Here is a 72,089-nt window from a genome sequence, read left to right as displayed (position 1 = left end):
GAGGATAGAAAACTTAGGCGGGAATATTGGGGAAAATTATCGTTTTGCCCTCGGGGACGTTTTCGGTACCCCGAGCCTCGGGATTGATTTAATTGGATAAGATTAGACTAAGTTGATGGAAAGCAGTAGAACAAAAATATAAACCGAACCATTCAGCTGTTCTCTTCCTTCTCTCTTCTCTTTCAAGGAAACACAGAAAACTCAAGGAAAACCAGCTGGGAATTTAGTAATTTGGGCTAGAAACCTGTAGGTTGAATCTAGTGCTCAGCTAAGGGAACTCAACCAAGATTAAGGTAAGGGCTGGATCATACCTCTGAGCATTTGAATTTTGAGTTTTGGCTGGGTATTAAGGGTGTTTATGGTTTTGATGTTTAAATGTTGAATTAAGTTGAGAAGCTTGGATTTTAGCTCAGGAGTTGGCCAAGGAAGTGGTTCAGCAAAAGAGGTAAGCTTCAACTCATAATTTAGAGGTTTAAATTTGAGTTTTGCATGACTTGTTTTGGTGTTTTGAGTTGCTGGGTTTCAGAGAATCAAAATGGAGTATTGGTAGGTTTTTAGGCTGAATTTCTGTTGGAATATGTTGTTAGAGTCATGATAAAAGTTTTGTGATTAATGGGTTTTGAGTTAGGGTGCTTTGGAATGGTTTTGGATGGGGTTAGGATGCTAGAAATGGTGGATTTTTTGGGCACAAAGGGGAGGGTCGCGACTCTTTTCTAGAGCGCTACGGCCCTACGAAGCAAGGGAGCCAAGGAGGCTCGGCCAGGGGAGAGCGCCACGGCGCCCTTGGGCAGGGCCGCGACGCGTGTCTGCTTTCTAAGGGCCTTGGGCTCTGTTTTAGGGATGGGATGCGACTAGGGTTCAAGGGATGAAGCCCTTAGGTACATTCTTGAACATTTGGGGATTTTAGGCGCGGGAGTCTAGCCTAGGGTGCTCGGGATCGATTTCACCACCGTGCTTGGTGGAATTCGATGTCCCAGAAGCTAGTATTATACCCGAAAACCTTTACTTGAATATTAATGGAATCCAATACCTTGGTTGTGACTAGGTGCTAAAGCTAGGGCTCAGAAACGGATCGTGCTCGGGGAGCGTCACTCGTAATCAGTGAACGTAAAAACTAAAGGTAAGAAAACTGCACCCGGTTGTGTACTTGTAGTAGGGCTAAGGGTTCCCTAATATGTATGCTTGAAAGGATGGTATTATGCCATTTAGACATTGAACCAATGGCCTAAGAGTGCCAAGGGGTACACTAGCGCACAGGGCGCGACTTGGCCACTGGTAGCCGAGGACAGCTTATTATGCATTGAGCTCGGTTTAAGCGGGCCGGAGTCAGTGGGGTAAACAGGGGGTGCGACCTAAGTTGTCGGCCCTGACTATTATGTGACCTAATTGTTAATTGTGATTAGTTGCATCATTGGTTATGTATATGTGCCGAGTAGTTAATGTGGAGTATTAAGTGTTTGTTCATGCTTAAAGAGTTGATTATCTATTATTGTTGGTTGTGTTGCATATCATGTTTTTCTTGCTAGGCCTTGGCTCACGGGTGCTACGTGGTGCAGGTAAAGGCAAGGGCAAGCTTGATCAGCCTTGACTTGGAGAGCTCTGCAAGCTGAATGTACATGACCGGCTGCTCAGCCACCACGGTTGAGGTTTAGGAAGGGACGTGAGAACCAGAAATGTCTATTTTGCCTTAGTATGGCTGATATTGCTTGTATTTTGGAGATTCTATAAACCAACTTTTAAACTCTGTATTTTTTTTGGGATCCCATGTATAAAACTGTTTAGTTATATAAAGTGTAATTTTTTAGACCAAAACCTTTTTAACCCTAGCTCATACATGTTTAGTGACACATTTTTAAATTAATGACTTGATTAGCAAGTCCTGCACCTTTATAAGTACACAGTGTAGCGGTCTTGGCTATCCAGGGCGTTACAGATCCCGTTGTGACTTTCCCACTGACTTGCCTCCTAGGATCGTCTCGTGCTGAGTAACCCATGCATAACTAAATAATAATGAAGTACCACACACATACAACATATATGCCAAATATACCCAAAACGGGCCAAATTATGAAAATTGGCCAATTAAACAGAAATGGGCCCACATGCATATTTAATACACCTAAACATGCATATTAAATCATATTATAATATGATTCACATATTCACATAATGATACACATAAATATCACATAATTCCAAAATTTGCCATCCTGGCCCCCTAATCAAGGCCCTAAGCCTTATTAGGAAAAATTGGGTTGTTACAATCCGTATCCCGAGTTGTTCAGGTAAAATATTGAGGATAAAATTTATGTAAGGAGAGGATAGTTGTAACGTCCCAAATTCCCTAATATGGCATAGTGCCTTGATTAGGGGGCTATGATGGCAATAATTGGTTTATTGTATTATTATGTGATAATATGCATGATTATGTGAGTTGTATTATTATAGGTTTGTATTTGCATGCATGTGAGCTCGTTTCTTATTAGAAGGGAATTTTCATAATTTTGGCCTACTGAGGGCATATTTGTATATTTGTGTGTATATGGATTAAGACCACATTATTATGTGGATATATTTGGATTATTCGGCACGAGACGATCCTAGCGAGCAAAGTAGTGGTTTGGTCATAACGGGGTCAAATACCGGGCTCAGGGCGAGCCTGGGGTGAATTTGGTACATTATCGAGATCGGATAATGGGAAAATTATTTGGTAATTATTTGAGGATATTAGAAATAACGGGAATTGTGAGACATTAATTATGATTAACAGGGTAAATGGCTAATGACAAAATTGCCCTCGAAGGGCTTTGGAGAGATTGATTTGGCCTAGGGGCATTTACGTCATTTGTGCGTAATCAGAGGCTTAAGCCATAGGTTTCTTCAGCTGAGGGAAAGCTTAAAATAGAGTAATAAAATACATAATAACTTTCCTGTCTCTCTCTATACGTTTCTCTCTCTCTCACTCTAGCTCTTGAAGGTTTGATTGAAAAAGCTTGGGTTTTCGAAGGTTTTGAGGTAGGATCTTGATAGGGTAAAGCTAGGAAGCCATTTTAGTTATCAAGGTAAGGATTTTAACCATGATCTCCCTAAGTTTCTGATGTTTTATGCTAGTGTTCTTGGTGTTCTTGGTGTTCTTGAGTTTCAAAAACTCAAGTATTGATTTTGTATATTAATGGTGTTTTGATTGTGTTTGAACTTGGGTTTTGATGAGGTTGGTGTATTGATGAAGTTTTAGGGTTAAATTATAAGTTTGGGTGGTATTTAGATGAGGTTTTGGTGATTGGAACTCAGGGGAAAACGCATAGGAAGAACCAGAAGGTTTTGGGCTGTAGAGTTGGCACATCAACGCCACTTTTGGGGGCCCTAGTGCTAGGCAAGGGATGACAAAAGGGTGCTCTCTTACTTGGGGTAGCGCCCCAGCGCTACCCATGGTGCCCTATCGCTATACCTGTTTCAGCATAGCCCATTTTTAGGGCTTGGGAGGACTTTGGGAGCTCGGGGGATAGTTCCACCAACCTGTTGGGTGGATTGGAAGTCTCGAGAGCATGGTAGTGGTCCTAGAGTTTGTTTTTAAGGATTGAATCTTATGAGATCATTGTTTATGGTTGGGACTAGGTTATCGCTAGGGCTCGAGACAGGATCGTGCTCAAAGGTTGTTTATATATATAACTTGTGCTCGGGCCAAAGGTAAGAAAACTGCACCCATTACGTGATGTATATGATTAAGGCTTGGCCCGAACGTTGAATATAGTTTTGATTAGGCGTTGGCCCCCGTAAATGCGCATGATTATGATTATGCATGTGATGAATGATTAAACATGTTGAGTGCTTTGTATATGGATGTTTGTTATGCGATGAATGCATGTTAGCATTATATAATTGATAAAGGCTTGACTTATGAGTCAAGGACGGTAATAGCACTGAGTGCTGGTCAAAAGGCATTGAATTATTAGTCAAGGACGGCAATAGCACTGAGCGCTGGTTGAAAGGCATTGACTTATGAGTCAAGGGTAGTAATAGCGCGCTGAGCGCTGGTCGATATGATTAGACCTAATCATGAGCGCATTATAAGTTTGTCCGACCCAATGGTCATAGAAAAACCAAAGCGCTAGGTACGCTGGGCCATCACCAAGGCTGGTTATACAGAGGATAGGGCAATGGGCCCCGGGGTGACTTATTAGTCCCAGATCCTAGGGCGTTGAGCCCTATTGTAACTTATTAGTCATGTACTTGGGCAATGGGCTTCGATATGAATCGGTTAATAATTTATTTAGGGCATTTGGTCCCATATGACATTGTAGTCATTTATATGAATTATATGCATGCATGAGTAGGGTTATTACTGTTGGGCATGTTTATTATGATTTGGAAATGTGTTAATCACTGCTTATGAGCATGTTTAAGTTTTCTTGTTGGGCCTAGGTTCACAGGTGCTATGTGGTGCAGGAAAGGGGAAATGAAAGTTGGACCAGCCATAAGTTGGAGAACTTAGGTGGCAACGTGTACATATGCGGCTGTTTGACCACCACAGCCAAGGTTTCTCGGAGGAACTAGGATTAAACCCTATTTTTTCCACTTAGGTTAGTAGATTGTAACTTTTGAATTGTAATGACCATTTTGGAACTATAAACAACTTTGTAAACATTTACTATGGGATCCCTTTAATGAAATACCCATTCATTTTGACCGAAATTTTTAACCCTGCACCATTCATCTCATTTAGGTGCATGTTTATGGCCTAATGACTCGCTTGGCGAGTTAAGCACTATTTAAAATACATAGTGTAACGATCTTGGATAACCAGGGTGTTACACTGGTGGGGGGGGGGGGGGGGTGGGAAGGGGAAAGGGAAGCCACCTTGCCATGTTGGGTTCTAATAAACCTTGCATACCTTGCCACTCTCTTAACCTTGTAGCATAATTAGAGCATAGCATACCAAATGATCTTGGTGAAGCACCATGACTAATTTGATTTCTTTCTCTACAAATTACCTCTATAAGGGTGGATGCTTGGAGGAAGAAATTGTCAAAAGATAAGCCACGTGGTCTACTGTTAGGGTCTTTGAAGAAAGCAAACAAATCATTCCACATACCAAAGTTGGTCAATTTTTCCCTTAACCCATTCAAGTTAATAAACCATAATCTAGCAGTATAGTGGCATTTCCAAAACAAATGCAGTGAGGATTCCTCATGCATGCCATAGAAAGTACAGGTTGTATCTTCCATCTCCAAAACCATACTTATTCTGGCTTTTGTTGGTAGTGAATTTGCAAGAACTTGCCACTGCATCATCTTGATTCTAGCATAGATTTTACTTTTTTACAAAAGTTTCCAGACCCACTTTTGTTCCTCCTGTGATAGAGGCATTGAAAGAGCTGACCGAATTGAGTAAATCCCTGATGAGTCAGGGTGCCACATCCAACTGTCTTTCTTGCCTTCAACTAGCAGTGTTATGTTAATAATTCTTGATAAGTGTCGTATTTATCTATTTTTAAATCATTATTCTTCTATGATTATGCACTTGAGTTTTTATTTATATATGTTTAATTAGTTTATTTTGTGTTTTTAGGACTATCAAGACATTTCGATGAAAAAGAATGAATTTGAGATGTTTTACAAGCAATGGTTAAGCTTGGAATTATAAGTCTGAAACTTCACACTTGATTTTGATAATTTTCCAATACTCTTTTGGAAATCTACCTAAAAATACATGTTTTAGATCTTTTTCTTAGCTTTCCCTGATTTGCCTCTGGTATAAGTGATTGATAAAATATATTTTTAAATTTGATACAACATTCGACACCCATCAATTCTCTACACATATGAGGGTTGAAACTACTGTTGCAATTTTGGAATATCCCAATTTTTGTTGTCAATGAAATGGCTCACCCAACTCACCCCCTAAGTAGCGTCCAACAATGACCTTTGTCTATGGGGCTTAGTGGGGACCCAGGTTGTAACATCTCAAATTTGTTAATAAGGCTTAGTACCTTGATTGCCTTAACCATCTAGAGACCTTAGGAAGCCTAGAAACAGGAAAAACAAACACCTCGACTCTCCCATTTCTCTCTCTCTCCCTCTTTTTTTTTTGGTTTAAAGTTAACTTTGGCTTGGGAAAAGCCCTAGGATTCTTGAGTTTAGAAGGCAGCTTGGTGAGATTGAAGTTTTCTTTTGGTGAGTCTAGAAGCTGTTAAACTCAGAGGATCAGTTGGGGATTTAAATTTGGCAGAGGTAAGTTAAATTCTTGAAGGTTTTTTTAATTTTGTTTGAGTTTATGGAGAGAGTCTGAATTTCTGACTTTTGAGGTTTTGTGGGGTTTTGGAGCATTTTAATGTTGTTTTCAAGGTAAGGAGGGGCTGTATTACTGATCTGTGACTAGGCGTAGGCTTGTTAATGGTTAAAATTGTGTTTGGAGAGGATTTGGCTTAAGGGAAAACTCAGGAAAAACCCAAAGTTTTTTGGTTCGCGAGGTCGGCCCGCGGCGCTATTCTTGGAGCGCCGCAGCCCGCATGAACCCAAGGGCTAGGGTTGTTCTCTGAATCGCCTTAACGTCGCAGTGCGTGTCCAAGGTAACAAAGGGGAACACTCTCTGACTTGTAAAGGGCCACGACATTTTTGAGGGGCATCGCAACTGAAATGGAGGATTTTGGCAAAATGGGGTTTTTAAGCTCAGGAACTCAAACCTAAAGGCTTGGGAATGATTCTACTACCTGATTTAGTAGTATTCAAAATCTCGGAGGCTAGGAATTAACCCTGAAGCTTTTAAATAGCCTAGTACTTGATGGTTGTCTATTATTTTGGTTGTGAGTAGGTTATACCGTTAGGGCTCGGAAGTAAGGATCGCGCTCGGGATCTCCATGTGCTATCTTTTCAAGACTCGAGGTAAGAAAATTGCACCCTAGTTGTAATCGGGGCTCGGCCCTTGTTAATGAATATGACTATGATTGTACTTGTGATTATCTGGTTAGGCGTGCTTGTATATGCTGCATCTGATTGTGCGTTATGCAATCTATATGTTTGATTATATCTAATCTGAAAATTTGGCTTAAGGGCGCCGGGGACGACAATAAGCGTGCGGAACGCAGGCCATTTGGCTAGGGAAACCTGGGAGGGAAATATGCACTTGGCTAGCCTGAACGCCACCTAAATAATCTGAAGTATGATCCACACTTGTTTATCTCATTGATAGTTAAATTGGATTTTGAGATTGTTTGAGCAGGATTATTGCTGCTAAGCTTGTTGTTTATATTTTGTTGCGTAATGAATCTGTTGATTTAAGTTTTCTTGCTGAGCCTTGGCTCATGGGTGCTATGTGGTGCAGGTAAAGGAAAGGGGAAGCTGGACTAGCCATGAGTTGGAGAGCTTTAGGGGCGGCGTGTACATTTGCAGCTACTCGACCGCCATGGACGAGGATTCAACAGGGACTAGAGCCAAACCTTAATTTTTCCGCTTAGGTCGACTTATGTTGTAATTACTTTTGGAGTTGTAAATTCCTTGTAAACGTTTATTTTGGGATCCCATGTACAGACTTTAACTTTCAAATGAAAATAACTATTCCTATGATCAAAATTTTAAAACCCTAATCCGTCAATTACCCTTAGATACATGTTTATATCCAAATGACTTGATTAGAAAGTCCAACACTATTTAAAATACACAGTGTAATGGTCTTGGCTATCCAGGGCGTTACAAAATTCCATCTCCAATTCTTCTGCACAACCTTTTTTCAAGCTGGCCATCTGCTTTAATAATCAGTTTCCAAACCAAGGAGTATGAAAACTTTGCATTATAGTTGAGAATGGAGTCTTGTTTTAAATACTTAGCTCACACAAGATCATGCCACAACTCTTTCTTGTCAATTAATAATTCCCAAACTCTTTTTGCCATGAAAACATCATTGATGGTTTTGGTGGATCTGAAACCAAGCCCTCTTGACAGCTTAGGCTTACATAATCGCTCCCACAAGCTAGTATGGATTGTTCTTTTTTGCTCTCTGTCTCCCCACTAGAAATATCTAAGGGTCTGGTCTATCTTATCCATGGTCACTTTAGAATTGTGACCTGATGCCGCCACATAAGAAACCAACGATGTTCCCACCACTTGGACCAAAGTTGTTCTTCCTGCTTTTGAGAGAATTTTGGCCTTCCAGCCTTGTATTCTAGTCTTGACTCTATTTAGAATGAAAGCCAAGTCTTGTATTTTTATTTTGATCTCAGAAAGAGAAGCCCCAGATGGATAGTCTCCTTTCTCACCCTTGGCATCTGCAATAGATTAGAAAGCTCCATTCTTCTAGAGTGGGGGGCCCTTCTTGAGAAGAAAACAGATGACTTTGGTTTACTAACCTTTTGCCTTGACCATTGGCAAAATTTATCCAAGAAATCAATAAGTGCTCTTGTTTCATTGGTAGTCGCCTTCCCCGCTAGTATAATGTCCTCAGCAAAATATAAGTGGTTAATGTTTGGAGCATGTCGCGCCACCCTTAAACCTTTGATTTTCTTCTGTTCTTCTGCTCTAATGATCAGTCGGGATAGCAAGTCTATGGCGATGATGAATAATGCTGGTGATAAGGAGTCTCCCTATCTCAGGCCTCGAGTTAGGAGAATAGAATCAAACACACTATCATTAAGGAGCAAAGAATGTCATGTGGAAACCCCCAACAACGCAGTACAACTTCCAAATACTTCCAATCCAATTTATCGTATGCTTTTTTCATATCCAACTTAACCAGAAAGTGACCATCTTTGGTTTTCTTGGTTTACATAGACTGGAGAATTTCCTGCACAACCATTGAATTGCCCTGAATGACCTTTCCTTTAATAAATGCATATTGCATTGGTGTTATCATGTCTGCCAGTATGGGTCTTAGTCTATTTTCCAGAAGTTTGGAGATAATATTATAGATCACATTACAAAGTGCAGTTGGATGAAAATCATTGACTGTGCTCGGGTGGTCCTCTTCAGACGAAGCACTATGTTTGCTTTGTTCATACTCTTAGGAAGCTCAGTATGAATCAAGAAATGTTTTACCATCCCCATCATGTCATGCCCTATAGTTTCCCAACGGTGCCTGAAGAACGAACCTGGCATACCATTGGGGCCTGGGGACTTGTCAGGGTCTATTGCATGGAGAGCTTCCAAAATTTTATGTTCACTGGGTAACTCCACTAGAATTGCATTGAATTCCTTAGATATCCGACTCGGAACCAAGTCTTCCATGTTCGATGGTAATTGAGTGTTGGGAATTGTGCCCTTAAAGCAATTGTAGTTGACAATGGTTTTAATGAAATAAATGAATAAATTGAATTATTGTATATATGTAGCTTATGTACTATATTATTGTAAATAATATGAAGTAAATATAAGAAAATTCTCAAGTTCATCTATGTGGTCTCAATCTCATATTGGTATGAAAGGATCGAGATTGAGATAACGACCTTAAATAGTTCGCAATAAATAAAGTTATGAAATCTTTAGATTAATTACTGCTAATACGATCCACTAGTATTATGAATACATGTGACCTAGATCCGGGTTACTAGTGTAGGACACTTTAGTGGAGGTACTTTGCATACTAAGAGTATGTAGAACCGGACCAGATGTGATTTAATAATACTTGTTTGAATATGATTTCGTAGTATTATAAAACACATCAATGGATGATCATATACAAACTGATCTCAATTATAAAGTTATTATGAACTCCTATGTATGTCATTTGATCCTTTAATTCATCCATTACAGTTTGTCAGAATGATCAGGCTAAGAACTATTGTTTTGGGGACTCAATGATGTATATGGCTGGTGACATAGCTTAACAGATATGGAATTTATACCTTCTTATAGATTGAATGATGGTTCCCTATTGGGTTGGCTTTTGGAACTGAAAAGGATATTGACGTCAAATTCATAATGAGATTATGAATTAACCTTCACTAGTAAAGTCAATGGCACAATAGGAATCAAGATATAATTAAAAGAGTAAAACAGTAATTTTATTCCCATTTAATTATCAATCATCAATAGATGATTAATTTGTATGTAATGATTATATCAATGGACACTTTATGGTTACAATAAAGTATATAGTAAATATATGTCTTTAATTCTCAAGAGTGCAGTCTCATATTTATAGTGGAGTAAGCATGAGATTAATAAATATGATTATTGAATCAAAGAGTTTTAGTTAATAATCTTTTATTTATTGGAGCTTGGAATTATTGGTCCATAGGTCTCTGGGCGACTCTATTAACACTATTCAAGGTAAGGTTGATACAATGGTCAAACTTTGAATGAGATATTTGAGAGAATATTTATTCTTCAGGATAAATATGCAATTATGTGATAATTGAAGTTGCACAATTTATTATTGCATTAGTGCAATTTTTGAAATTGTGTAAAAATAAAATAAAAATTGATTTTAATCAATTATTTTATTTAAGTGTGAAAGGATAAATATGGATAGTCAAAATTGGTTTTGATTATTATATTTATTTAATTAATAATAAGATGATAATGGAAATTCAAATTTTGAAATTTAAGTTGTTATATTTTCCTAAAAAAGATGATAACTTATTTGAATTTCTAATTATGGGTGTACATTTACTGATGGTGATCATTTATTGACTTTTTATTTTATTTAATTAATTAATAAAACATTTTGAAAATAATTTTAAAATAGAATGTAAGACTTTGTCTTTCATCATTTTGTTTTATTATTATGTCTATATTCTATATGGTAGAAAATAGGTAAATGACTTTTTGAACAAAAAAAACTAATCATCTTTTCACACAAAAAGAAAAACATTTATCTCTAGCCTATAATCAAAAGTATCATGTGTTGAGAATACTTTTGGTTTACAAATATTGATTATTGTTCTCTATGCGCCCACCTTAGAAAACGTCTTAGAAGATCTAGGTATGAGTACTATAGCAAGAATAAGAAGATCGAAATATATACAATCAAATTTAAAGATTCTTGATAGACTATTACTTTTACGGGAAATTTGATTAATCATACTTACATTAGCTTAATAATTAAAATTTGAACCAAAGTTAACCACCATATGATATCAATGCTCATCTTTCATTTAATACCAAAAATACCCCTCTCATAACACCTTTCCTCTCTATTCTCCCTCTTCCTCTCTACCTCTCTTCACCATACCTCTCTTCACCATACATTCTCTCTCACTCTCTCTTCACCATACGTTTTACACACAAGATTTTTATACTAAAATCTTGCAAGAAAGATACACATTCGGACATTGTGGATTGTTTGAGGAGAAACACCAAGCTTTGTGTTATTTTTACTCATAGTGAAGATATTAAATGGGTAAGTGATTTTCTTTGATTCTTGTTGTTGTTGGTTGCTTTTATGATTCATAATGCTGTTTATATGTTGGATCTATAGTTTGTTTGTATTTTTTGCTGTTTTTTTGGGTGAAAATCGTGTTATGTGAAAATCTGCGTTTTCTTGGGTTCCCTGAGTTTTTTTCTAAATGCCCGATAGTGTCTGATAGAGACCCGATACAGGCACGATAGTTGTTGAGTTTCAAGGTTAGGGATGAAGGTCCGATGGCAACCCGATGGTTGCCCGATAGTTTGGTTACCCGATGGTTATAAGGGTACGATGGCTACCCGATGGTTGCCCCGATTATTATTTTAAATCTACACATCCTTTTAAGTACGATAATGGATCGATAGTAGTCCGATATATGCCCGATAGTTATTATTAAGTTACTACTGACCTAATAGTACGATGGTACTCGATGTTACCCGATACTTGCCCGATATTAGTGTTTTAAGTGATCAAAAAACATAAATAAAACTTTGCCCGATACCGCCCGATATGGCCCGATACTGGTACGATTCCCAAACATTTGAACTAAATTTTGACATTTTGTTGCCATTTACTGATTTTTTTTCTTTGTACATGATAGGGTCAACTTTGTTCGCGTACTTAATGTATAATGGTGTTTGGGAGCGTGAAGGTAGAGATTGGGTTTTTAATGGAGCCAAAAATTTAACGTTCGAGTTGGAGAAGGACATAACTTACTCACAACTTGTTGAACTTCTGTACTCAGAGCTGGAGGTTGACAAAGTGCAGTATGACCTGAAATTAGAAGTGAATTATAAGTACATGAAAGGGTTAATGTATCGGCCTGAACTTATAAGGAATGACAAGGGTGTAAGCTTATATTTGTCAATGCTTTTGAAGAAGCCAGATGAATTTGTTCCCCTTTTTGTGACTTTGGTGGAGAAGAATATCATTGTTGATCGTAATCCTCCACCAAGTACTGTTAAGGATACTCGTAGTGAGGTTGGGACTTATGTTCCAGAAACAAATCCGGAGGTGCTGGTAGCCACTGCTATACCTGAATCAAACCCTTTCATACCAACAGTTGACCATGTAGCACAGATGCCATTTCATGATGATTTTCCTGATTGTCCTGACCCTGAAAAATGATTTTGAGGGCAATGACGACCAAGAAACAGAGGTCCGTTCTCAAGCTTTGAGCCTGAGTCCACTGTCGTACCAAATACCGAGGCAAACAACATGTAGAAGTAGACCCCGTAGAGAAGATCGCCAAACACCTGGTACTAGTAGTAGTCGTCCAGACGGAACAAATGATGCTAGAGAATTTAGTGATCCACTCTCTTCTTCGACATATTATAGTAAATTCAAAGCTCAGATGTTTACAAGAGAAGACATTGAGGATAATAGTCACTATATATCTATGGGTGGCACATCGGGCGGGGAGATTCATTTAGGAAAGTTTTTCAGAGACAAGGAACATTTAAAAAAGGTTGCTGGCTTGTTTGCAATGAAGAAGGGATTCGACTTTATAGTTAAGAAGTCTGGTACTGATGTTTGGTATATTACATGCAAGGATCCTGATTGTGGGTGGAGGTTAAGAGGGAAGAAGAAGCAACTTTCTAACATGTTCGAGGTGACAGCATTTGAAAATGTACACACATGTTCCCTCGATGTTCGAAAAAAAGATAACCGTCATGCATCACCTTTGGTAGTTGCCGAACTGATCAAGGATAAATTCTCAGTTAACGGTTCAGATTATTTAGCCTCCAAAATAAGAGAAGATATGAAGAATTCTTTCGGGATCAAAATGAGTTATGAGAAGGCTTGGAGATGCAGAGAGAAAGCACTCCACATAGTTAGGGGTACGCCTGAAGCTTCATATTCGAAGTTACCTGGGTACTTGCACATGCTGCGGTTGAACAATCCCGATTCCATTACTGATTTCAAGGTAGACGAGGGTCGCTTCAAGTATTGCTTTTTTTCTCTGGGTGCTTGTAGGCGGGGATTCAAGTTTTGTCGACCTGTTATATGTATTGATGGGTCCTTCTTGAAAACTAGGTATGGTGGCCAAATGTTGTGTGCCGTGGCATTGGATTCAGACAGCCACATATTTCCGATTGCTTTCGCAATGGTTGACAGTGAGAACCACGACTCTTGGACCTATTTCATGAGGAAGTTGAAACAAGCGATTGGTGATGTTGAGAACTTAGCATTCGTATCGGATAGGCATCAAAGCATTGTTCATGCTTTGGAACTTGTCTTCCCTGATGCACCCCATGGCGCATGCTACCACCACATTATTATGAACGTGGCTAGCAAGTTCAAGACTGATTGCTTCACGGATCATATTTACAGTTGTGCATACTCGTATAAGAAGACAGATTTTGAAAGAGAATTTGAAAAGATAAAAGCAATGGATGTTCGAGTTGCACTATATCTTGAGGGCATTGGATTTGAAAGATGGGTTCGTGCGTACTTTCCAGGGGACCGTTACAATGTAATGACAAGTAATTGGGCTGAAAGTTTCAACAGCAAAACTAAGGACGCAAGAGCCTTCCCGATCACTACTTTTGTTGAATTCATCAGGTTTACTATTCAAACATGGTTTGCTACTCGAAAGGAAAACGCTGAAAAGTGTAGCACGACTCTATCACCAGTTATGGAGGGGGACTTGTCATGTCAATTTGAGAAATCTCGGTTCTTAAGCGTTGACAGAGCTGGACCTTATACATTTAATGTCCACCCCGGAGGAACAGTTCAGAGCGGTGGTATAGTTGATTTGGAGGCACGACAATGCAGTTGCGGCCTATTCCAAATCATGAAGATTCCTTGTCCACATGCATGTGCTGCTGCTCAAGAACGAAATATTAGCATGTACGCATTGTGCTCTCAATATTACACAAGAGAGAGTTGGAAGAGCACATATGAGGGGACAATTATGCCAGTTGGTGATGAGGATGATTGGGAATTGCCTGAAGACATTAAGAACATCCAAGTTGGAGTACCGATTGAGAAGAAACCTGTAGGCCGACCGAAGAAGCAAAAGGTCGGACGAATTAGGAAAAATCGATATCCTTCTAATGGAGACAAGGTTGTGATACAACGATGTTGTAGCAAGTGTGGTGGTAAAGGGCACAACAAAGCGTCTTGCAAGTACCGAGGTTAACTTGTTTTGTTTGTATTCTAGTTGACCTATTATGTTTTATTTCTGCTTGAACTAGTAATATTTGTTATGTGCTGGATTTTGCAGGTTTTTTTCTGTTTTTTTCTCCATTATGAAACTCTTAAATATGTAATAATCCAGTGTTGGTTCGATAGTGCACGATGCCGGTACGACAATGCACGATATTGTTTGTTGTAGGATTATTTAAATGTATCTTACAATATGGTACGACGTTGCTCGATGTAGTACGATAGTTAATGTACGACATTAGGGTACGATAATGTACGATATTGGTCCGATAATGGTACGATGGTATGGTTTCAGGACTGTTCATGAAATTTGTGAGGCAAGTGAGGGTACGATAGAGTACGATAGTGATCGATGATAGTACGATGCAAAGATTAAGCACATTAAAATGTAGTAATTACAAAAAGAGCAATCAAAAAAATTATACAATTCAAAAAAATTAAGACCGTTCAACATAAGTTTTGGTAGAATAAGTCTACACACCACCTTTGCCTAAAAAGTTTCATATTATTGTCAGTTACATTATCAAATGGTAGTTGTAGAAGCTTATGTTCAATATGCTCAATTACGTAACATCCGCAATCGCCACTGCATTAGAAAATAAACAATAATTTAATAAAGTTTTGTAATTAAGAAATAATAATTAATATGTGATATTTAATAAAGTTCACCTGGATTTTGTTTGCGGTACGAATTCACGTGGAATGAGTTTCCAATCGAAGGGTCTGACCTGACTCTCTGATGCTGTCAACTGAGGCGCGAGTATAACGTCATGGTTCTCAAATAAACCGGACTGTCGCAAGACCGACGGGAAAATGGTACACCAGTCAACCATCAAGCTGATCAAATCGTTTTCGGAAATTGATCCAATACTGGAGTCAAAGATGTTGAGCATCCACCCATTCAGGTCTGCCTCTACAGCTACCCAATGCATTTGGTCTTTCAAGAATAGGGCAAAATAAATGAACTCCTTGTTCTGCCAACTCGGTAAGAACTGGACTGCATCACCCCTAACCAGGTCCAATATACTGTCATCCCAACTAAATCTAGAGTAGTCAGAACCTGGAAAAGCGTCCCACCGACCCTTCAATGATTCGGGAAAAATTGTAGGCATAACAACACATTTCTGAGGGTACACGTTAGGATAAAATTCTAGACGCCTCCTCATGAGATGGAATGCTGCATCTAAATGCTACATTAAAGGAAAATTAAGTCAGTAACCACAATATCGTACCAAAATAAACAAACAAAAAACTATCAGACATGAATATAGTAACTATCGTACCCCAATCGTACCATTATCGTACCCCAATCGTACATGAATATAGTAACAATAAAACCTTCTATCGTACCAATATCGTGTTAATGTCGTACCATCATCGTACCTTTATGGCAAAAACTAGTATTATACACCATCGTACCCACTAGCGTCCCACTGTCGTACCATCATCGTACATTATCGTACTACCATCGTACCTAAATTGTCCCACTACAAATTCTAAAATTATGATGGTAATAGTAACTACTTAACAAATTATATCGTACCACTATCGTGCTAATGTCGTACCACCATCGTACCATTGACATATAAACAGTTTATAATTTGACACTTATAATTATCGTACTACATTCGTACCATATCGTACCCATATCGTACCACTATATATAGAAACATTTAAATAAATTTTCAACATTATTTAATTATGAAGTTATAGAAAACTTACAGAGTCAGAAAGCCATGTCCTCGGAGTATGCAGTTTCAGGAACCAAGCAGCATCGTGTGTCCCTGAGAAGCATTCCCTCGGATATTTATTCCCAATGGTGCCAAGCAACCACTTGTGAAAGGTCATAAGTAATTTACCATCAACAACCCTCAATGGATCCACATTCACTGCTGTCTTCGATTTCTTATTCCTTTTCCTCATTGCAGTGTACTCATCGAACCACCTAGGCCTCTTTCTTTCTCTCCTCTTCTCCGGTGCTGGTGGAGCTATGTTTAAGAATTGTACTTCAGAATCTTCAGTATCTCCGATTACAGTAATTTGCATATCCTCTGGTGTGCGAAAAATGTGATCATCTACATCATCAGGTCTGTAATCGTTAGGGAGAATGTCTTCATCTACAGGAGACTGAGGGCCTTCTTCAGTGGACTGAGGGTGTGGATCTGGAACTGGCCTACTAAGATCTTCCATCATTGTCATAAGCTTCTGCAATTGACCCAAGATCTCGGACTGACCTTTAATAAGGGCACTTTGTTGCCCTTCAACCTTTTCCAACCTGGCCAAAATCATAGAGTAGCCTGGTTGCTCAGCTTGGGAGGAGGTGCTGGCATGAGGTGTTGATGAGGGAACCTCAGGTGCCTCAGGTTGAGCTGGTGGAACCTCCTTAAAAATATTTGCTGCTTCTGCTTGCTCAGCTAACTTTTCAGCAAGCTTTTCAGCCTGGCTCTGTAAGGCTTCCTGTGTAGGCTGTCCATCGGGACCCACCTCTAGTTCCTCTAACCCCATGTCCACATACAATGGGGCTTCATTGTCTGTAAGGGTCCTCACATACTGTTCTTCAGCAGGTCGGGCACACAGGTAGGGGTATACTGTCAACTGCCACAAAAAACAATGCATATTTAGATTGGAAAGTAAAACAATATAAAAAATAAGTAATTGTCATCTCTGAAAAATGGTAAACTATCGTACCCCAATTGTACCCATATCGTACCCATATCATGCAATTATCGTACCCATATCGTACCCATAACATAACAATATCGTACCCGTAAGTGAGAATTGCTTGCTAACTATCGTACCATCATCGTACAACATCGTACCAATATCGTACCACTACTACTACATTAACAAAGAATACATATCGTACCCCCATCGGACCATCATCGTACCAAATCGTACCACTTAGTCAGTTTTCAAACAGTTGACAAAAAACCACAAAATAACCCCATAATCGTACTCAAATCGTACTCTATCGTATTCCTATCGTGCAGTACCCATAAAATTGCATATCTAGAAAAAAAATATAGAACATTCAAAAGTAAAGTAAAAGCTCACCTTTTTGGCAAACAACTTAATAAGTTGCTCTTTGTGTATCTCTACTTTCTCCTTGCTCTGCCAGTTGATCATTCTTGGTATGCCTTGGCCCAATCTCACAGCATGATCCTGACCCAACTCAATGATGGACTCAAAAGCCCAATACTGCAATGCTGCAGCATACCCATAAATAGAGTACTTGGCCTCCTTTTGAGTCTTTCCTTTCTCAATCTTCTTCTGTAAATGCTTCTTCATTTCAACAAAGTCTTTTTGACAAGTTTGTAACAACTTCTGGTATGATATCTTCCCCCACGGGTACTGGAAAAAGAAGTCAACGTCGTCTACCATCTTCAGCATGTCAGTCCAAACCATCAACTTCTCCTCACGACCTTTCAAAACACCCTCAACTAATAAGCACAAACCCATCTTGTACACATCATCAACTATTTGACAACTCTCAAAAGTTCTGCGCAGTTGCCCTATGCTCACTTGGGAATGACCATTGAAGTACTCAAGAATTAACCGATCCGAAGTGGTCTTCGCTTTAATCTCAGCTTCAGACGGTCCGGCCTCAAAATTTAAACCAGTAACTAAAGCGAACTCCAATTGGCTAAATCTACATCTTTTTTTCCCAATATAAAACTGGACTTCGTCAGTCTTCTCCCCTCTGAATTTGTGCAACAACAATTGATAGACTAAGGCACCAGAAAAATTTAATGGTTCCGCCATGAAGAACTGTTTGAAAGGGGATTCCTTCACCCTATCCAATAAACCACACTGTATAAATTTTGCTTTAATCTTTGGAAAGTACCAACTGCCGCGCCAAGTGATACGTCCCGTAAAATGTTCCTCTACTGGAACTATCAGTTGTGGAGGTCTTAAGTTCTGCATAAAACAAATAAATACCCAAATAAATAGAATAACAAAAAAAAACATCAAATTTTATATTCTGCAATATACTATCGAGCAACTATCGGAATCTATCGCACCATATCGGACACCAATGGAAAACTGGAACTATAACATTATCGTGCACAATCGTACCTCACATCGTACACCATCGTATTATAACATACACAACAATTTGTTCCCACTATCGGGCACACATCGTACCCAACATCGTACCCTATCGTACCTCCATCTTCAACCTCAAGTTATCAGAAAACACAACCTATCGTACCACCATCGAACCACTATCGTACCCCTATCGTACACTCATCTTCAACCTGAAGTTATGAGAAACACAAATACTATCGTACCCATATCGACCCACTATCGTACCTTATCGTACCTCTAAAAAAACCCAGAAATTTTTTTCAAAATTTTACGGTTTATCAGATGTCACACAGTCAGACTTAACACAGTCAAATTCAACAATACATACTATAACATTTTTTAATGGAGAAGAGATTAAAAAAAACACATACCCTAGACATTTTTGCGCAATGGGGTGTCGGTTTTTCTTCTCCGGTGAGGGGTTGGAGCTTGGTTTTTCTTCGTCTCCGGTGGGGGTTGGGGCTTGGTTTTTCTTCGTCTCCAGTGGGGGTTGGGGCTTGGTTTTTCTACGTCTCCGGTGGGGGTTTTTCCGACCGTCGGGTGAGGGAGAGAGCAGCGTCGGGTGATGGTGGGTGAGGGAGAGAGAAGCGTCGGGTGTGAGTACTTATGTTGCTCGATGGTTTTGTGGGAGTGAAGAGTTGGGATTTGGGAGGGAACGGGAAATGGGCAGGGGAAAAGCCGAAAGGTACGGTTTTTATTAAGTTTTTTTATCACTATCGTGTACCATCGGGTAAAATCGTGTACCATCGTACTATTGGGCAAGCATCGGGCACTTATCGGGTACCATCGTGTACAATCGTACTAATAGGTCTGCATTAACTTAATAACAACTATCGGGCATGCATCGGACTCGTATCGATCCATTATCGTACTTAAAGGGTTTGTAGAATGAAATAAATATCGGGCAACCATCGGGTAGCCATCGAACCTTAATGACCATCGGGTAACCAAAACATATCGGGCAAGCATCGGGTGGCCATCGGACCTCATCACTAACCTTGAAACCCAACAACTATCGTCCCTGCATCGGGCCTATATCGGACACTATCGGGCATTTAGAAAAAAATTCAAGGAACCCAAAAAAACGCAGATTTTCACAGACCACGATTTTCACCCAAAAAACAGCAAAAAATACCAACAAACTACAGATCCAACATCTAAACAGCAATCTAAATCATAAAAACAACCAACAACAACAAGAATCAAAGAAAATTACTTACCCATGTGTATCTTTTTTGCAAGATTTTAGAGAGGAAAGGTATGGGATTTTGTTATGAGAGGGGTATTTTTGGTATTAAATGAAAGATAAGCATTTGTATCATAGGGTGGTTAACTTTGATTCAAATTTTAATTATTAAGCTAATGTAAGCATGATTTATCAAATTTCCCTACTTTTACATATACATATTATATTAATTAACATATTGAATATTAATGGAGACTCATCTAAGGAGAGTCATATAAAGTTGTTTATAAGAACTTTTTTTATATAATACTGCACTAGTAACTGTTCCTAACATTGAGTTGACGGAGCAATGAACATCTCTCTAAATTTTGCCACAAAACATCAGCCAATACTATTTCTTGAAGATAACCACTCGCCTTGTGCATCCTTAATGTAGTGAATAAAGTTGCACCGTCTTCGAATAATTCTGGAAGAATAGAAGAATTTAGTACTCTTATCCCCATCTTTTAGCAATTCTTGATTTTTGTCTCCAGTGAATTTCCTCATGCCTCAAGCACTCATTTAGACATGCCCTTGCCTCGTGTTCCTCTGAAGGATCTGCATTAATGGCCTTCTCTGCCTTTTTCATCTGCACTTAGCTTCTAAAATATGATTGGTTACCTTTCTGAACTGTTCTTTGTTCCACTTTTGGAGCTCTATACTCGTCTGTCTAATTTTCAGTTCTACATTTTGCATTGGGTTGGGATGCTCAATCGATTCCCAAGCTCTACGAACCACCCAAACACTTTATTGATCCATGTACCACATATTCTCATATCTGCATAGTCTTACAAATCAAGAAGAATTAGGTTATGATTTGAGGAAGAGGTGGGAATATTTGTTGCGAGTGCTTTATGGAAATTTATTCTCCAATCTGTTGAAGCTAGACAGCGATCGAGTCTTGCTCGTTTCAGGGCACTCAAGCCCCTACTATCACTACATTTCTTCCTCCATGTGTACGGGGTGCCCGATTCCCCAAGGTCCACTAGACCTGAGGTAGCGACCATTCTACGGAGATCGAAGGTGTAGTAAGAGGTGTTGTTTGGTATTGAGTAGTTCATACATTCGATGTCCTATAGAGTGCCGTTTAAGTCTCCTATAATTGCCACAGGCCGGTTGGAATGAAGCACTTTATCCCTAATCAACTTCTAGAACGCTGCCCTCTCAGCCATAGACGGAGGGCCATAAATTGCATATAAGTTCCAATGGAGATAAGCTAGATCAGATTTAACAACTCTCGCAATACAATTCTTGCTTAACATAATGACTTCAAAAGACACTCCTTTATTCCAGCAAACACCAAATCCACTTGATAAACCTATTTGAGGTACATATACATAATCAAATAGATTAATCTTCTTAAGGGTAGACACAAACCTTTCTTCCTTGACTCTTGTTTTCGAGAGAATAATCAAGTCAGGTGAGAGTGATTTGTAAAGTTACGCTAGCTCCTGAACTGTCGGTCCGCGGTAGAGACCTCAGCAGTTCCACGCTATGATCCTCATGAGCATTGTGGAGACTTTTTTGGGCCAGTCTCCAAAGCCCCAAACCGAAAAACCTACTCATTCTGAGTTGGTAGAGTAATTGTAGTTGATACCATATTTCTTCCTTAATCCATTGGCTGCGTCATGTTAGAAGTTGATTCATCTTCCTCATTCGACTCTGTTCTCCTTAATTTAGCCACAAAATGCTAAAATTCATTTTCCTTCATAGAGTCGACAGTATCTAACGTAATCTCCAAAGGTTGAGTCCCTATGTCCCTCCGTATTTTACGTGGTCTCCCTCTTAACTTACTACAAGATGAATGCCCCTTGGTGAAGCCTTTTTCTGATGACCCAATTTTGAAGGCGTATATAATTGCCTTCTCTTCCTATCTCTAGTTGGGTCGACACTTTTTCGTGTTCTCCCCTTGGAGACCAATCATGAACTTACTAGGAAGCTCTTGAGGCAAATGAGGGGTAGAGGAATCCTGGTTCAGCTCTTCCACCCAATCCTTTGATTTAGAGAGCACCGATTCATCAGTTTCTAACTCAGGCCTTGGAAGTGGGCTCAGCTGGACATAGGAAGGTTGAATTGGTAAAGGTCCACAAGGGATAATAGGGCCCGCCAACTTCCTTTTTCTGTTGGGCTCCTACGAATGGTCCACCAATTCCTCAAAAACAAGAGGTGGTTTAAATTAGGATGGGGTGATAGTTTCTTTACCCATGTAAAGACTAAAGGCTTGAGCCCAACACTCTCTACTACGCAAGAGATGGTTACACCATCGAGCCCAAAATATTGGTACAGATTTAGGGCCACTCCTTCCTGCTGCTTTGAGTTACTTGTATCATCTTTCAAATTTGAATTGCTTGGGTCATGTCCTTTCCGTATAAATGTAGAACCCTGCATGGTACTATGTAATAGACCTATTTCCGGATGCATAATCTTATCAGGTGCTTACTAAATTGGGCAACCTGAAGTGTATCTTTTCCGATTCCTTTTTCTTGAGCCACAGAGTTAGATATTTTCGTGTTGCCCCCTGGTCGATTGTGTAACGACCCAAAAATACTAATAGGGTTTAGTGCCTTGATTAACGTACCAAGAATGTATAATTGGATTTATGTGTGTGTTTAATTGGTTAAAAGTATGACTATGTGACATGTATGATTAATATAATTATGTGAATATATTATATGCATGTTTATGAGTATTAGATATGCATGTGGATCTTTTATTGTTTATAAGGGCATATTTGTAATTTTGGCCCGTTAAGGGCATAAATGTGATTATATGTGATAAATGGCTGAGACCACATTATTATGTGGATATATTGGTAGTATATGGCTCGAGGCGATCCTAGTGAGCGGATTAGCAGAATAATCACAACAGAGTTTAATACCCGGCTCGGGGTGAGCTTGGGAGTATTTTTGGGAAGTTTAATGTATACTTGGGATTTATGGAGTAACGAGTAGGTATTTGGTAATTAGTTGGGCATGAAGGGATTAATTGGGAACTTATAGGACGACTTGAGGAATTAGCAGGAATCGGGAAATAACTATTTTACCCCTAGGGGAAATTGGGGGGTTGGGGAAAGCTTAAGGACAATTTGGCCTTTTAGAGCCAAGGATAAACTCAGTGGAAATCTTAGACAGAACCAGAATACTCTCAAACATTTCCTCAGCTCTCACTCTCTCTCTCTCTCTCATCATATACGGTTTCTCTATCCCTCTCTAGAACCTAAGGGATTTTGAAGGTTTGAAGGAGAAAACTCAAGGGATTGGAACTTGGGCAATCTGAAGAGTTAAAGCTAGGCTTAGCTAAAGAAGAACTCTGGGGATCAAGATATAATTGAGGTAAGAATTCTATTTTTTCTGCTAGAATTTAGGTTTAATAGGTTGAATTCTGTTGTGTTGTTGTTAGAATATAGAGTTTGCATGAGTTTTGGTTTCCAAGTTGGTTTTAGGTGTTTGATGGTGTAAGAGAAATTGTTATAGGTTAGATATGTTGGTTGGGACATAAGGATAAGTTTTCTGGGTTCAATTCTGAGTTTGGCTAAAGTTTGGGGTTGAGTTTTAAGGTTTAGACTTGAGGAAAAATGCTGGAAAAAGTGGAATTTCTAGGTTTGGGGCCTCGGGCCGCGACCCGCGTGCTTAAGGAGGCTGAGAGCCTCTGTCTCACCAGGCACGCCATGACCCGGAGGGGAACAGGTCGCGGCCCGTGCCCTCCATCAGGGAGGGTTGGGTCTCTGTCTAAGGGGCGGGCCACGGCCCTTAAGGGCAAGTCGCAACCCTAAATAGAAAATAAAGGGCAGCCAAGGTTTTAAGCTTGGGGAGGCTCGAGGATTCAAACCTAGCGCTTGAGACAAATTTTACTACCCGGTTTAGCAGAATTCGAAGTTCGGGAGGCTGGTATTTGTTTTCAAAACATTTAATTGGATTAAAATTTGAAAAGTTATCCATCATTGCTTGTGACTAGGATTACCGCTAAGGCTTAGGACTGAGGGTCGTGCTCGGAGCTGTTCTTTATCCATCGCTCGGGATTCGAGGTAAGAAAGATGCACCATGTGGTTGTCGTTGGGATTGAGATTCCCTGTAATTTAATAAATGCATTTTGTTGGTTGTATATCTGTTATGTGGAATGTGGAAGTACGGCCTAAGGGTGCCGGAGCTGATGATAGGCATATTAGACGCAGCTCGGCCAAAGTGAGTCGGGGTCAACTAAATAATCAGAGGACTTGGCCTAAGTGAGTTGGGGTCAGATAAATAATCAGAGGACTCAGCCTAAGTGAGTCGAGGTCAGCCAAATAAATAGAGGGCTCGGCCTAAGGGTGCCTACACCTGAACATTTGTATTATTAATTGAGATGTATGCTTGAGAATACATGTTTATCATTGTTTAGCTTAATGCTTGTACTCTGTTGAATGATTGAATTAATTGGATTAAAGTTGATTGAATGTTACTGCTGCTATATGTGCTTGCTGTTTATGGTTTTCTTGCTAGGCCTTGGCTTACGGGTGTTGCGTGGTGTTATATTATTTTATAATATAATGTAATATTATATTATATTATAATATAATGTTTTAGATTAAATAAATGTGACAAAGAGTGTCACATATTGTAACATATAATAGAGAGTTACAATATTTAGATATATGAGATATATCCAAATAATGTAACATATTTGGTGTTACAAATTTGTAATTTCCAAATATTACCCTTTATTGTGTAAATTTGTTATTACACAATATTGAGATGAATTTCATAAAACCATATGTTATATGCCTGTTAGAGATATGATTTTAACCCCAATAATGTGTTTTGGGAGTTACAAAATCATTTGGGAGGGTTTGGAACCGTTTGGAAAAACAGCACATTTTTTAGTGCTGAAAATGGTTGGTGGCCGTGGCCACTGAATGTTGGTGGCCGCGGCCACTAATGTCTCTGGTCGCGGCCACAGGCCAAAAATTGACCATTTTTTCAGTTTTTTCAATCTTTGTTGAACGGCTCAAATAACTCCCAAACCTCATTTTTAATTCCATATTAATCCAACTAAACATTGGTAACATCCATGGGGGTTGGTGGAATTTGAAATTCAAAGGGTGTCTCTAAACTCTATAAATAGGAGCCTATAGCTCACTTGTAAGACATAACATTTCTATCCATTAGAGCACTTGGCTAGAAACACATTGAGGCTTGATAATTCGATAAAGCTTTTCAAATATATGAGAGAGATCCCTTAGTGCTTGAGTTAGGGGGAAATAAGCTTTTGGAGAAAGGTTTTAAACCTTGTTCAAGTTGGTGATCTCCAACCCTCTTCACTTAGGTTGTGTAAGTGAGAGTTTTCTTGTATTTCTGTTCTCCATTCTATTGTATTGTTTTCTTCTTATTCTCTTGTTCTTTTTACTTGTATTTCTTGTTCAAGAGTTGTAATCTTTTCTTTTCCTTTGTTTCAAACACTTTACTTTATTTGTAATATTTTGCTTAGAGTTGTATTTTACTATTCTCTTCTTCTTCATCATCTTCTTCATTTTCTTTGTTTATTTGTAATTTTCAGTTATAGAGTTGTAACTCCTTTTAATCAATCATTATTATTTGTAATATATTGCATAGAGTTGTAATTTCTTACTATTTCCATTGAGGCAAATTTATATTTTCAAAACATTCAAAAGCTTATCCTTTTTTGTTTCAATGGAAAGGGAGACCATCAAGATCATGAACCAAGACCTAGTGAGGTTGGATAGGTTTGATGGATCCAATTTTACTAGGTGGCAAGACAAGATGAGGTTTATTTTAACCACTCTCAAAATCGCCTACATCCTTGAGTCATCCTTGACACCTCTAGCCGAGCCATCCACCAAAGACACTCCCGAGGAGGTGGAGAAAAGTAAGAAGAGGGAGGAGGACAATCTCCTTTGTAGGGGTCATATCCTCAACGCCCTATCTGATAGGCTCTATGACCTCTACACCGAGACCAAATCGGCCAAGGAGATAGATGCACTTGAGAAAAAGCTTAAGGCGGAAGAGGAAGGTACCAAAAAGTTTTTGATATCTCAATACTTCGATTTCAATTTTTTTGGTGATAAACCTATTCTTCCTCAAATTCATGAATTGCAAATAATTGTTAACAAATTGAAAGTGTTAAAGATTGAGCTTCCCGAGGCCTTTCAAGTTGGTGCTATAGTGGCTAAATTACCACCAACTTGGAAGAGCTATAAGAAAAGAATCCTTCATAAAAATGAGGATTATTCTTTGGAGGAAATCCAAAAACATATTCGAATCGAAGAGGAATCGATATGTAGAGATAAACTTGTGGAGGGGTCTAATGGAGAGAATTCCAAAGCAAATGTGGTGTCACAAACAAAACATCCCAAAAACAAAGGGAAAAAGGGTAATGAGAAACCTTTGGGTCCAAAAACCAACCTGTTGACTGTGAATTTAGCCAACGACGTGAGAACGTCAACTACGACAACCTTCAAGAGAATTATAAACGACAACAGACAGTTTTTTATGAACGAAAGTAAATAACACGAGGTTTTTATAGTGGTTCAGCCCCGATGATCGGTAATAGCCTAATCCACTTAGAGATTTTATTACTGTATTCACACTCAAGATCAGATGAACCGTGTCAACTGAGTTTCTTCAGTGTGAGATATTCCAGAATACAAAAATGGGTTTTTCTCAAGAACAACACACTTTCTCTCTCTAGAATACAGATTCACTCTTGATTTTGCCAAAAGTCCTTTTACGATCCTCCCAAGTCCCTATTTATAGACCTTGAGTCTCAACTGATATCCCCTTTTTCTCGGGATACTCTATTATTTACCTAATATTTATATTACAAAATAAACATTCAAAATATAACTGATCCCTAATTTCGAGTGAGGATTGAGTGATTCTCGGATGCTTGGACCAATTCTCACTGAAGTAGTTTCGGGCAGTTTGACGTAGCTTCTCATGCATGTTGACTATTCTTCAAGCTTTACGTAGGTCAAAGGTGGCATGTGCATGGCTCTCCTTGGACCAAAGGTCAGCTACATTCGAGGTATACTCCTCCATTGTGTCCGATCGGACACAATGGCTGTCTTCTTTGGCTTAAGGTGGTTCAAACCACCTTATTTGACTCCTTCAATCAAGGTCCAATAGGACCTTGCACTTTGCTCCTCGGACCAAGATGGTCCGAGCCATCTTCTTCCTAGCATATCCTCGGACCAACATGGTCCAAGCACTCCTGCAGGCGTCTTGTGCGATCGGGGGAGGTCTTGTGCGATCGGGCACAATGCCCCTCTACTTGGACCTAAATGGTCCAAGCTTCCTTCGTTTAACCAAGGTCCGATCGAACCTTGGTCCTCTCTCTTCGGACCTAGGTGGTCTGAGCCACCACCTCTCCTTGGATCAAAATGGTCCAAGGTACCCACAAGTACCACGTCCGATCGGGCACACATCCTTCTCCTCAGGCCAACAAGGTTCGAGCCTCTTCGTTCAACCAAATGCTCGATCGGGCATTAGACTTTTCTCCTCGGACCAAGATGGTCCGAGCCACCATCCACTCCTCCTTGGACCAGAATGGTCCAAGGTACCTCCTATGAGTATGCTCGATCGGTCATAGTCATCCCTTTGGACCAAAATGGTCCAAAGTACCCCACACGCATCATGTCCGATCGGACACCACCATTTCTTCTCACTTCATTCAAGCCCAAGTTCACTTCTTCTACATCATACCCGATCGGCCATTATGTGGCTTTCCCCTTGAGTAAAACTTGAGCCTTGGTCATTCTTTTTGAACTCATTCGAGCCAAGCTTAACAAGAGGTCCCCTAAGCTTAGGTTCGATCGGACCTACTGCTTTTATATCTTGAACTAAAATTCGTACCTCCCCTTCACTTTCTTGGACTTGGCACCAATCGAAATCTAAGGATATTTAAACTGAGGTCCGAGCCAAGCAACCCCCAGTCCAAATACTTTCTTCGATCGGGCGTATTGTATTGACTATCTGTCCAATTCCTTAAGTGACATATTGGGCCATTATTAAGCCAGATCACCTCACTGAGTCATGCCACATGTCAATTTCACTGCCACGTCATTCTTTTCAAATTTTTGGGATAACACAACCCAAACAAGTTTAAGGGCGAGAAAGGCTCTTGCTTTGTGTGTGGGAAAAATGGTTACTATGCTAGAGAGTGTAGACATAGAAAAGACCAACAAGGACCTAAGGTGAACGCAACTCAAGAGGAAAACATAGTTGCTACCCTTAATGAGGTGAATGCGATCCAAGGCAAGGTGAAAGGGTGGTGGTATGATACATGTGTCACCGTCCATGTCACCTATGATAAATCATTGTTCAAGACCTTTGAAGAGTCAAAGGGCAACCATGAGAAACAAATGAGCAATGAGGGCAAATCCAAGGTACTTGGCAAAGGTACTATTGAAGTCTACTTCACCTCCGGCAAGAAAGTTTCATTAGTGAATGTACTTTATGTTCCCGAAATGAGTAGAAATTTGGTAAGTGGTGATTTGCTTGACAAGCCCGGCATTAAAGCTGTTTTTGAGTCCGATAAACTTATACTTACCAAATCAAATGTATTCTTGGGAAAATGGTACTCTTGTGAGGGAATGGTTAAATTGCGCACCAATGATGTAACTTTCAATGTTATCAATAAAAATGCTAATTCCACCTATATTGTTAAGTATGATTCTTTATTTTTGTGGCATCTTAGACTATCGCATATAGGTTTTTCAACCATGAAAAGAGTAGTAAAAAGTGGTATGATTGCATGCAACATTAAAAATTATGGTAAATGTGAAACATGTGTTAAGGCGAAAATGATTAAGAAACTATTTCCTAGTGTTGAAAGATCATCTAATTTACTAGATTTAATCCATAGTGATCTTTGTGAATTAAATGGTGTTTTAACTAGAGGTGGTAACATGTATTTTTTTACTTTTATAGATGATTTTAGTAGATATACCTATGTGTTCCTTTTAAAGCATAAAGATGAAACTTTTGATGCTTTTAAATTGTATAAATTAGAAGTTGAAAATCAACTAAATAAAAATATCAATGTGCTAAGAAGTGATAGAGGAGGAGAGTACTTCTCTAATGAATTCAATACATTTTGTGAAGAAAATGGTATAATTCATGAGTGCACTGCACCTTATACACCACAACACAATGGTGTTGCCGAAAGGAAAAATAGGACTTATCTAGAGATGATAAATTCTATGTTGGTGTTTTCTAAGTTGAACTTCAACTTATGGGGTGAAGCGCTTTTAATCGCTTGTCACATTCTTAATCGAATACCGATGAAGAAAAATGAGATATCTCCATATGAGTTGTTTAACGCCTAAACGTGACTTCCACTTACCGGTAGTCATAGTATAGATGGGCGGTCGATTCCACAAGGAGGTAAAGAAACAAGTTAATCAATAAATAAATGTTAGAGATAAATAATGTGAGGAAAATAGAACAAGTGATATTTTTGTTGTTTTTTAAATTTAAAGATTAGAAATGAAAATAGAATAAAGTGTGATGTAATAATAGGTAACAAATAGGAAGGATCAAGAGTCACCAATATGCATACTTATTTATTTGGATATTTGATTCACAAAAATTACACAGATTGATAGTTCACATCCCAACTATTCATTTAGAAGATTTAACATTAAGGCACAAATATATTTCACAAAAATGCATTCAAGTGATTAATATTCTTTACCATGAAAGGATGAGATAAATCTTATGAGAAATCTAAAAATGACATTATACCATTGGCAATAATGCAATAAAAGATTGGACATAAAACCTAACACAAATATTACTTTTACTATTTATAAAATACATAGAAAGAGCATGACTAATTCTATATAGATTTAACAAAAGTACATATATATGAGTGAGATGGAGAAAATGATAAATATATTATCTATATTATTTTCACTAATTTGATAATACGTAGAAAGTGCATGACAAAATCTATATACTATTAGTAAACATAAATATAGATAATAAAATGAAGAAGTAGAGATGAAAGAAAATAAATCACTAAAATATATAAACTTTAAGCGCATGGTGAATCAAAAATACCAAACAAAGTCATAGTGCATATAGGATCATCCTAACCTTCCTAAGAAGGTTAGCCTTTTATGCTAGACATTCTCATGAAATTCTAGAGAGAAAATATTAGAAATGAGACTAAAATTTGGTAGAGTTTTACTACCTAAAAATTACATTGAAAATGTGAAGAAAGTGTCCCTATTTATAGATGGAGAAAATGACTAAAAAGAAATTAAACAACAATTTGGGGTTTACAAAATAAATTTGAAATAATAATAATAAAATATAATTTTGAAAAATCAAATCTTATTATAAATATTAACCTAGTTATTTTGGTGTATGGTCAAAATGCCATTTTTCAAAAACACCAAAAAAATATGAGTTTTAAAGCTCAAAATAGAAGGTTCATGGCCCAAAGTGCATCAAAAGTTGGGCTTGAGGCATATGTGCTTTGGTTTGGTGATTTTCCACATTCTAATACATGATTGATAGTGTGCATAGCTTGTTGAAAAATATAAATATTGTTTGAGCTTGTGACTAGTTCTTGTGTTAGTTTCATTTTGATTGAGATATGTCAAATTTTGAGCACAAATGCCTTGATCTCTAAATTGTGTGTGATTTGGTGAAAGTTTATGTGAATATGTGATTTTGTGATCTCATAAGTCTTAGAATTTGTTTGATTCTCTCTTGAGGCGAAATCCTAGACGAGACTAAACCAAGGACATGATTTAGGCCATCTTTGGACCGTTTGAGGCTTTTAAGCCAACCATGATATAATTTCTATCCCTAGTCACCCTTTTGAGCTTAATTGATCTTTTTCTTGTTAGCCACATATTAGTCTAGCTTTAAAATAATTTTTCAACTTTTTCACCTTTACCTTAAGCACTTTAATTTTTTTAGGCATATTTTGAGTGGTGTCATTTAGGGGAGGGTGAAAAGAAATTTTGGAGATTTTTTTTTTATTTGTTTGTATAAAAAAAAAAAATGATGATGAAAAAAAAAAAGAGAAGAAAGAGAGATTTTGGTGAGAGGTTGCATTAGCTTCTTTTCTTGTTTTCAACATTGGGGATAATGTTGATTTTAATTTTGGGGGTGAGGTATATGTTTCTCATTGAGTCACTTCTCTTTGTGTATATATATTTTGTATTTAAAAAAAAAAGAAGAAAAAAAATTAAAATAAAGAAAGAAAAGAAGTGCTACACTCAAGTATTTCATAGCAAAAATATAAGTTTGGGGTGTAGCATCTTTAAAAATATATATATATATATATTCAATAAAATGTTTGTGGCAAGAGAAGTGACTATAATTTTTGTGAGGTATCCAAGTAGGGAAGTGATTGTGAGCTCTTTATTTGGTCCTAAAAAGGTTAATGTGCTTAAGGTGATTTGAGCCCAAATTTATATCTTTTATCATGCCTTCACCCAAGCCTAATATTACAAGCTTGAAAAAGTCCTATTGATCTTTGGTTTTGTGTTTGTCTACATTAGTGGAGAGAGAGATGAAGAACAAACATATGAGACTTTGTCATTTTAGAGATTTTGTGCTTAATTCATATTTGCATAAATTGATCTAAATTGCATGCAATAATTTGAGAAAAGACATTTCACACACACACTTGGAGTAATCAAAATTGGAACGAAACTTGTTCTTGAACTTTTCACAATCATCGGACAATCTTTATATTTTTCTCTAAGCTATGTTCACTAATCAATCTCTAAGGGAAATTTGGAGATCACCAACTTTAGTGTCATATTGCCCCTTGCTCTTGTTTTATTTTGTTTATTTTTCTTTTTGCTTGAGGACAAGCAAAGTTTTAAGTTTGGGGTGTGATAACTCTATAAAAATAGAGTTATTTAACTCTTTTTGTGCATTAAAATAGTTTTGTTCTCAAGTATTTTTAGTTAAATTTAGTGACTTTTAATTAGTTTTATTTAGTTTTTAATAAATATTAATTTTGACATTATTTAGTTTCCTATCTATAATTATTAATCTCAATTTTGTGTATTTTTAGGAGCTTAAATGGAAATATTGAAATTAAAGGAGATTAAAGAACAATTGATGCTTCATTCAAAGTCTATGTACTCACCAAAAGCCCAAATTGATTAGTGGTTATTTTAATTGGACACATTTCCAATTGGATTGGGCTCATGTCTAATGGACTTTATTTGAGATATCTTTAAATCAAAAGAAAGAAGAAAGAAAAAAAAAAAAAAAGAAGAAAAGATGGGTCATCACGTATTGGGCTTTGGAAAAGGGAATTGACAAAATGAGATCTTACATCATATATGTGTATATATGTGATGAAGGAAAGCAAATGGGCCACGTGATTAGCCTTGGACATTGCAACCAAGGGTATCATATGCATATGATATATATATATATATATATATATATCATCAAGGGAAAAGAAGGGGGCGGCTGCTACAGAGGGGAGGCCGACAAAAAGCAACCAGAGAAAAAGAGAACAATGAAGAAAAAGAAGAAGAACAAGAAAAAAAGAGAGTTTATTTGAGTGTTATTTAGGGTTTTAGTTTTGAATTTTAATTTTGAGATTGGCAAATTTTCAAAGGAAGAAGAAGAGGAATTTGGAAGAAAAACTTAGAGTCTTGTGACAACTCTAAATCGGGTTTTTATTTCTATCTATCTCTCTTTTTCAATTTTGTAATTTTTGCACAATTTATGATGAGCTAAACTTTTGAGACTTGAATGGTTAAAGACCCCCTTTTTCATGTATTTCAAGTTTGAATGCATTACTTAAGCTAAATTGCCATTGTTCATTCAAGTGAGCTTCATGTTTATTTACTGTTGTTGTTTGGAAATTAATGGCAGGTTATTAAGCTAGATTTAATACTAGAAAGGTTAAATCTAGTAGTTGGTACTTGAATGATGCAAGAGATCACCCATTTTCTAGGTTGTTCTTAGTAAGTAGAATGAGAGTATTTTACTACCTTGCATAACTTTGAAAATTGATGCTTAAATTATGTTCTTGAATCTGATTTAATATAGGAATATATTGGGTTAGATGATAGAACTTATTTAATGAGTTTTGGAAAAATCTCATGGGCTTGTAAGGAATTTTAGTTAACTCTGTGTGTTTTGCTGAAGTAATGTTGTAACAACTGGGCAGATAAAACATAGGGAGGATTTAGCTATTCAAGTCTATCATTCGATAGATACTTTTTCTTCCAGTTAATTTTCCAGCGTTTGTAGAAATATTTTAATCTTGATTCCAGTTTAATCATTTTATTTTAGTTCACAACATCCAATCTATTTATTTTCTTAAAATTCCAAATTATTAAATAATTGGTTTTACATTAAATTTGACTTGCAATCCCTGTAGAGACGATCTTACTTATCACTTTATTACTTGTTTGACGATTGCGTGCACTTGCGTATACAATTTTCACAACAGTTGCTGGTGCAGCTGGTCCATTGACCTAATCCCAGCCAATGGGAAGGCGCCACGTAGGCGGCTGGCTGAAGGGAAAGGTTTTGGACTGCTGGATTGCTTGGGGGAATCGGACCTTGGAGTGAAGCTGCTGAAGAGAGTTGGGCCTGCATGTGGCTACTGAGGAGAGCTGGGCCTGTGAGGGCTGAGGCTTTCGTTGGGCCCACATTGCATTGATGTAGTGAAGTGAGGCTAGTTGGGAAGCTGGGCTAATGGGCTGAAGGAGGTAGGGGAAAGCTGATGGGCCTGGCCTTGAGAGGCTGCTGAAGTGAAGAGAAGTTGTTGGAGATGGGCCTTCGCTGAAGGAGAAAAGGAGGTTTGAAGAGGCATATGCGTGCATGGCTAGTTGACAGTGTGGCAGATGTGGCTTAGCTGGGACTCAGACAGGTGGCGCAACAGGGGGTCGCCAGGTGGCGGCTGGGCAAGGAGAAAAAGAGACATATTTTGCTGGGCTTGGGCTATTTGGGCCGAACTATATGCTTCAATTTTGCAAAAATGCCAACTTTTCTTCTTTTCTTCAACTTTATTTATTTCTTTCTTCTTTCTTTTCTTTATGACAAAATACATCTTTAATTCCTACAAAATAACAATAAATTAAATCATAATCAAACATTTTCATTTATAAAATAAATTATATTATTTCAATGAAAATATTAATTAAACTTAATTTATTTTGGCCATTAAAATCAATAAATATGCATTTTTCACCACTAATCACAACTCCCAACTAACTTATTGCTAGTCCCTAACAATTCAAGTGAATAAAAATTATTACCAAGATGAATTAGTGAGCTAAATTATGCAAAATTATTTAACAAAATGTTTAGTGAGAATTTAGAAAATGCTTTTTAAAACTATCAAAGTTGTAATTCAAGAGTTTTATATGTGTGCATCAAACCATATCGTTCTTTCCAAAATTAACACAAACAATATTGAAAAATTACCAAAGAATAAAGTCTCAACTCCAAATCCTCACAAAGGTGTTGAAAGTATTTTTATGAGAGATGGTTGACACTCTTGGAGTTGGAAATTAATCAATTAACACTCAAAAATAGATGTTATCATTTTAGGACAAACAATGCTAACGAATATTGATCAAAAGATAGACTAATCAATTAATTGGAATCTAAATGACATAAGAACCTTTGGAATTTTTCAAAATAATATTAAGAGCCAAAATAAAGAACAAAACAAAAAATAAAATACACAAACTTTTTTTCTTTTGTTCTTGTTTTTGATGACATAAATTGAAAAACAAATGTAGTAATGTCGATATTTTTTTTTATTTGACAATTTTTTTTCAACAAAACTACAAAAGATAAATGTGAAAAATGTTGCTCTTGTTCTCGTTTTTTTTTTCTTCTTTTTTTTCATTCATTTTTTTTAATATAATTCTTCTTTTTCTTTTTTTTTTCTAATTTTTTTTCTTTTTTTTTTATATATTTTTTTACAAGAGACAACATAAGAATAAAAAAAAATACAAGAAATTAAAAGGAAAATTAAAATACAACAAGGGCTCTTTAAAACAAAAATTATCCCTCTAGTAAATGTCATGTTTTAAATCCCAAAAATTAATTTTACCAACTCAAATGATCAATAAAAGTTTTTAAAGTTGTTTTCTCATTCTCACATCTCACAAAAATTAAAAGATTTAAACTTTAGGATTTTTCTCAATTGAATGTGTGATTTTTTTTTTCAGTGTTTGGTTGTGCATGAAATTACTCTAAAAAAAAATTACTTCATAATAGTAAAAATAGCAAAAACTATCTCACCAAGATTTTGTTGTCATGAATTTTGCAAAAATTTAACTCAAAATTTCAAAATGGTAATCAAAATATATTTCAACGCATGAATATGTCTACTACCCCCAACTTTAAATGAGACATTGTGATGCGGTGCATGGTAGTTGTACTCAGGCTTCCAACTAAAATCTACGAGGTTGGTCCAACTAGAATTATGATTCCTATGGTCAACTATTTCAAAGTCACAATAACGTTTATCATAATCTATCTCGGGAACCTCGTAACTTTCTCTTTCAAACTTAGTTGCTAAGGCCTCAAGTTCTCGGTAATCTCTTACACTAAGTTTGCATGCACTCCAAAAACGGCTAGTACCCTCAGTAGCACTAGAATTATGGTTGTTTCTAACTGAAGGATAATACATCGGAAAATACAGCTCGAAACGTTTCTTCTCTTCACTATTCATTTTTTTTTTAAATTTTGTTTTTATGATTTTTTTTTTTTGTGTTTTATGATTTTTTTTAAAGATTTAAAACCTAAAAAATTTTAAAAAAAAACTAATAACAAGAAATAGAAAATAAATAATAATAAAAAAAAGATACAAATCTAACAATAGAAAATTAAAAAAAAAAATAATCCTACAACACAAAAAAAAAACACAAGTAAAATCTAAAGCAATCCTACAAACACAAACACAAAAAAAAAAAAAAAAACCCAAGGTAAGATAAAGAAAAATGTAATAAATCCTAAAGACAAATAATTAAAATAAATAAATAAAGACCCAAATTATTTATTTTTTTACTAAAAATAAAAAAAAGAAATAAAATGAAAGAAAAAAAAATTAACAAGAAATACTAAATACACACAACAAGCTTTTTTTTTTTTCTTTTTTTTTAAAATTTTTTTACAACAATAATAAATAAAAAAGAGAGAAAAAAAATAAAAAAATAACAAAAGGAACAATAACAAATCCTAGAAAAGAAATGATAGCAATTTTTTTCTTTTAGCACAACAATGAAAAAAAATGAAAAATTAACTAAAAATGAACAATAAAAATAATTATAGTGATTTTTTTTTACTTTTTTTTTGAGTAAATATGAAAAATCTAAAAAAAAAAAACATCCTAGGGAAATATACACAAAAATAAAATGATTGAATTACTTACCTCTTTTGCAAAATTTATTGAAAAACTTTTTTTTCACAATTACCTCCCCGGCAACGGCGCCAAAATTTGTTTAATGCCCAAACGTGATTTCCACTTAGCGGTAGTCATAGTATAGATGGGCGGTCGATTCCACAAGGAGGTAAAGAAACAAGTTAATTAATAAATAAATGTTAGAGATAAATAATGTGAGGAAAATAGAACAAGTGATATTTTTGTTGTTTTTGAAATTTAAATATTAGAAATGAAAATAGAATAAAGTATGATGTAATAATAGGTAACAAATAGGAAGGATCAAGAGTCACCAATATGCATACTTATTTATTTGGATATTTGATTCACAAAAATTATACAAATTGATAGTGCACATCTCAACTATTCATTTGGAAGATTTAACATTAAAGCACAAATATATTTCACAAAAATGCATTCAAGTGATTAATATTCTTTACCATGAAAGGATGAGATAAATCTTATGAGAAATCTAAAAATGACATTATACCATTGGCAATAATGCAATAAAAGATTGGACATAAAACCTAACACAAATATTACTTTTACTATTTATAAAATACATAGAAAGAGCATGACTAATTCTATATAGATTTAACAAAAGTACATATATATGAGTGAGATGGAGAAAATGATAAAGATATTATCTATATTATTTTCACTAATTTGATAATACGTAGAAAGTGCATGACAAAATCTATATACTATTAGTAAACATAAATATAGATAATAAGATGAAGAAGTAGAGATGAAAGAAAATAAATCACTAAAATATATAAACTTTAAGCACATGGTGAATCAAAAATACCAAACAAAGTCATAGTGCATATAGGATCATCCTAACCTTCCTAAGAAGGTTAGCATATTATGCCAGACATTCTCATGAAATTTTAGCGAGAAAATATGAGAAATGAGACTAAAATTTGGTAGAGTTTTGCTACCTAAAAATTACATTGAAAATGTGAAGAAAGTGTCCCTATTTATAGATGGAGAAAATGACTAAAAAGAAATTAAACAACAATTTGGGGTTTACAAAATAAATCTGAAATATTAATAATAAAATATGATTTTGAAAAATCAAATCTTATTATAAATATTAACCTAGTTATTTTGGTGTATGGTCAAAATGCCCTTTTTCAAAAACACCAAAAAAATATGAGCTTTAAAGCTCAAAATAGAAGGTTCATGGCCCAAAGTGCATCAAAAGTTGGGCTAGAAGGTGGCTGGTGCAGTTGGTCCATTGACCCAATCCCAGCTAGTGGGAAGGCGCCACGTAGGCGGCTGGCTGAAGGGAAAGGTTTTGGACTGCTGGATTGCTTGGGGGAATCGGACCTTGGAGTGAAGCTGTTGAAGAGAGCTGGGCCTGCGTGTGGCTGCTGAGGAGAGCTGGGCCTGCGTGGGCTGAGGCTTTCGTTGGGCCCGCATTGCATTGATGTAGTGAAGTGAGGCTAGTTAGGAAGCTGGGCTAATGGGCTGAAGGAGGTAGGGGAAAGTTGATGGGCCTGGCCTTGAGAGGCTGCTGAAGTGAAGAGAAGTTGTTGGAGATGGGCCTTCGCTGAAGGAGAAAAGGAGGTTTGAAGAGGCATATGCGTGCGTGGCTAGTTGACAGTGTGGCAGATGTGGCTCGGCTGGGACTCGGACAGGTGGCGCAGCAGGGGGTCGCCAGGTGGCGACTGGGCAAGGAGAAAAAGAGACATATTTTGCTGGGCTTGGGCTATTTGGGTCGAATTGTAGGCTTCAATTTTGCAAAAATGCCAACTTTTCTTCTTTTCTTCAACTTTATTTATTTCTTTCTTCTTTCTTTTCTTTATGACAAAATGCATCTTTAATTCCTACAAAATAACAATAAATTAAATCATAATCAGACATTTTCATTTATAAAATAAATTATATTAATTCAATGAAAATATTAATTAAACTTAATTTATTTTGGCCATTAAAATCAATAAATATGCATTTTTCACCACTAATCATGAGTTATGGAAAGGAAGAAAACCCAACATAGGGTACTTCAAAGTGTGGGGGTGTCTTACATATTGCAAGAAAAACGAACCTAATAGAACAAAATCAGGTTCAAGAGCCATGAAGTGTGCTTTTGTTGGTTATGCCAACAATAGTAAAGCTTATAGGCTATTAGACTTATAGTCTAATATTATGATTGAATATAGAGAAGTTGAATTTTTTGAGAATGTGTTATGTGACAACAATTCTCAAGCCTCAACATCTCTAAAGGAGAATTTGTTATATGAGAACAATTCTCAAGCTTCTACATCCAAAGTTGATTCTCAAAAGGATGTAAAGCAACCCTTTGAACCTAAAAGAAGTCAAAGGCTTAAAAATCATAAAAGTCTAGTAGTGGATGAGATAAATTCTCAACGAATTTCATTCTACATGGTAGAAGGAAATAGAGATGAAGTCATTAGGAAAATTCTTATTGATAACTCTACAAAATAGAGTTATTTTACTACTTTTTATGTGCTAATTGTTGCTTAATTCTTGAGTTTTTAAGTAATTTATTAATTTTTTTAAGTAATTTTGAATTTATTAGGTTTATTTTAATTTGATAGATTTTTGTGTGTTTTTATAGTTATTTTGTTGTAAAATGTTGTAGTTAATTATTTGAATTATTCTTGTTTAATTTGAGGTAAAAAAATGTGGTATTATTGAGCTTAAATGTTAAATATAAATTCAGTTATAATTAATATTTTCAAAAAAAGTTAACTTGATTTATTTTATAGTGAAAATATTTTATTATGATTTATTTTATATTTATTTTGTAGGAAATTTATGGTATTTTTGGGTTTTAAAAAGTGAGGAAAAGAAGAAATAAAAGTGGTATTTTTGCAATCAAACCCAAGTTTCCAGCCTTGGGCCTACGCCAGGCCCATGCCCAGAAACCCATTCGGCCCAGCTTCATTCCCAGCAAGCTGCCAATCCAATTTCCTCCTGACTTCACCACACGTCCAAGCAGCTCTTTCCTCAGCAGCCATTCATCTCTTGCCGCCACCTGTCAAGCTCTCCTCTTCAGCATATAACATCATGATGCTCCCTTCCAGTCGCACCAGCCAAGTCCTTCACCCAGCCCACACCAGCTAGGCCCAATCAGGCCCGCCACTTGCCTTGCCCAGTCACTGCCACAAATCTGCTAGCAACAGCCCAATTCGGCCCAGTTTTCCTTAGCCGAAGACCACCACACAAAGCTGCCAACACAGCCACCAAAAATGCCAAAAATCATATTTTTCCTTCCCAATGTTTTTTTTTTCTTATCACTCAAATATCAATTCACTCTTCCCTATTTTTCTTACCTAAATAAACATTCATAATTCATTTTTTTTTACCCTAGCTTTTCACTAATCTTTTACCCAACCAAACATTTCATTTTTCCAATACTCTTACACTTACTCTATTTATCCTACCACTTCCCAACACAATTAAATTAATCAATTTATTTATTTTAATTTGATTAATTTAATCTCCATATTTTGCCTATAAATAGAGTCTTGTAAGACCATTTGGGGGCTCTTCTTCATCTTTTCAACCTCTTCTACACTCCATATTTTTCTCTCTTCTTTTCACTATTTTCTCTCTACCATTTTCATCTTTTGAAGAACATGTCAAGTATGTTATTTTGTAATTTTTATTTCAATCTAGTTATGAGCTTCTAATCTTTTTCAAGATTATTAAGATGATGATGAAGCAAAATGTAACTAGATAGTATTTTTATTGTATGTTGATTTCCCATTTGTGTAACATTGTTTATGGATTTTTCTATAAAGATATGCATTTTTCATCTATTATTGATTGTTAAAGCATATTACACTTAGTTATTCATTATGCAAAAATATGATATTCTTTTATTAAATGTTTTTCATTAAATTGTTCACATCTAATTCTTAGAGTAAGTATCATATTTTGCCTAAACATAATCTCTTTGATTTTTTGTAGTTTCATTAGATTGTAACACAACTAATGCTTAGAAATTATATCTTATATAAGTGAAGAAAAATCCTACACTTTTTAAAGTAACTTGTGCTTGAATAGAAAATGTATTTTGAAAAAAAGTATAGTGTGATTTATTTCAACTATATCTAAACTTGGGAATCAATATACTTATAAATACTATTGAACTTGCATTTTGTGGATTCTAATATCTTAATAATCTTATTTTACATATCTCATTTGAAAACCATTTTTCTATTTAATCTTAAATCTTTTTATTACTTGTCTTTTATTTTTCTAAAGCAAAATCTCATCAAATATTTGGAACTAGGTTAGAATCTTATTGCTTTGTTTGAAATAGTTTCTTTTGATGTTAGTCAACTCCCATGGGTTCGACCTCGTACTTACATGAACATTATATTCCGAAACGATTCGTGTACTTGCGAGTTTAAATATTAAAACACCATCTTTTGGGATCAATACCTATTGTACTTTTCGTTGAGGATGATCCTAAGACTTATAGAGAAGCTGTGCAATCGAGAGATAGTGCATTTTGGAAATAAGCCATCAATGATGAGATGCATTCCATTCTTTCCAATAACACTTGGGAATTGGTAGACCTCCCACCAGAGTCTAAGCCAATTAGGTGTAAGTGGGTATTTAGGAGAAAATACCACACTGACGACACTATCCAAACCTTTAAAGCTAGATTAGTAGCTAAAGGGTTTAGGCAAAAAGAGGGTATCGATTATTTCGATACCTATGCGCCTGTTACAAGAACAACTTCTATAAGAATTTTGTTCGCTTTAGATTCTATACACAACTTGTATGTTCATCAAATGGATGTCAAAATGGCATTCCTTAATGGTGACTTCAATGAGGAGGTCTATATGGAACAACCCGAAGGGTTTGTCCTACCAAAATATGAACATAAAGTTTGTAGACTTGTAAAATCCTTATATGGATTGAAACAAGCTCCTAAGCAATGGCATGAGAAATTTGATCAAGCCATCATGTCTAATGGGTTTAGACATAACAATGGAGACAAGTGTTTGTATTCCAAAACTTGTAAGGGATATGTGATCATTGTTTACTTATACGTGGATGACATGCTTATTCTAAGTAATAGCAGAAAGGGATAGAAGAAACGAAGAGGTTTATATCATCAACCTTCAAGATGAAAGATCTTGGAGAAGTTGATACCATACTCGGTATCAAAGTAAAGAAACATAGTGGAGGTTTTGCATTAGGGCAAGCCCACTATGTTGAGAAAGTATTGAACAAATTTAACCATCTCAAGGTTAAAGATGCCAATACTCCATTCAATCATAGTGTAAAACTAGAGAAGAATGAAGGAATAACGGTGGCTCAACTGGAGTACGCTAGTGCTATAGGGAGTCTAATGTACGCTGCCGAGTGTACTAGACCTGATATAGCATTTACGGTAAGTAAACTTAGTAGGTTTACAAGTAATCCAAGTATGGATCACTGGAAGGCAATTGGAAGAGTCCTAGGTTATCTCAAGAAAACCAAAGGACTAAGCCTTCACTACTCCAAATTTCCTTCGATATTAGAAGGATATACAGATGCAAGTTGGATATCCAATCTTGGGGACAACTTGTCCATAACTGGTTGGGTATTTACACTTGGTGGAGGTGCAATTTCTTGGGGTTCCAAGAAACAAACCTGTATATCTCATTCCACTATGGAAGTAGAGTTCATAGCTCTAGCTGCTACCGACAAAGAGGCCGAATGGTTAAGGGATCTGTTGATAGAGATTCCCCTAATCAAAGATAATGTATCTACTATATCGATACATTGTGATAGCCAAGCGACATTCGATAGAGCATACAGCGGAGTGTATAATGAGAAGTCTAGACATATTAGTCTAAGACATGGATATGTAAGAGAATTGATTCAAAGAGGAGTCATCTCAATATCCTATGTGAGAACAAGTGAAAATCTGGCGGATCCTTTCACTAAGCCATTAACGAGGGATTTAGTGGCTGCATCATCTCGAGGGATGGGACTTAGACTCCCTAAAGAGATTTACGATTGATGGTAACCTATCTTAACACTAGTTATTCAACTAGTGTTAGGTTCAATAAGTAATAACAAGTCAATCAAGTGAATATTAGTTGTACTCAAAACAAGTCCCATCTGAGATATTGAGTACTTGTGTATTACCAAGTGGAGGGTTAAAACCGAAATGTTTTTTAATAGAATTCAATCTTGTAAAGACAAGTATTTTTTGGTAACAAAATACTGTAAGAATTCTACCTATATGGACCTAGGGGTGGTGCTGCATCTCATGAGAATTGGGAGTATTCTCAAGAACGTCCATGAATGGAAAGTGCACATGGCCATTAACAGTGCAAAACAAGACATAAAGGTCTCAAGTGAACATCGCAAATGTGTGTGTGTTATCACCGATTTGTTATCATGAAAAGATGGTTCAATGCCAAGTGCAACCAAATTTTCGACAAATTTTATGATAATTACACTATAGTAAAGTTCAAGTTGAAAAACACTTTACTTTATGCACTAATGCAATGACTCCTATAAAAGAGAGTTCTTATTTAATCAAGTGGGGGATATGTTATATTTCAAAATATAATGATTGATTAAATAAGTGTTACAATAAATAACTATTTAGTTTAGTGGGGGAATGTTATATTATTTTATAATATAATGTAATATTATATTATATTATAATATAATGATTTAGATTAAATAAATGTGACAAAGAGTGTCACATATTGTAATATATAATAAAGAGTTACAATATTTAGATATATGAGATATATCCAAATAATGTAACATATTTGATGTTACAAATTTGTAACTTCCAAATATTACCCTTTATTGTGTAAATTTGTTGTTACACAATATTGAAATGAATTTCATAAAGCCATATGTTATATGCCTGTTAGAGATATGATTTTAACCCTAATAATGTGTTTTGGGAGTTACAAAATCATTTGGGAGGGTTTGGAACCGTTTGGAAAAACAACACATTTTTTATTGCAGAAAATAGTCGGTGGCCGCGGCCTGTGGGACAGAGGCTAGTGGCCGCGGCCACAGGCCAAAAACTGACCATTTTTTCAGTTTTTTCAATCTTTGTTGAACGGCTCAAAAAACCCAAATAACTCTCAAATCTCATTTTTAATTCCATATTAATCCAATTAAACATTGGTAACAGCCATGGGGGTTGGTGGAATTTAAAATTCAAAGGGTGTCTCTAAACTCTATAAATAGAAGTCTATAGCTTACTTGTAAGACATAACATTTCTATCAATTAGAGCACTTGGCTAGAAACACCTTGAGGCTTGATAATTCCATAAAGCTTTTCCAATATCTGAGAAAGATCCCTTAGTGCTTGAGTTAGGGGGAAATAAGCTTTTGGACAAAGGTTTTAAACCTTGTTCAAGTTGGTGATCCCCAACCCTCATCACTTAGGTTGTGTAAGTGAGAGTTTTCTTGTATTTCTATTCTCCATTCTATTGTATTGTTTTCTTCTTATTCTCTTGTTCTTTTTACTTGTATTTTTTGTTCAAGAGTTGTAATCTTTTCTTTTCTTTTGTTTCAAACACTTTACTTTATTTGTAACCTTTTGCTTAGAGTTGTATTTTACTATTCTCTTCTTCTTCATCATCCTCTTTATTTTCTTTGTTTATTTGTAATTTTCAGTTATAGAGTTGTAACTCCTTTTAATCAATAATTATTATTTGTAATATATTGCATAGAGTTGTAATTTCTTACTATTTCCATTGAGGCAAACTTATATTTTCATAACAAGTGGTGCAGGTAAAGGCATAGGGAAACTAGACCAACCATGAGTTGGAGAGCTCTGGGGGCGGAGTGTACATCGTTAGCTGCTCGACCGCCACGACCGAGGGAAAATTACAGGAACAGAGCTCCAAATTGTATTTTTCCATTAGACTGGCATTTGTTGTATTAGCTTTTGGGAGTTGTATTTACCACTTATACCTTGTTTTTGGGATCTCATGTATCAAACATTTGTTTTAATGAAAAATTAACTGTTTATGATAAAAATCTTTTAGCCCTAACCCGTTAATTGACTTTAGGATCACATTTATGTTCAAACGACTTGAATAGCAAGTCTCGTACTATTTTAAACACACTATTGTAACAGTCTTGGTTATCCAAGGCGCTACAGACTGTTTGACTCGAGCCACTGTTAGAAGATTCCTGACTAACAATGGTGCATGAAACCTTTTATTGTACCGGTTACGCCGGTGTCTAAGTAACCACGGGAGGAGCCGAAAGAGTACTCACACTTTCAGTAGACCCTATCTCTAACGGGACTGCAGAACTGCTGGAGTGCTTAAATAACCTTCGCTTTGTCGAAGGTGATTTCACTAACGTCGAATTAGGCGGAGTCTCTTCCTAGATTGTTTCAATAGCCTCCGTCACATTGGAGTTTCCTTTACCCGCAACCCATTCCAAGAACCATTTGGATCTCACCTAGTGAAATGGGCATTTTTCTCAGCTTTATGCTTTCAACCATTCCCCATACACCGAAAAGCTACGACCCTCATAGTTTTTGATGAGTGTAAGTTGTCGGAAACAACTTTTCATGTTGTGGCCCATAATGCCACATTTAAAACATATCTTTGGTAGTCTCACATACTTGTATTGCAGCCACAATGGAGACATATTCTCTCTCTTAATGGGAAATCCTGGAATAAATGGTTTCTCAATGTCTATTACTGCTCGGAATCAAAATGTACCAGATCCATAAGCTAGGGCCCTTTTTAGTATTGTATACATTTTACCCACCCTAGCCGCTACCTTATGCAGATTTGCAGTTTTACAAAATCCTATAGGAATTTGGTGGACGTAAATCCAAATGGGGGTTGTGAGAAACTCCACCTTGGAGTAACCCATGTCAATCAACCAAAGTTCGAGCGCCAAGAGAGACCACTCGCAGACGATGGCCTTCAGTCCAACACTTTTTGAGCACCCTCCATAATCTTAAACTTGAGCATGTATAGTCCATTTTTGAGTTCACTTAGCGACCAATGCTCAAACGCTGCCCAAGCCATCCTCAAGGATGTCTTCAATATGTTGAAGGAGATCCTTTTCTTTGAGAAGAGTTTCCCGTGCAGGAGATTCCCGTGCACATAGGTATCATCAGATGGTACCAACTCCATTTCCATGTCTTCCATTGAAATATGCAGTGCCTCATTGAGCCACTCTGACAGTTCCGGTGCTTCCACCAATTGACTTCGCATAATCGGACAACACAGAGACTGAAATATCGAACACAATGCAAACTTATTAAACCTCCAAAAAACACAAGGAGTTACCCATACTCCTACTATTAGAGACACTGTATATGATGAGCTAGACAACACGTGATCATTTTAGTGTAAATCTGTTTTGTAACAGAATTCTGTCACATAGCTGTCTTAACAGCTTTTGTAACCATTTTCTTTGTAACAAATTCTTTACACTATCAATATATATATCAAGAGTCTCACCGTGCTGAGGTTGAGCTCTTCATTTTTCACAAGTTTCTTCTCTACATTTTGGTTTCATTTTTCTAGTTTTTCCAAACCTTTACATGGTATCAGAGTTCTTCTTGCCATGGCTGAAGAAGGTTCTCAATCCGTGCAGTCAACTTCTCCTAATCCTCGCGAAAATGCACCACCGCTGCCTCCACCACCACCTCCAGCTCCGATCGTTGCTCCAGCTCCAGTAATCGATCCTGCTAATCTTCCTAACAACAATCTTCTTCCGCTCATTCTCCGGTTAGATCGCACAAATTATTCCTACTGGCGAGCTCTTGTGCTAGCAGCTGTACGTGCTTATAATCTCGATGGCTATGTTCTTGGCACCATTCCCTCTCCATCTCAATTTCTTGCAGGTAATGTTCCCAACCCTGCTTATCTTCAATGGCTTCGCTTCGACCAATTTCTAATGCACTGGTTAATGAACTCTGTTTCTGAGGCAATGCTTGGCCATATCATTCACTATCGTTCATCTACTAAGATCTGGAATCTTCTTGCTCAACTCTTTGCAACGAAGTCTAAGGCTCGGATTCTGCAAGTCAAAGGTCTTCTTCAAGCAACCAAGAAAGGATCCACCTCCATTGATGATTACATTTTAAAAATGAAGCACTATGCCGATGCTCTTGCTGAAGCAGGGGAACCACTTTCTGACGACAGCCTTTGTCTCTACATCTTGGGAGGTCTTGGACCTGAATATGAAGCTACGATTGTTAATCTCACCAATCGAGCTGAGAATCTTACTCTCCAAGAACTTCGATTCAGCCTTCACAACCAAGAAATGTGAATCACTCAGCAGACTAGCACTGCCTTTGAAAATGTTCAAGGAAATCTTGCTAGTATGAATTTTCATGGTGCCTATAGAAGTTCAGGACGTGGTGGCAGTCGTACACCAAACTGTGGTGGCAGATACAACTTTGGAGGCCGTGGAGGACGAGGCAACCGGTCTGTTTGCCAACTTTGTGGCCATGCTGGTCATACTGTTCACAAGTGCTATCATCGGTTTGATATCACCTTCAATGGTACTCAACCTACCTCTGATTCTTCCTCCACTCCCCATGGATCTGAATCCCCTCAGGCTTACATCACTGAATCTCCTCTTGCTGATGACTCCCCTGGATCATGGTTCTTGGACAGTGGGGCTACACATCACATGACCACTGATGCTCACAATCTCAACACCAAAGCAGATTACAAAGGCAAAGCTAAAGTCATTGTTGGTAATGGTACCTCTATGCCTATACTTCACATAGGTTCTAATTCAGCTAATACTAGCATTTCAAATCATTCTTTAGTCTTAAAAGACATCCTTCATGTTCCTAACATTACCAAGAATTTACTTAGCATTTCTCAATTCACTAAAGATAATAATGTTGTACTTGAATTTGACTCGGTTTGTTGTCTTATAAAGGACAAGAGCACGAGGCAAGTACTTCTTCGGGTTTTTCCAAACCTTTACACCTACTCACTAGTAGAGTTTACCTGGAAAGACCAGAAAGCTCATGAGAGCAAATTTTCTCACTATCTTTTCTTTACTTCAATATTGACATACTTAGTCTAAAAGGAAACTTTACTTTATAAGAGAAATAAAACAATAATGAACAGGGCAGTGAGGAAGACTACTTCCAAATTATCTACATTTATATTTTTCCACAATATCTAATGAAGGAATAGTACACCTACATTCTACAGTTCTACGCGGCTTAAAGATGGTCTTTGAATTTCACCTTCTTTGCCCATTTCAAAGGACATAATGCGAAAATGATATACATGTCTTTCTTCCTTACCCAAAAAACTTTATGTGTGAATAGAATTTTTGGTTTTTTGCCCAAGTCCACTGCCAAAAAAAAAAGTAATAATAAAAGCCTGACCAAGTTCCCCAACTACTTGGTCAAAGTTTGAGAACCGAAAGTTGGACAAATTTCAAATCAGGTACACCCATATGAGTTGGAAGATAAAAAAAACTGCAATAATTTTTTATTTTATATTATATGATTTTAAGATACATAAGATGTGTTTCGATACACTATGTTGTGAGATAATAAAAAAATGGAGTTTTAATTCTATTAGAAGTAGTGTAGTAGCTAAGTCTAACAATTTATAAATATAATTCAAAATTGTAAATTTTAGTTCGGAATAAATATGTAATTATTTTTTAATTAAAAAGATGCATTTAGTTCAGAATAAATCTCAAAATATTATAAGCCATTGTGGAATTAATACAAATTTGATTGGTAGTAAATAAAATTCTGGTAAATAATTGGAATTTCAAGTCTTGTTATCCATAAATAAAAAGACACACTTTAAAAAACAATAAATAAATAAATAAAAAGGTACACAAACTATATTGAACTAAAAAGCAAAAATAATACAATATGGAACAAGTTGAACAAATCAAGGTGTAGTTTTGCAAGTCATTCTACATTGTGGTCATTGACATCATAATTGGACTAAACAACAACAACAAACCAAAGAACATTAATACATAATCTTTTTTTAAAAGGGGAATAAGGATGGAGTTTAATGAAATTTTGTTGGGTAAGAATTTTTTTTTATCCAATTGTCATCATCATCTTGACAAATTCATCATAGTTAACTTGACCATCACCATCCAAATCAGCCTCTCTAATCATCTGTTCCACTTCTTCATCTGTTAATTTCTCTCCAAGGTTTATCATCACATGTCTCAACTACAAAAAAGAAAAGATAATTTTTTTAAATAAAAATATTTATTTATATTTATAGTTAGAGATTCCATCTAGTACATACAAAGTATGGAAACAAAGAAAAGATATCCCTAATCAAAGTATGACTAAAGTACATTGCATGAGGAAAAGGTACAGAGGATCATGATTGGGATACTCTAACTAAAACTAATATAAACTAAGGTAAAAACATGTGAATTATTACCCTTATTAAAAATTGGAAATTATTTCACGATTACCCATATGGAAAACCATTTTAATATGGTTCCTAATCTTTATAATTAACTCTAATATAATATGTAATATTTTTATTATATATTTTATTTTTTCAGTCCCTCTTGGCTGGCAAATCTTAGCAATAGTAGATAAACTTGAATTAATTTATGCACAGCTATATAGATCACCAACACACTCCTGCTGGCTCTAACACATCTTGCTCAACCTTGTTTTTTTTCTCTATCTATACTATTAGTATTAGATGGGGTTTTTCTTGGATTCATAAACCTCTCCTTGGAAAGAATCAAAGCTCCACTAACCCTCTTTTTTTTAAAAAAAATAAAATTAAAATAATAGTAAAATTAAAAAAAAATAATTAAATTAAATTTCTAAAACCAAACTTCTTTATAAGATGACATCATTGATAAAACCATTTATTTTTTCTAGAACTTTATTATTTTTTTAAAAAAATATTTTTCTTGCAAAGAAAAAAGAGAATAAATGTAAATACAAAGTCAACATATTTTACCTAGCTTTAAAAAGGGTGTTCAAAACTATTATTATAATTCTCTTCTAATTAGGTATGTTTGTGATAGAAACAAAGGAAAAGTTACCTCATTAGCAGAAATATATCCATTTTGGTCCTTGTCAAACACTTTGAAAGCCTCTCTTAGCTCCTCTTCCGCATCAGTTTCCTGAGATACATTTACCAAAAACAAAGAATTCAATTTTGACTGTCTTGCATGCTCTCTCTCTCTCTCTCTCTCTATATATATATATATAGTACATAACATAATGGTGATTCTAATCTGTTTTAGTATATCTTTTTACAATGACATTATGGCAAAGTAGAAGATATATATATATATATATTTGACATGGAAAGAATGGTGTTTTTACCTTCATTTTGTTAGCCATTAAGTTCAAGAACTCTGCAAATTCTATGGTACCATTTCCATCAACATCAACCTCACTTATCATGTCTTGAAGCTCTTCCTCAGTTGGATTTTGATCCAGTGACCTGATAACAGTTGCTAATTCTTCAATGGTAATGCAACCTATAAAAAATCAACCATTAATTTAACAAATAAATGTAAAGAAAAAGTTCCTTTTTTTTTTTTATATACAACTGTATATTTGTCCCAAGTTTTTCTTTCTCATTGCATCATTCATTATATATTGGTATTAAACTCTTCCAAATCTGAGAACCAGCAACTTTATACTATACTACTATCTGATAGCCATATTAAAACCAAAAAAAGAAAAAGAAAAGAAACACATCCATTAATACTAACCAATAATTGAGGAGATAGCAGAAAACTCACCATCTCCATCCTTGTCAAAAAGACAAAAAGCTTCTTTAAACTCAACAATCTGTTCCTCACTTAGTACATCTGCCATGTTATTTCCCATGAAAACTTAATCAGAACACTCAACCTTTTGGAGAGAAAGATAGAGAGAGAAAGACAGAGAGGATAGGGAGAGAAAGGGTAATAGTAATAGTATATGTTATGATATTGTTGAGTATTGCTCAATCTTAGCTGGGTTTATGTAGAATTTCAATATGGCAACGTCAAGCACATTTCGTTTTTCTCATTTAATAAAACAAAAGTAATAATAAAATAATATTATGTTAGAAGAGTCAAATTAAACTTATATGTATGACTGGACTTTGGTGTTACAGTCGTGGCTTTTATTGGAAAAGAATAAAAAAGAAAGACCCCTTTTGGTTACTTTTCTAGCTCCAACATGGATCTTTATTTTAGGTACGTAGGGGGCAAAAATGCAAAATTTCTTCCTAAATTATTATTGTTTCTCTTTTACATGTTACAATTGGAGATATAAGTATAATTAACTACATAATATGCTGGGTTAAACCCCAACTTTTTAATAGTAATCTTTAAGATGAAAACTACCCAAATAGTGCTGAATAGCTCTCACAAGAAAGAGAACTAGACACACAAAAATGAACAACAAACATAACTCAACTCCAAGAAGCATACAACATAATATCATGCATATAGAATAAAAATATATACAAATGGGAGGTGGGGTTTTGAACCGGTGGGATTCCTAAATTATTCTTACTTGCCTAGTTTTTTTTTTTTTTTCATTTATTACAAAATACTCCTTAAATTATTAAATATATTTGTGAAAATAGTATGACAATAGTCATTTTATTATGTTTCATCTACTTTTTAGGGTGATTAGTATATATTTTAAGTCATTCTCATCTTATCTAAATATATTTACCAAAACTACAGCTACTAACTCCAAGAATAAATTGTTGATTTTGTCATTTATCATATGCACATATCAATATGCTTCATATAATAAATCATTTATGAAAATATTAGTAGCCTAATATGGATGTTTTTGCTATGTAAAATAAGATCGGATACAAAACAAGAGAAGTACAATAGTTTAGAGACAAATTTGGAATTTATCAAAAAATGAAACAATAAATTATCAGTTTTTTTATCTGTTGGTTTCCTGTAAATTCAAGCATATTTATATTTGAATAAATGGTTAGACAGCTGTGAGGGTTTGATGTTTAGCAGACAATAAAATGGTTGAAAGAGTGAGAAGAGAGAGGTAGTCATGACTCATGGGGAGATGTGTATTTTGTTCCCAAAAGTTGATTTTCAACCCCAAAAACCACGCTGCTTTGCTTTGCTTGCACGAGAGAATTGGCATTTTTTTTCCCCACACTTTATTTTAATACCAAAAGATTTGTAAGAAATTTGGGCACTTGTGTCAACGCGCTCCATTAGAAAAGTAATAATGTGATATGTGTGGTCAATAAAAATTCACTTTCACCTTTATTTTGGGAAATACCTTTCTAAAATAATGAGATTGGCCTCTTATGTATTTAATTTGGTTCAGATTTAATGAAAAATAAATTCGGTGCATGAGACACAATAGCCAACACGTAGTAGCTAGCTTTTATACTTTTGAGAAAATGAGATTTAATTTATTTTATTTTTACATTTTAAATAATGGGGTTTGTGTAATGATAATAATGCTAAGCAATAGTCGCACAAGATATTGGTTGGCTTTCAATCGTTAGTTCTTGGGGCTAGCTTTCTCTAGGAAAGCTAAGTGCAATTTTGGGAGTGGTTTTGGCATGCATGGGACAAATTTAGTATTTGGAAGTTCGACCGTTTCTCTCAATTTTCTTGTACTAATTAAGAACAATCACTATGGACTGATGATAATTAACCCGTCACACTAACTGTAATTCTTCACTCACTAATGCAATTAAGAAAAGTTAATGACATGTATTATGTCTAGTCCTAGTCTTAATTTAATTTCAAAATCCAGACAAGTCTATGTATATTTGTCTTTTTCACATTAGTAGTGTCATTTAATAAGAATGGACTCTTCAAAAGCAGTGCTCTTTTATATAAATACATGAATGTATATTATTTTAATTAATGAATTTTGTGATCAATATGAAATACATAATGGTAATTGACTCGGTCAAATTTACCGAGAAAATAGAGGGAAAATCATATAACCCCAATAAACAGATTGAGAGACAGAAGAAGAAGAAGAGGAAACTTTGAAACTTAAAGTCATAAATGATGTTTTAGAATTAATTTAGAGGAAAGAGATATAAACGCTCTTGGCTGTCCTACGCGGTTTCGTTTACTGCAAAATAATATATATATATATTTATATATATGAATGGCTGAGCTGAATGAGAATGCATGCCATTCCTTCCAACTATGTATCATTTAATCAAAAACCAATGGTACGGTCACGTATGCCTTTGGACTAAAAGAAGTGATTATATATACTGATCAAATTGACAGACAGACATCTTTTATATTTACACGTGAGTACACACGGCCACATGGGTCCAAGCATTACACTTACAAACCTTTTTTTCTTTTCTTTTCTTTCTAATAAGAGGATTCTAATAAAACAACAAATGGGTTTTTCAATTGGAATATATTTACATATATACAATATATTCTAGTAGTAACTTAGCTTGAAAAGTACTGTTGTTTCCGATTTTGGGTGTGTCGCATAATTGATTAAAGTTTCTTATAACATTTTTCATATGCCATTTTCGTTTTAATAGCATTTGTTGTAAGGTCAGAAATTTATTTAGAATTTTATAATTCAATTTTAAATATAAATATGTATATTTTTTAAGCTACAACTCCATTGAATGTTATGTATCAAAAACAAGTGCAACTCATCTAAGGCTAAGACAATAAATCTAAATGGAGACTATTTTGAACAATTAATATTTCTTTATATATAAATGGAGACTATTTTGAACAGTTAATATTTCTTTATATAAATGGAGACTATTTTGAACAATTAATATTTCTTTATATTTGTTTGCAGGTCCATCAATTTATGTTTTAAATGACAAAACTTGTACTGTCAACAGCTAAATTATTGAGACCCCAACACACCATCCCACCCTCAAATATCCTTTTTTTTTTCTTTTGTTTTAAATCTCTACATCTGATATATATCTAGCCTCATAAAAGTTGACACTTTCTCTCTCTCTCTCTCTCCCTCTCTCTCTGAATTAGTTTCTGTGGTTCCTGTTAAGCAAAATCCTCTTTGAATATATTTGATTATTCAGTCTTGCCGTTCTACTTGGGGGATTTATTTTCCCCTTTAATTGGATTCTACTTGAATGCATTTATTCAAGTCAAAATGATGAAATTCTTTAAGAATGAAAAATAAATAAAATTTGAAAAGAATGCCGAGTCCAATGAGGCACATTTCATTTGTACCTACCCTAAGGTTTCAATGGAGGAAATTCCCTAATAATATAATCCCTTCTACGGGAAGTAAAACAATTTGGCCCAGTAGACAAGTTTAGAATTTGAATTTTTAGGCCACCCCACTACTTTTACTATATACATGTTATATATATATATATATATATATAAAGAGCAACATTGGCTTTACTTATCAAAATAAATAATAATTATTATGATAATAAATATATATTCACTCCCAGCACCAAATTGATTGAGTCTTTAGTACACAAGACAAGATTCCCATTAAAGAGAACCCTACTTCCCTAGCCTAGGCCCTAGGGACAATGCCCTTAGCCATTGGGGGAGTCTTCTAGGTTAGCTTGCCTTCTAAAATTTAGTGTGAATGTGCATAACAAATGTGCTGTAATGTTTTTCCTCTACTTCCAATGTTTCAAAGTTGAGACAAACTTATAGACCTATTTAATATGATGTGTGTACTAATCATATTGTTCCTTGAAATTTGAGTCATTTCATCATCTTGTTTACTTCTAGTATCTACAGTGCCAGCATAAATTTTTGTGTAATGTGAGTTAAAAACTCTAAACCTTATTTTGAGGCTTTTTATTTGTATTAAAATGCACAACGACAATGATTACTCAATAATAGTGGAATGGAATCCTAAAGCAATATATAATAGTATGACAAGCAGCAAAACAAGTATGAGAAAAATAAACTAATAAGAAACTAAAAGGATGCAAAACACCATAGTTGCCAATCACAATAGGCTTAACTGTCTTATTATGAAGAGTAAAATATTATTATCAAAAGACAGTAGTAAGTGTCATAATAGAAAGCATTTGAAGCAAACTATTTATAGGTGAAATGGGACTAAAACTAAATGGCAGGGCAATTTATCTTTGCCTTAATGGAACATATGCTGTACAAGAAAACTAAACCAAGTTACCCATTTCTATTCTTGCAAAAAAAAAAAGTTACCCATTTCTATAGGTCCCATAAAAATCTAAACATTTAGTAAAGCCTAATAACATATTAACATGTTATAAACAGATTAACCCAAGAAAAAACTACCCCCAAGCAGTCACCTGAATATAGCGGAAGTATCAACCATCTTCCATTTCCATCCCATTTCAGATAGGCATTCCTCTTGGCACAATTTTATCTTTGATCCACATGTAAATTGGAACCAGCAGATAATAAGTTGCTGCAGTTACACCGAGAAGGAATCGCAGTAGGAAAGTTAATGGATTCACTGGCTTCTTCACATCCTCTGCTTTTGAACAAAGCTGCAAAAATGCTTAAACCATCAGATAAAGAATGTGTACAACAAGTAGAGTAGATAGATTGACTCAATTATTTTGGCTTTGAACGAAAAGCCACAAGATACAGCTGGTCAAAGGGATATAGATTCTCATCTTTTTTCAGCTGAAACTTAATAGAAAAACCCTTTTCCACAATACATAATGCAGCTTGTAAATGCCTCTTATTTCCAATTACTATTTACGATTTTTAAAGCTCGTAGAATAACTACCATAACCTTCATACATAACTTTGATGATGATATAATGGAAAGAAGAAACAAGTTACCTGAAGAGGCGAGTCCCCAGAATAGGGCTTGACACCAGTCACAGAGCAACCCATAATCAAGCCATGACGACGAACGCCACGGTACCATTTTGGACCAATCCTTTTCAATTTAACATTAATGAAACCAGCTTTTTTAAACCACTCAATGTACTCCTCCTCCTTAGGGAAGAGCATCCATACGTCTGCGAAAAAACAAGACAGCCAGAAGGTTGGGTACACAGGACCTATGATACAAGCTTTCCCTCCTATCTTCAACACCCTGTATGCTTCTTTGATCCCACGCTGTGGATCAGGCCAGTACTCAATACTGAGTAAAAAAAAATGGAAAAAAAATTGCATTACACAGAGAAATCCTTCCTTGGAAAGTTCACACTAGTCATTTTTAAAACCAATAACAACATTGCTATATTCACCTAAATTGTTCAATAATGTTGCTCCAATTGTAAAAAGAATCAAAATCCAGTTCAGATAACTTGCAGTTTCAAAGCTTTAATATTTGTCTTGTACCTGAAAAACCCAATTACCAGCTAAATTTCTTCTTTATAAAGGGTACTAAAAAATGTTACCTTCCAGCTGAAACATATCTATCAGCATAATCAGTTGGAAAGGGAAGGTCCTCGGCGTCACCTTCAATTATCTTGCATTCTTTCAAGGGTTCCTTCTGCTTAGCCTTGGCAAGTTGGTGAGGAGACTGGTCAAGAATTGTTACATTTTTGGCATCAACATGCTTAACTATCCCCAGTGTCGCAAACCCGGTTCCTCCACCAACATCTACGACAGTCAAATTCCTGTTGTTTAGTTCAGCTGGCTCAAGTGCGTCGTCCCGCATATCCTCAGTCCAGTGGCCAGGGTTTATGATATGATCATACACTATCGATAAGAACCTGTAGAACCAGAAGGCTTCTTTCTTGTGTTGAATGAACCTAGGCTGAGAAGCAGGCCTTGACGACGATAAACTGCATCTGGGCATTGAACTTTTGGTCAGGTGATTTCTGCCGTGAGAGGAAGAACCCTTCTCAACGAAGCATCTATGGTGGAAGTTTATTCCTCCATAGCCTAACCCGCAAATGGATTTGAGCTTTTCAGCTCCATTAAGTAATGGAAGAGCCATTAGAGGAGAAACTCACAACCAAAGACTGATAATTTTTTTTTATTATTATTGTAAAGACTGGAAACCAACTCTCAGATAAAGAAACTTAAGAAGTGAGAATAAGCCTGAGAGACATGGAAATTCAAGTGTGAAAAACTCATATTCAGCTTTGTTTATGGGGGAAGAGATTAGAATTGGATCATGGATGAATGCGTGTAATGGACAAAGAAGATCCAAGGAACAGAACAAACAAGCTACAGCGTCCATGAGCTTCATGATTCTGGATAGAATGGGGCCACGTGTTAGGGAGGTATTGGTGTTAGACTCAGAAGACCGCAGCCCAACATTTATTAGAAAGTGTAAACGGCAACGTTTTAGACTGTTTTATGAATCTATGTGTGTAAAGAATCAAAGATTCAGCTCACTGGTTTCACCATCAGCCTTTGTTGTCACTCCCACCCCTCGCTTTTTGTCCGGATAGTTAATGCCATCAAACAGTTATTGTTCATCATTATGCAACAGTTATTAACTCACTGCATTATTTTATGTATTAAAACGGTCAACATGACAATGCCATGAACTACTTCGAAAATAAGCTTTCTTTCATATTTTTAGACCTTACAGTTACAGATCTCATTGAAAAAAAAATTATTACATCATTATTTAAAAAGAACCTCAGCTACTATCCATATTCAACTAGTGGAAACAGCATTTCAGTAAAGGGATCATCTAAATATGACTTAAGGCAATGTTCTGCATCTATATACGGATTCCCAGCATTAAACGGGCAATGCATTAGAAAATCAGGCCATGTCAGATGGCTTAGGAACCTCTCGGAGCTGGACTGAATTGTCATAACAATGGTAGAAGCCGAAGTGAGGGAATCTCTCATACCACGTATCTTGTTGGATGTGTGTGTCCCAATGCTCACCACAGCTGCTCTTCCCGTACTTGTGAATCCATCCAGAACCGTTGTGTCCCTCGCCCCATGTTCGGTTCCACTGTTCTCCGTACTTGCCCGCCCACCATGTTTCCCCCTGCTTCACTCCATGGCCGTTGGGGTCAAACTGTTCATCCCATTTGTCTCCCCATTTTGTCCAACCATCGCCCTCGGAGCGTTCGGCCCATTTGTCCGTGTATTTTGTGCTGCCACCATGTCCATCATACTTCTCACCCCATCTGCAAGGAAATAATGTGCTTAATGTTTGAAGAAAAAGAATGCATTCATTGACAACATCAACTTTATTGTCAGTTCGATCAAAGTTCGTGGTGACAAAATAAAAAAAGTATGAGGTCTAATTCAAGATTTTCATGATAAACTCAATCAAAAAGCCCTAATAAGAAAGAGAGTATTTCAGTTCAAGTATGAGATTCAGTACTTTTCATGCCAGATATGAGCATGGCCAGCTTCAAGTGGTGTGTTTGGATCGATACTACACCATTTATGAGCCCATTTTTCAGCTTCCCCAGAAGCATTATAACGTTCCCACCAATTCTCTTGCCACTCATCTCCCTGGCCATTCTTTCCCCACTTATCTGCAGTCTTCTCAATATTCATGAGCCCATTCTCCTGCAAACAAATTTAAACTTATAGTTCAACTATTCTTGAGATAGTGTTAACCAAGAGTGTGAATGAAAAAATCAGATATCCATACTCCATAGACACCTAATGCTATTGAAAGATGCCAAAAGAGAAAAAGACACAGAGAACAAGTTCAGAATTGTTTCGACGATGTAGATGACCCAAAACCAGTCTAGTCTGCAGGGAGCACAAACAAGTCCATGCATCATATGCAATAAGCTTACTAGAGGGAGAAGAGGTTAGCTGGCCACCATTCCCAGACACGTAAGACCAAGCATTTCACTATACAGGACAGGACATCCCAAAACAGACATTGAAAAGAAAAGAGTAAAGACAGCCTTGAAGCACTATATGCAATGCAATTGAGATTTTCAGTTTCCACAAACCTGCCCCATGGATTCCCTCCAGTATTCCCGCCAAACATTTCCAGTTGCATCACGTCCTGATTTTTCTGAACCAAGTTCCTTGTATCCAAAATCATCTGAAGCCTCCCAGAACTTCTCTTGCCACTGAACAGTTTGGTCAGCACTAATACCTCTGATCATTGTCCACCTACAAAGTACACCATCAGGTCTTTTCTCGAGTCCTGTCTCTTTCCACCACCTCGAACCATCTGTCCTTACTCCATAGGGTGATACCTCATCCACATTATTAAGAGCATCGGCTACTTCTGCAGCATTCACTGAAGATTGAAAATCAATTTCTCGATCATCTTGTGTAGGGGTCTCAAGTATGGATTCTGAGGCTTGCACTTTCTGAACCTCCATTAGTGACTGGAGAGGGGGTAAAGGTGCCTGTCGATTGTTTTTGGTGAGTTTACTTTCGAGTGGAATGGATAGAATATCTGTAGAGCGTTCTTTCTCCATCACTGGGTTGCCTAAACTTGAATTTTCTGAAGGCTTTGTTGCCTTTTGTAATTCACCAATAACACCCATACTGGCAGTGGCATCACCATCCTCAGGGGGAGTCCAGGACCAAAAATCCGGACCTGGGATTCCATTTTTTGAAGCTTCTGATTGGGGTATAATTTTGGTCCAACTTCGCTTTCCTGGAATGTTAAAATCATAAAAATTCCATGATGAATACGGTAGAATCCACTACCCAAACCCACAAACAGAAAACATAAATTAGAAAGGTGTAACAAAGACAAATCAATTCAGAGAAATTTTAGAAAACTAAAAGTGGTCCCTTCTAGTTTACAAGTATCGATAACTGATGCAAAAGCCATGAAAACAGAAAACCAACTGTACCAATTTAATTCAATTAAAGAAGAGTCTACATATGATTTATTAGTGGGAGTCTACATATGATTTATCCAAAATTTATCAAGGCCGATACTAAGCATATAAAGAACATAATATAATAGACCACCATTACACTTGGGAGAATCACAATGGCCTAACATGCTTCCTTCCTTACATGACTCTCTAGTGTTATGTTCATACAGAAATGATGCATCAGAGTCCATATTCCGAACTTCACAGAACAACGACTCCAAATGGCACCCAAAACATGATTAAATTCATACCATTGAGACAAAAATCAAAATCCATAATATGGAAATTTCGATCTTGAGAATCAAAAAAGAGAGAACCATTACAACATCCTTTCGAACCACACCGTAGCTAAATAACGTTATCAGAATTAACCCAATACAAAATCCTACAATTAAAATGATAATAACTTTTTGTTCACTCCATAGCCAAACTCTATTCGACTCAATCACCTCCAGCCTTCTGCTCCAAAAAGCCAAACTAGTTACTGAAGATTGACTATTGTTTTGACAAAGCCATAATTTGAAAAGTCAAGCAGGTTTCAAAATATGCTTCTTCAGAACACAAAACAACGACACTGAGAATTCAAACTTAAGATTATATATTGTTTACCTTTTCTAGAACTCTTCTTTAATCCCCCGCCACCACCACCACCACCACCAGCGCGGCCGCCCAAATTCCCGGCACCCGAATCGCCGGAGCCTGGCTCGGCCGACAGTCCACTCTCCTTTAGAACCGAGCGAGCCGCCGCAATCGCCGCCGCAGCCCGATCGATCACCTGCATTCGCTGAATGTAGTCCCTTTCCTCGCTGGAAACTTCAAGAATCTTCTTGAACTCCTCGCTCTTTACCACCAACTCCTCGGGACGCACACTCGCCGAGTCCGAGTCCGACTTCTCGACGATCTTCTGAAACTCCACGGCCTTTCTCTCACCATCGACCGCTTTCTTCCACATATCGAGATAGGAGTATTCCTCACCGCCATTGGAGGAGACCCCAACTCTCAAGCTCAACCCCAATAATTGTCTTCTCCTCGCCTCACCTCTCCCAATAACTGGCGCCACCTGCTCCGGCGGAAGAGCAAATCTGTGTTTGTGCTTTCTGAAGTGAAGAACGGTGGCGCGTGGAGCAGCGCCTAGCTGAGACGCCATTTTTATCAGTCACTGTAGAGAGAGAGACTGCAATAGAAATGGAATGAGTGGAGCTTTTAGATATTTTGTTTTGTAGTAATCGAAGTGAAATCGATCAATAAATAACGGGATAGGCTGGTAGAGGGGTATTCTCGGGATTTTATATACTTTACGGGGTTCTTTTTTTGTTTGGGGGGTGAAATTTCCGTGAGTTTGAAGGAAAGTTTCAGATGCGTTTTTTTGAGGAGCCTATTTTAACGGATTTAACTGTTTTTCTTTTAAATTGCTTTAGTGAGAAAGATCGAGATAAGTAGCCACGTGGCGTTTGGTCGACGGTGAACTAATTTGTACGGACCAAGTTGCATTGGCGGTTCGTGTGGGGAAAGATGTTTCCAAAGCGGAAAACGACGACGATAAGTCTTTCTAAACGTACGACTCGACGAGACCATTTGAGAAAACGACGTGTCGTTTAATCATGGAAGGCTTCACAATAGCACCTCACTTTATAAATAGTAAGATATCCAATCAATGATGGAGTCAAAATTTTTGTTGAGATAAGAGGGACTAATTTATGATTGTTATTTCAGAGGAGGATTAATGAAGTGTTTTGTTAATTTTGAGAATTTTTAGACAAAATATTCAACACACTTAAAAATAATAATTAAAGTTTAAGGGGTAGCTATATGGTATATGAAACTATTTTTGTTAAAAAAAAACTTCTTACATAATATGTTAAAAATTTAACACTATATTTAGATTATGTATTGCAAATGATCTTCTTATATTATTTCATATAATATAATGTTAGATTAAATAATGTGACAAAATGTAATTTGTCACATCTTGTCACATATTATTGAGAATCACAAAATTGGATACACGTGTGTGCCAAAATGTAACATATTTTGGAGTTACAAGAAATATTACCTAATAATGTGTAGATTGTATGTTACACATTTGAGATTGGATTTCACAAAGCTTTTATGAAATATGGTTGCTAGAGAAATGTTTTTAACTCTCATTAGGTGTTTGGAGGTTACAAAATCATGTGAGAAAATATTTGGAACGTTTTGGAAAAATGACATTTTTGAGTTGAAAATGGCCTATGGCCGCGACCAGGAGCATTGGTGGTTGCGGCCTGGGAGACAACGAGCCATAGCTGCGGGCAGGCATGCTAGTGGTCGCAGCCAGTGATGTGTTCAACCAATTTTTAACTTTTTTTTTTCACTTTAAACAGTTCTAACACCCCAAGTAACTCCCCAAACTCTTTTTTAATTCCATAAATATCCAATTAATCATTGGTAACAATGATGGAGGTTGGTAGAATTTGAAATTCATAGGGTGTCTCAAAACTCTATAAATAGAAGCATAATGCTCACTTGTAAGACAATTTTATGTCTATCCACTAGAGCATTTGGCTAGAAATACACCAAAATGTTTTATTATTCTAGAGAACTATTTCCAATATTGATAGAATCTCTTAGTGCTTGAGATAGGGGGGAAATAAGTTTTTGGGCGAAGATTGTAAACCTTGTTCAAATTGGTGATCTCCAATGTTCTTCACTTTGGTTGTGTAAGTGAAAGTGTTTTATTTTTGTTATTTTTTCTACTATTACTTTTATCTTCTATTTTTCTATTTTATCGTTATATATTTATTTGTATATTTTGTTTTAGAGTTATAGCCCTTATCATTCCTTTCATCTATTTCTTTTCTATATTTATTTGTATTTTGAGTATTGAGTTGTAATCTTATTTAATCAATTATTATGTGTCTTTATATTATTTTACATAGAATTGTAGTAATATTTCTTATTTTCCATTGAGACAATACAAATATTTCTAACATATTTTACAAAAATATAATATTGGGTATTTAATAATGATCTATTTAATCTTATTATTCAAATTAATAAGATGTTATACCAATTAAATCTATACGCATACATTATTGGTATAAATTTATTCACACGAATGAATCATTCAAAAATTTAAACATTACATGTGACATTCTCAAGTTAAACGAAATGACTTGAAATTCAATTCTTTATTATTTATTAGTGAAGATGTCACGTGCCACTTACAAGGAAACCTTGATTATTTATGCATCATAAGATGCCTTATTTTTTTGGTTGCCAATTTTAAAAAATATGAAAAAAGTATGACCTTTTTTAATAATGGAACAAAATTTCTCTTTCTCTTTCTCTCCTTCAACTGATCTCTCAAACTCTCTCTCTCTTTTTCTATAACCATGACACCACCACTACCTCTCCACGGCGGTAGAGCACACCACATCTCTATGCTGCCACTTCCATCGACGCGTCTACCTCCCACCACCTTTGGGATAGTAACTTGAAACCATTGTTTTTTTTCCTGCAAACATGTTTTCAGGCAACCACCGCAAACATATCGTTGCTGCATCATTAATGCATCGTTAGACATTGTTTGGCCTAAACACACATGTTTCCAAGTCACCTTCACAAACACATCGTTAATGCCACATTAGGAAGACACCATTGCAAACGCATCGATAGACATCGTTTTGGCCTAAAACCTATGTTTTTAAGCCACTATCGCAAATGCATCGTTAAGCATTGTTTTGGAAAAAAAAAAGTTTTCAAGTCACCATCGCAAAACGCATCGTTAATGCATCGTTAGGAAGCCACCATCACAACACACATTGTTAAGCATCGTTTTGGCCTAAAAAACTTGTTTTCAAGATACCATCGCAAATGCATCATTACTGCATCATTAATGCATCATTAGACATTGTTTGGTTTAAAACATCTTTTCAAGTTACCATCGCAAACACATCGTTAATGCATCGCTAATGCATCGTTAGGAAGTTACCATTGCAAAAGAATCGTTACCGCATCGTTAATACATCGTTTTGGCCTAAAAACTATTTTTAAGGCTCAATTGCAATTGCATCGTTAATGCCTCATTAGACATCGTTTTTCTACAAAATTTTAAGTTTTAGATCTGAAGAAAAACATAAACAAAATCAAAAAATCTTCTACATAAATGTTCAAAATCCATAAATTAGTGTCTTAGGTGAATCTTTCCTTCAATTTAAGTTTTGGATTTAATTTTTTATCATTAATATTAATATATATATGAAAGAGCTTTAATAGTGGTAGGAGATGGCGGCTTCAATGGTGGTGGGAGGTGTTGACATCGATGAAAATGGTAGTGTGGAGAAGTGATGTGCTCTGATGCCGTAGGGGTAGTGATGGTGGTGGTGGCAATATTGTCCAATTATTAAAACAAAAATCATATTTTTGTCATATATTTTAAAATTGGCATATCTAAAAAATAAGGTATCTTATAATACATAAACCATCAAGTGTAAAGATTATGAACTTGAAGATATTATCATGTCATGTGACATACATTATGGGCTCGTTTGGTAAAAATTTTATTTTTGAATTTTTTAAACACAAAAATAGAAATATAATTTTATTTTTGTTTCTTTATTTTAAAAAAATAAAAATATGTTTGGTAACTATTTTTGTTTTTTTTAAAAAACAAAAAATAATAAACGCGTTTGATAATTTTTTTTTTTAATAATATAAGGTGTTGGTTTGAAGAAAGGAACAAAAAAATAAAGGAAAAATTGAAAACTGTTTAAAAAAAAATTTAAAAGTGAAAAAATTCTATTTTCAAAATTTAATAATTTTTATTAAAATTTAAAAAGATAATAAATAAAAATAGAGTTACCAAACACATTTTATGTTTAATTTTCAAATTTTTAATTAATTAAATAAAAAATTATTTTTTTAAGTGTTACCAAACAACACCAATAAGTTTGACGTGGATTTTATGCCGCCACTTCTTTCTTTCTTCCTTTTTGTTTGGTTATGTTTCTTTCTTAAACGTACACCTGATGCGGTTACCACTTCAGACTAGGGGTGTGCACGGTATGGTTTGGGCAATTTGAACACTTTTTAATACACCACGCCACAAGTGCGGTGTAGTAGCTAGAACACACCGTGCGGTGTGATTTCATTGCACCAAACCGACCAAACCAAACCATTTTTTGCGGTGTGGTTTGGGTGGTTTTCCACGGTGTAAGTGTGTTAAAAAAATATGTGTGAGATGGAGATGGTGATAGGGAGGAGGCGAAAATGAGATGAGAGAGAAATGAGTTGTTGTCGTGTATGATGTGTTAGAGAATAAGGTTATACCCTAATTTAAGTGAGCTCCTAATTTAAGTGGACTCCTAGTTTTAGATTGGGTTACTAAAAAATAGTAAATATGTAAAGTTTAATTTTTTTTAACATATTTGTAAGTATACGGTGTGGTGTGGTGCAAACCAAAATTTCACACTGCTAAACCACACACCGCACCGTACCGCGCGGTTTAACTAAGATACAAACCATACCGAACTATTCTACTTTTGACACTGCGGTTTGTGGTGTAGTGTGGTATGGTGCGGTCGATCGCCACAGTTTACCGGCTTAGATGCTCACCCTTACTTTAGACCTTGTTTTGTGATCAAGTATATGCTTTTTTTATTAGAAAAACCATAAATAAGCTTTTTTTTTTTTTTTACCTGAGTTAATTTTATGAGAGACAAAACAAAAATTTATATAAAAATAGTTTTGTTTCCAGCACAAGCACTTTGATTATACTACTATATATATAATATCACAAAAAGTTATATTAATCATCTAAAATTATTTGTCTCAGATTCGTTTTCATTCATATAGATAGTTAACCCTACATGTGTGTGGACATATTTCTTTTCAAAGAGTCATTTTCCTCAAAAGCAACGACTGCGAGAGTCCCCCGTGTCATTTTCCTCGAACTCTGCATTTGAAATTGTTTTGACAAAAAGACAAGAAAAAAGGACCTCAAATAGTTTATCAAGTTTTGTTTGTTTTCCCTTTTTGGTTTTTTGTTTGATGGAGGAATCTTTTTATTTATTTTTCTGAAAAAATATCGAGTATTTCTCAAATGTACGATTAACTCTGAATATCAACGATTCCCACCTTTATTAAATTTTTGTTTTGTTTGTGTACGAGAAAAAGCGTATAGTTTAGTTGAATTTTTGAAAAATTATACTACATGTAAAGGAAATTTCAATTATGGCTCCACTCAACCAAGTTGAAGCTCTTTTTAATTTAGTGAATTCAATTGATTTAAGAATAAGAAAAAGTTAGGTGGGGTTTAGTTGAAGAGAATAGAGAATAGAGAATAGAGAATAGAGAATGGTAAAAAGAATAAAAATGTAATGAAATAAAAATTAATATGAGTAAAAATATAAATGATAATTTTTTTTTTATTTTGCATTGGAATAATATTTTTTTCTAATTTTCAAATGGAATAGTCATTACACAAAATGGTAGAAAAGTCATTCAATTGGAATGACATTTTAATATTCTAAAATGCAACAAAACAAAATAATTGAATGAAAATTGATTTATTTCTATTTTATTATATTCTATTACCCCCAATTAAACGTCACCTTAAGATTTTATCAAAATTTTCTGAAAGTAAATAAATAAACTATAGCGAAGACATAGAAAAATCAAGCTCAAACCCAAATATTAGGTAGTGTTTGGTTTGAGGGAATGTAATGAAATGAAATGCCTCCATTCCATTGTTTAGTTGGTAAATTCAAAAAAGAAAGAATTTTCCAATAGAATTGTCATTACACATTTTGATGTAATTGTTATTACACTAAAAATTGGGGGGAAAAACAATTTCATTCCATCATTTACGTTGTTATATAAGTTTTATATTATTATAAAAGGGAAATTTTAATATGTATGCTTGATAAAAGTTATAATTACAAATAAATACTAGGCATATTAAAATTTTCAAAATAATGCTAATTTTTTGCACATTACCCAAAATGCCCTTTTCACTTCTTCCTCATTCTCATTTCTCTCTTCCCTCTTCTCTCTTCTCTCTTCCCTCTTTTTCTCTCTTATTTCACTCTCTCTCACCTCACAACACCACCACCACACTAAATATTATATTTCGAACAGATTTGGACATGATTTTTGGGTTTTTTTTGCGATTTTTTTCAGATCTGAAACTCTGAAATCTGCAAAAAATCGACATTGCTCGATGGTGGTTCGATGGTGCTCGATGCCAGCTCGATGAGACCTTCAAAATCATGATTTTTCATGAAAAAATGACTTTGCTCGATGGTGGTTCGATAGTAGTTCGATAGTGGCTCGATGGTGCTCGATGCCAGCTCGATGAGACCTTCAAAATCATGATTTTTCATGAAAAAATGACTTAGCTCGATGGTGGTTCGATGGTAGCTCGATAGTGGTTCGATAGTGCTCGATGGTGCTCGATGCAATTCTTGTAAGAGACATAATTTTTCACTCGGGTGTCCGTTTGGGGTGATTTTTTTTTTGATTTTGGGTATTTTTTCAAGATCTACACATTTGACATGTTAATATGCACATTTGTGAAGTGTAACACTTGTAAAAAATACAAAAGTGCAAACATACCTCATGGTTAAGACATCTTTTGGTATATTTTTATGTTTTAAACTTCCTAAATGTGCATATTAACATGTCAAACGTGTAGATCTTGAAAAAATACCCAAAATAAAAAAAAAAATCACCCCAAACGGATACCCGAGTGAAAAATTATGTCTCTTACAAGAATTGCATCGAGCACTATCGAGCCACTATCGAGCTACCATCGAACCATCATCGAGCTAAGTCATTTTTTCATGAAAAATCATGATTTTGAAGGTCTCATCGAGCTGGCATCGAGCACCATCGAGCCACCATTCGCTGGGGCCTTCAAGATCAAGATTTTCATGAAAAAATGACTTAGCTCGATGGTGGTTCGATGGTAGCTCGATAATGACTCGATGGTGCTCAATGCAATTTTTGTAAGAGACATAATTTTTCACTCGGGTGTCCGTTTGGGGTGATTTTTTTTTTGATTTTGGGTATTTTTTCAAGATCTACACGTTTGACATGTTAATATGCACATTTGGGAAGTTTAAAACTTAAAAATATACCAAAAGATGTCTTAAACATGAGGTATGTTTGCACTTTTCTATTTTTTACAAGTGCTACACTTCCAAAATGTGCATATTAACATGTCAAACATGTAGATCTTGAAAAAATACCCAAAATCAAAAAAAAAATCACCCCAAACGGACACCCGAGTGAAAAATTATATCTCTTACAAGAATTGCATCGAGCACCATCGAGCACTATCGAACCACTATCGAGCTATCATCGAACCACCATCGAGCTAAGTCATTTTTTCATGAAAAATCATGATTTTGAAGGTCTCATCGAGCACCATCGAGCCACTATCGAACTACTATCGAACCACCATCGAGCTAAGTCATTTTTTCATGAAAAATCATGATTTTGAAGGTCTCATCGAGCTGGCATCGAGCACCATCGAACCACCATCGAGCAGTGTCGATTTTTTACAGATTTCAGAGTTTCAGATCTGAAAAAAATCGCAAAAAAAACCCAAAAATCATGTCCAAATCTGTTCGAAATATAATATTTAGTGTGGTGGTGGTGTTGTGAGGTGAGAGAGAGTGAAATAAGAGAGAGAGAGAGAGAGAGAGGGAAGAGAGAAGAGTGAAGAGAGAAGAGAGAAATGAGAATGAGGAAGAAGTGAAAATGACATTTTGGGTAATGTACAAAAAATTAGCATTATTTTGAAAATTTTAATATGCCTAGTATTTATTTGTAATTATAACTTTTATCAAGCCTACATATTAAAATTTCCCTTATAAAATTAGATTATTATATTAATTACATTATGGCACATCATTTATTTTTACATCATTTTTGTCATATTTGACATTCATTCTTTCATATAAATATATATAATAATATTTTTTTTTAATGAAATGTGATAATAAAGTTATATATTTACATTAAACTAGAGATTGTATTGCATTTTTTTTTTAGAAATTTGTGTGTATGTATAACTTGTGAATTTATATATTTTAAACAAAAAAAATAATATATATGTTTATGTATTGTATTAAAATTTTAAATTATTTAAAATATAATATCAATTACAAATTATTAAAATTGATACATGTATCTTATTTAAAATAAAATTAGATTTTATGAATTTTTTAATAAAATAAAATCTTTCATTTAATTAAGTACAATTTTTAAGTATTAATAATTATTAATTGTACTTTTTTCTACAAAATATTTTTGTATATAAGGATAATTTAATAAAAAATTATGCTTTAGAATAAAAATATTGATAATTTGGTATAATAAAACTAATATTAAAAAATAATAATAATTTGATTAAAAATTGTTTATGAAATTAAAGGTATTTTGGTCAAAATAATATAAATTTTATTCTATTACATTCATTTCCTTACTATACCAAACATAATAATCATTATTCTGTTACTGATTCCAAAGCCTCAACTAAACAAAAGAATTAAAATTTCATTCCTATTACCATTACCATTACCATTACCATTCCATTTTTGTTTTGCAACCAAATATATTAAATAGAATTTATCCAATTTCTGCAATTAAATGGGCATGTCGCCGCCACAGAGAAGACACAACATTTCTTAGAGAAGAAATTCCATTGCTGACGACCTGACTTGGTGACCAACACTACTCGACAAGAAGGAATGTCGCCAAATGCAACCGATTGTGTAAGTTTTACTCTGAACTTATCTTCTCGTTTTAAATTTTTTTTGAGGATATGTCATATGAATATCTATGATTTTTTCCACACCTCGTCATTATTTAGGCCATAGAATTGATGTATCACCTTGAATCCATCCTTGGGTATTATCTTGAATCCACCTTTAAACCTTATTTCATTGATTTATGTCAAAAATTGTCCCCCCCCCCCCCCCCCCCCCCGTCCTTCCAATCGCACCACATTTGTGTGTAGGAAGGGAACTTTCTTTTTCTATTTTGTTCACTGAAGTGACCAAACTCATTTCGTTATATATGATCTTAGATGATCATTGACGCGAATTTTCGTTAACTTTGAGATCTTAGAGCATGGATTCAAGAATAGAGATATGAAATAAATAAATAACACAATTTTTTAATAGTGGTTTAGCCCAAATAAGACGACCTACGTCTACCTAATCACTTTTAGTGATATTTAATCTTGAACAACCATAGTTTTCACGTGAACTTGTGTCCCCGATTGTTCTACAGTCCTTCTTCGCTTTGATATTACATAAAGACTGTTTTGTCCAAGAATAGAGTTTCTTTGTCTATCGACACTATTAGCTGTTTCCTTTATTCCGATCCCATCTTCTCTTATTTATAGTGAGGAGTTTATGGTAACTTTTGAGTTGTGGGCTTAAGCTATTGGGCTTGGTCCAAAAATAATACATTACAATATTATAACCAAGTTCATTTGGTTGTATCTTGAGTGAATAACAATTCTATCTCTCGCTTCCAATCCTGTTAGCATTTGATAGCCTGTCATGAAGGAATAAACTAATAAGAGTTCACGATCAAGTATCTCTGTTATTGTGCTACAAGCTTTATTAAGCAAACATGAATATAAAGGCAGGAGTAGCCGATTAAGTTTCTTTTGTTAGCATGTGGTAGTTTGCTTTGTGAGAAAATGATTGCCATAAGTTATGTTCATATTTTCTCTTAAGGAAATAATGGAATAATATTTATTATTAGTAATTGGGAATGATTGTTGATGGTAGAGATTAACCTTTGACTATTTCTTAATATTGTAATATCGATTTTTATTTGCTTTCTAGTTTATGTTATTTAATTTTGAGTTTAAAATCTAAATCTTTTTTTAAGTCTTAGTGTTAATTATTGAATAATAAAGTGAATGATAGTCCTCGTGGGTTCGACCTATGCTTGCTATTATACTAAAATAATTGGAAGTATTGAAAGAAAAAATAATCATTGAATTTGTTGTGGTATACGTCACACATCAAATTTTTGGCGCCGTTGCCAGGGACTATTGTTATTCATTTTATTATTCATATTTATTTTTCTAATACTAACTAGTTTCACTCGGGAAATTTCAGGTGTATATGTCTGGTGAAGATGATACCCAAGAAAGGTTATTAAGGCTTAAACAATATCTTGGGTCATCGTCAGCTTCTCGTTCTTCAAGGACTATCACCGATAATCCACTCTTTCAACTTCTTGCTCAACAAGTCATTCTTGTTAAAGTGCTATTACCATTTGACAAAGACTCTGATTAAGATGATTTCGTTAAATCTTATAAGACAGTGGCTCACAATAGGACGTTGAAAGAGTTGGTTGCGCCAGATCTTGTCCAACAACCGCTATGCATCCATTATCCACCTTTGGATGTAAACTTTGAGCTGAAGTCGAGCCTCGTCCACTTATTGCCTTCTTTCCATGGGCTGCCCGATGAGGACTCAAATAAACATTTGAAGGAGTTTCGTATTGCCTGTTCTAGTATGAAACCTGCTGCAGTGACTAAAGAACAAATTAAGCTAGGAGCTTTTCCTTTCTCCTTGAAGGATGCAACTAAGGAGTGGTTGTACTATCTGTTAGGGTTTTATGCCCTAATTAAAACCAAATTTCTTTGCAATCTCATTTATTATCAATAAAAGAATAGAAATCATTTTTTGACTTGGTCAATCACTTTGCTCACATGTTTTATTTTCATGACTATTTGTTTAATATAAACTTTTATTAAATCCCGAGCATATAGCTAATCGTATTTATAGTGACGTAATCACAGTAGAATATAAATATGATTATATGTTAAAAATAAGTTAATCCTAAAATTAGTTAGTGCACAGGATTTACACTGACTTGTCAATCTACGATATGATCTACTTACACATTGTGGTGTTATGTTCTTTCCAGAACATTAGCAAAGTAGATAAGATCGGATGTATTTGTTACATCAGACATGACCAATATTGACAGTTGATAGGATAAGTAAACTTACCGTTATTATCTATTCTAGTCATATCATATAGTTAACCATAGGTCAATTCTGAGTGGTTAGTATTCTAATTGATTGTATTATTTGAGTTCTTTGACTTGTTCGTTACCAGCTTACCCTGTAGACTAGCCCATACTTACATCTTGGGAACTTGGTAGTATAATTGAGTGAGATTGTAAATCATAGATATGAACATCTATAGCTTCTGATGAAGAAGTGAAACGATGATTTCCTTTTAGTTTGGTTCAAGGTGTTAAATGATAGAGATCTCATTTCAGTAATTAATATTAGTTTACTGAAATATCATTTACAAGGAACTAAGTGTTTTAAGGATAAAATATAATGAGGGGTAAAACGATATTTTAGTCCCATCTCATTGTAGACCGTCTATAGAGGATTGAGTGGAAATTATGGTTATAAAAATGGATAATTAATAGCGTATCTATATTTTTTATAGAGCGTTCTATGAATTCAAGAGTGCAATTCCAAATCTTTAGTGGAGTCACGAGGAATTAATAAGTTAGTAAATTTATTTGATAGATTTATGATAACTTATTGGAGCTTGATTTCATAGGCCCATGGTCCCCACTGTACCTTGGATAAAATCATCTAGATAGTCTCAATTAATTTATTTAATTATCAATTAGAATTATCAAAGTTGACCAGGTCAATTTTGGATAGTTTCACAGAGTTATGTAATTTTGAGAAGAAAAGAGAAATTAGGGTAGATTTATTAATTAAGATAAATTGGTATCTAAATTAATAAATAAGTTCAAATTAGGGTTCAAATTATAAATAATTAATTTGATAAAGGATTTAAATAATTATTTAATTAATTAAATCAATAGAAAATAATACAGGCCTTAATTTTAAGTCCAATAGGCTTATAATCAAATGAGAAATTTTACGGGCCTAAAGCCCATGATAATTTCGACCTAGGGCTATTAATTGGCTATTATTTTATTGATTTTTTAATTAAATATGTTGACGCGGTTCTTCGCCAACAGGTAATTAAAAAAATAAGAGAGTGGGATTAATGCTAAGTAATGAACCGAAACAGATGAATGATCTTAAAATGAACTGATGATACAAATACTTTTTTAGGTGGTTCAAAGGTTAAAATCTTTCTACTCCACCAGCCAATATTATTGCTATATTTCTGGTATTCTTTA

The 72,089-nt window shown here is 35.5% G+C and overlaps 3 protein-coding genes and 1 long non-coding RNA gene across 5 annotated transcripts; 1 reads left to right on the top strand and 3 right to left on the bottom strand.

Moving 5' to 3' along the window:
- The first annotated feature begins 32,063 nt into the window (after positions 1–32,063).
- LOC133816592 (uncharacterized) lies at positions 32,064–33,949 on the top strand. Its single transcript, XR_009885356.1, has 2 exons — positions 32,064–32,476; positions 33,263–33,949. It is a non-coding gene; the product is annotated as an uncharacterized LOC133816592 (long non-coding RNA).
- A 14,057-nt stretch (positions 33,950–48,006) lies between these two features.
- Positions 48,007–50,147, bottom strand: LOC133819100 (calmodulin-like protein 8). Of its 2 annotated transcripts, none has more exons than XM_062252266.1 (4): positions 49,901–50,147; positions 49,506–49,663; positions 49,220–49,300; positions 48,007–48,374 (listed from the first exon to the last, which is right to left on the bottom strand). In XM_062252266.1, exons 1-4 carry the CDS (start codon positions 50,016–50,018, stop codon positions 48,237–48,239), a joined length of 495 nt encoding a protein of 164 aa, XP_062108250.1. In that variant the 5' UTR covers positions 50,019–50,147; the 3' UTR covers positions 48,007–48,236. The 2 variants fall into 2 exon arrangements, with proteins under 2 accessions (XP_062108250.1, XP_062108251.1); XM_062252267.1 differs by having other exon boundaries at positions 49,931–50,143.
- A 3,959-nt stretch (positions 50,148–54,106) lies between these two features.
- LOC133819099 (2-methyl-6-phytyl-1,4-hydroquinone methyltransferase, chloroplastic-like) lies at positions 54,107–56,259 on the bottom strand. Its single transcript, XM_062252265.1, has 3 exons — positions 55,510–56,259; positions 54,944–55,250; positions 54,107–54,642 (listed from the first exon to the last, which is right to left on the bottom strand). The coding sequence occupies exons 1-3, from the start codon at positions 56,052–56,054 to the stop codon at positions 54,487–54,489; spliced, it is 1,008 nt and encodes a 335-aa protein (XP_062108249.1). The 5' UTR covers positions 56,055–56,259; the 3' UTR covers positions 54,107–54,486.
- Positions 56,260–56,614: 355 nt separating this feature from the next.
- Positions 56,615–60,131, bottom strand: LOC133819098 (protein LIKE EARLY STARVATION, chloroplastic). Its single transcript, XM_062252264.1, has 4 exons — positions 59,502–60,131; positions 58,002–58,663; positions 57,413–57,603; positions 56,615–57,212 (listed from the first exon to the last, which is right to left on the bottom strand). Exons 1-4 carry the CDS (start codon positions 60,037–60,039, stop codon positions 56,837–56,839), a joined length of 1,767 nt encoding a protein of 588 aa, XP_062108248.1. The 5' UTR covers positions 60,040–60,131; the 3' UTR covers positions 56,615–56,836.
- Between the last annotated feature and the right edge of the window lie 11,958 nt (positions 60,132–72,089).

Source organism: Humulus lupulus, chromosome 2 (genome assembly GCF_963169125.1).
Source record: "Humulus lupulus chromosome 2, drHumLupu1.1, whole genome shotgun sequence".
NCBI classification, from domain to species: domain Eukaryota; kingdom Viridiplantae; phylum Streptophyta; class Magnoliopsida; order Rosales; family Cannabaceae; genus Humulus; species Humulus lupulus.
Note: the sequence above shows the minus strand (reverse complement) of the source record. Positions and strands in the feature narration are given on the sequence as shown.

Excerpts from the sequence above, each read along its gene's own strand:
- LOC133819100 (XM_062252266.1), bottom strand. The coding sequence starts at position 50,018 with ATGGGAAATAACATGGCAGATGTACTAAGTGAGGAACAGATTGTTGAG. Across the intron at positions 49,664-49,900 it reads TGCTATCTCCTCAATTATTG|GTTGCATTACCATTGAAGAA; the intron begins GTTAGTATTAAT and ends GATTTTTTATAG. Across the intron at positions 49,301-49,505 it reads TAATGGCTAACAAAATGAAG|GAAACTGATGCGGAAGAGGA; the intron begins GTAAAAACACCA and ends AATGTATCTCAG.
- LOC133819099 (XM_062252265.1), bottom strand. The coding sequence starts at position 56,054 with ATGGCTCTTCCATTACTTAATGGAGCTGAAAAGCTCAAATCCATTTGC. Across the intron at positions 55,251-55,509 it reads AGATATGTTTCAGCTGGAAG|TATTGAGTACTGGCCTGATC; the intron begins GTAACATTTTTT and ends TTTTTTACTCAG. Across the intron at positions 54,643-54,943 it reads CTGGGGACTCGCCTCTTCAG|CTTTGTTCAAAAGCAGAGGA; the intron begins GTAACTTGTTTC and ends GCATTTTTGCAG.
- LOC133819098 (XM_062252264.1), bottom strand. The coding sequence starts at position 60,039 with ATGGCGTCTCAGCTAGGCGCTGCTCCACGCGCCACCGTTCTTCACTTC. Across the intron at positions 58,664-59,501 it reads AAAGAAGAGTTCTAGAAAAG|GAAAGCGAAGTTGGACCAAA; the intron begins GTAAACAATATA and ends TTAACATTCCAG. Across the intron at positions 57,213-57,412 it reads GCTCATATCTGGCATGAAAA|ATGGGGTGAGAAGTATGATG; the intron begins GTACTGAATCTC and ends ATTTCCTTGCAG.